The 70987-nt window shown below is 49.5% G+C and overlaps 1 protein-coding gene across 1 annotated transcript; it reads left to right on the top strand.

Moving 5' to 3' along the window:
- The first annotated feature begins 26730 nt into the window (after positions 1–26730).
- Positions 26731–57545, top strand: Cd9 (CD9 molecule). Its single transcript, XM_055609461.1, has 8 exons — positions 26731–26922; positions 47100–47202; positions 53653–53750; positions 54384–54458; positions 55551–55649; positions 55790–55879; positions 56430–56513; positions 57036–57545. Exons 1-8 carry the CDS (start codon positions 26857–26859, stop codon positions 57099–57101), a joined length of 681 nt encoding a protein of 226 aa, XP_055465436.1. The 5' UTR covers positions 26731–26856; the 3' UTR covers positions 57102–57545.
- The last annotated feature ends 13442 nt before the right edge of the window (positions 57546–70987 follow it).

The raw sequence follows: 70987 nt of genomic DNA, 5'->3' as shown, positions 1-70987 counted from the left end.
TGGGTGCTGGTTGCTCCTGCTACTGTTCCTGTTTGCTGTTGCTAGATTGCTGGTTGTTAATTGGAGATGTCCTGACAATGAAGATCAAACTTGCCCCAAGGAACTCTATGCTCCTAATCAGCAGAAAGTAGTCTAAGGATAGCCATGCCCACTTTCCCCTCTAACCTTCTTTCTCTCCTACCTAGTGTTGAGGAGTTGGAAGGGATAGGAGTAGTATAGGGCGGTAGGAAAAAGCACCCAATAAAGTAGCCAAAAGTCCGGTAACAGCCAGCTGTTTGTCCTCTGGACGTTAAGCAGGTCTTCACCGGCAACCACTGCCTGCACCACCACCCCTTTGCCAGGGTCAGCGCCACCCTTTTCTGAGTAAGCCACGCCCTTACAGTGCCTGGCAGTGTTCTAGAGAGAAACAGAGGGACAGAGACTCAGGAGGTTGCTGGAGAGAGTGATACCAGGACAAGTCACAGCTGGTGGATACGTACCAGGAATGAGGCACAGCTAGATTTCCTATAAGCCCAGAAGATGGACAAGAGTCAGGAGAGCCAGAGGGATGCCTAGCAAGAGCCACAGCCATGAAGGGAATCAAGCTGCTGCCAGAAAGTTGACAGAACAGTGAGGAAAAAATATATCTCCTACTGCCCCACCCAGTGGGCAAGGGGGACCTGCTGAAGCCATCTTCAGAGAAGGTGTGTCAGTTTCCATTGCTGTGACAAAACAGGTGATTAAAATTACTTAAAGGAGATACATCCTTCAAAAGTAAAGATCTTGCCCAGCAGGTACAAAGCCCAAATGTTGCAGGACGGTATGGAGTGTAGAAGCTCCTTCAAGGTTGGCACAGCCAGTTGTGGGAGAAACGCTGGAAACCCTGCCCTGCTTGTGACTGACAGCAAATACAGCATGCCTGGGGAAAGAGACATTGTGGAGATGTGGGAGAGGCGGGTACCCTGCAGGGACCTATAAAGAGACTTGACTCTCTTGACCTGGTGCTTCTCCCAAAGTTCAAAATTCGCTGTGCACTCCCCCTCTTGGGAGTGCTTTCCCTTTCTTAGTAAACTGGCTCTGTTTCTGTTTCTCTTTCCATTTCTAACCACGTGTCCCTGGCTTCTTTCTTTGGGGGACAAGAAAAAGACCTGGAAACTTGAGCACGTGTCCTGAGACTCCGATCCACACCTCCATCTGATGAACAGGCAGCTAGGAGGTGCGATCTAGGCTGTTTCTGCGTGTGTGTTTGCTTGCTTGCTTGCTTGCTTTGTGTGTTTGAGTGTTTTGCCTGCATGTCTGCCTGTGCACCATCTTTGTGGCAGTGTCTGCCTACACAAGCCAGAAGAGGGTGTCAGATCCCCTCAGGCAGGAGTTGCAGGTGGTTGTAAGCTGCCATGTGGATCAAATCCAGCTGCTGGGAATCAAATCCAGGTCCTCTAGAAACGCAGCCAGTGCTCTCAACCCCGGAGCCGTCTCTCTGACCTCTCTACTGTTTATTTCTCATCCCTAATCTGTGCCACCCATTTCTCTTCACTCCTGCAGGGCACAGGGAACTGTGTGTTAGTACAGGGGTGCCTCTCCCTTTCTCTTCATCTTTTCTCTCTGTCCATGCTTTCTGCCACAGCTTAAGTGGTTGGCCCGGAGAGGGTCCCAAACATTTCTCCGGCAGGATGGGAAGTTAGCCAAGCTTGTATGGGATAAAGTGTGACCCTGTTTAGCAGCTGGCTTGCCCACACCCTCAAACTTACTTCCACCAGGCAGCATCCACATGTCCCTCCTTCCTGGAGCATCTAGATGGGGTGGACAAATTCCTGCCGGAGATCTGATCATAGTTTAGGGGCAAGCAGGTTCAAGCTCTCTCTTTTTTTTCTTTTCCTTTCCTTTTCAGTGCTTACAACATCCCACAACCAGGGCTGAGAATATGTGGGGCCTCTCTCCCCATTCTACTAGTGAGTGTTAGTTGAATTTATGTCGTGGTATAAAAGTGCTCTGAGCCCAGACTTGAGATTAGAAGACAGGTGCCAGTAATGCACTACATTTAGCCTAAATGTATGGGTTTCCCTGGTAGTAAATGGCCCACGTTCTCGGCACCAACCATAGGCAGAGAAAAGATAGGAACCCACACACACATACACAAGGCTCTTTACAGTCCTCAACACTGCTGGGTCCTTAGAGCCCCTCCACACCCAGACTTACCCATGCTATCAGCATTTGTTCATATACCCAGATCTTCCTTCCACCTTCCCAGACACCCCCATGGATGATGGGGAGGACTTGGATGCAGTTCAGATACTCACCAGCACTGTGAATGCCACCTAACTAACTAACGAGCTAACTACACACACACACACACACACACACACACATATACACACATTACCACTGTGATTCATTTACCTCTGTTTCTGCTTCATTATACTCTGGCTACTCTCATCTCCTCCCTATTCATTTAGGGTAGACAGTACTGTCCCCAAGGATATGGAGACAATTTCCCAGATAAAAGGACATACTCTTGAGCTTTACTTTACCCATTCACAGTTTTAACCTGAATGGATTTAAAACAAAACACGAACGCCATTCACACAGGGAAACCGACTCTGAACCACGGCCGTCTAATAGTTCAGGTGTTACTCTTCACTTATTTCTAAAGAGATTCTCAGGAGAGTGACCTCACCATGCTGAGGTAAAAACACTCAGAAATGTTCATAACAGAATAAAATTCAGGTATTTTTCTACATGCTCCATGAATGCAGGCAAATAAGCAATTGTTTCAAATCCCAGTGGGAGGAAAGGTAAGTGCAGAAGTCTTGGGAAGCCAGAGTCCCTGGTTCTTCTGTGACTATACTCAGCCTCACCAAGGGAGGCCTGAGTGGGGTGGGAAGGAGGTCTCCAGGTCTTAAAGACCCTGAGAATGGATGAGACAGATGCTTCTGCCCACTACAGTGACCCTGATACTTGTCCCTTCATTTAGCATCCCTTGAACCACACACTATATGGCATCCTCAAAAATTAAGGTATGACCCGAGAATCCCGAAACAATGAGGTCAGTATGGCACTGTAAACTATCTGACCTTGGGAAAAAACTGGTGGGAAAACTTTGGCCAAAGAATAAATGTGTAAACAATACTGTCCTTCAGCTGAATCTATTTTGCAAGAGACACAAAAATGGTTATAGCGGAAGGATATTGGATGGAAGGATATTGGATAAGGATAAGCATGGCTCTCCTAGAGCTGTGGTTCTCCTGCATGGGGGGCTGTCTCCACCAGCCCACAAAGTCAGGAGGGGCACAAGATGAGGTGCATGCCTGGAAAGCACATACGGGTATCAAACACTCTGGGAGCCACTGCAGGGAGCTGGTTCGACTTTAATTCTGGAGAACAAAAGCTATATACCTATTGGGGAGTGTGTGGGAGCCTCCAAGGATAGGTGTACATAATTGGTTAAGACTAGGCACTTCAAGGATGCTCGATTTGGATTAAACAGCATGCTCCTATCATATGAATGAAAGCATAGTACCTAATTATCATATAGATACAGGGAGGGGAGAGCTATCAGGGAGCTGTGTTAAAGGCCATGTATCAAATGTGGTTAGGGGCATCTATGTCTAGAGACACTCTCCAGATGGGGTCAGGCCAAGAGCAGAAGGCCCTGCTGGGAAGAGGGAGTTCTGCACGAGCTCAGAACGGCTATCCAGACCGGGAGGACTGCAACCTCAAACAGCAGGGTCCTTCCAACATAGAGCAAACATATAACTGTGGCTTCGTGGTTCCCTCCCCTTCTGGGACCATCCCTTGGCATAATCATGTGACTCTTCCTTAAACCTTGCATTTCTAATTTTGTAGCATTGTGTCTTCTAGGATGTGTAACAATTTCAAACTAAACTCCCTATGAATCCCCATGATGGCAACCAACCCTTACAAGAGAAAAGCCAAGGCCTCCCTTCTCCACCCAGCAGGTAGAGAACTCTGTGGCCGCCTCTTAAGCAGAGACCGCACCCTCATCAACATGAAAGTAGTTACAGAAAACTGATGGACCATCACCTTTCTGCTCCCCCAAAAGATTTTTAGGACCATGGCTCTCAGAGTAGAGAATGCAGAAAGTTAACTCAAGACTGACATATGAAAGAAATCTAAATAATTATCTTTATACATGGATAGGGAGCCACATAAAGAAAATAACAAGAGGAGGGGATGAAATCTTGTGGGATACAGGGGAATATAGTTTCCAGTCTCCCATCCCCTCCTACACCAGAGCACGAAATGCCTGTGCCCTCGGGGACAATTAGAATCCATGTTTCTTTTTCACTCATAGAGCCTCGGCAGCAAAGGTAAACACTAAGGAGCTCCTCTGAAGACCCAAAAACATCGCTGGGCAGCTAGCACAGCTGCTGATATCTAAATCTGTCTCCTGTCCTCATTTTCTCTCCTCTTATGGGAATTCCCAAAAGCCTCAAATTCCACATCCCTCAGCCCCTACATCACAACAGGAACAACTTCCTACACCGAAACTATTCCTCTGTTTGCTTTTTACTGACCAACGAGTATTCCTAAACTTTAATGACCCAAATAAATAATAAAGGAAATAATTAAAAAGAAAGGAAAGCCGGGCCTCCAAGAGTCAGCTGCTGGGACATTGCCTTCCAGAAGATGAATAACCAGGGCCTGAAGTAAGGAACCAGTTCCTCACAGGACCTCATTACAGAGCTGAACATTCCCAACCAAACAGAAAAAGAAGAAACAAAAGGCAGCTTCCACTGCCCAGGAAGGGTCCACACCGCACTGTTGAGCATTGTTCTTGATTCTTGTTGTAACTTATAGGAAAACCACAATGTCTGGAGTCCTTGATGTCCTGAAGATTAAGGAAATGGATATTCTCAGATCCCTTGCAGCAGAAACCTACATGGGCGGCACCAACCTTGACTTCCTTATAGAGTCTCTCCAGAGGGCAAAGTGATGTCATCCGCATCGCATCATAAATCTGAAGACACTGAGAGAAGCTGCTGCTGGCAGGCCCCTGCTGCTCTAGCCATTGGCGTTATTGAGACTCCTCCTGACCTCAGAGCCAGCTCCTCCTGCACACTGAGCGGCTAGCTGTGCCGGAGTTCCACTGTTCCTGGAGCCACTCAATTGCTGGCCGCTTCTTTCCTGGACCTTCGCTAACCAGATCCAGGCAACCTCCAGGGAGCCACACCTTTGGATGATGAATGACCTCAGGGCTGACCTCAGGGCCTTATATCAACCTGCCCATCATGGCTCGGTGTCACACAGATTCTCCTCTGTGCTTTGCGGACATGAAACAGGGGAGGTCACTCGGTAGATCCAATGTGGCGGATGACGTCTGGCCTAAGAAGTTCCACATATGTGTGGCATCCCTTCTCGTGACCATTCATGGAAGTTATGCCTGATATGCACATTTATAAAGATCCTAAGAGATGAAGAATAAAAAACAAGCCACTGCTGAAAAGGGTGTAACCAAAGAGTGATTTCAAGACAAATGGATTGGCCGCTGCTTAGCCGGAGGAAGCAGACTGGTCTAAAGGCTGGCAGGTGTCCATCCAGCAGCTCCTACTGAAGACTTCAGTGCCCAGCCAGCCATTAAGGACTGGTCTGCAGCTCCCACTGATCAGGCCATGGGTTGGAAATGCCATAGAGTAGTCCTGAGCTGCTCTTCAAACATCTAAGCAAAACAGAAAGTAGGTGGATGGGAAATAAAGTCTCTAATATTTTCTTGTTATTTAAAGGCAGCTTAGAAACTCCCCAGTCACTAACCTTCTTCCTTCTAAAGACACACAAGAAATAAAAACCTTTTTATTTTGTAAATGTAATTGTATTGTGTTTGGATTCATAGTTTCTGTGTAAGTGTTTGTGTGTTATTTTATGTTAAGACAACATGGAACAAAAACTCAATCTGCCCCTAAATTTCCCCAAAATAACTAATTCCCCAAAAGCCATTAGATTCCTCTTTAAAATGTTTCTTTTGTATCTTGACCCATTCTTTCTGTTGTTGATGTTTTGTTTTGTTTTCTGAGGCAAGGTTTCTCTGTGTAGCTTTGGCTGTCCTTGAACTCACTCTGTAGACCAGGCTGGGCTTGAACTCAGAGATCCACCTGCCTCTCTCTCCCAAGTGCTGGGATTAAAAGTGTGCATCACCCCCACCTGGTTGACACATTCTTAATCTGTGGGGTTTTTTGGAGTTTTAAGCTTTTTTTTTTTTTAATTGCGTGCATATGTGTGTTGGGGCTATCTTCTGCGAGTGTGAATGCAAATACCCATGAAAGTCAGAAGAGGGAGTTGGGAATTTGAGTTACAGGCCGTTGTAAGCTGTATAGCACGAATACTGAGAACCGAACTCTGGTCCTTTGCAAGAGCAGTATGCAGTCTTAATGGCAGAGCCAACTCTCCACGATTTTTATCATTTAGCAATTCAAAGGTTCACACCTAAAACAGCCACAGAGGATGGCTGTCCTGAAGCAAGCATGACCCGGGCTTCCTGGTTCTCAGGCCTCCTGAGGTCATCTAGTGTTGTGATCATTACTCTTGCCTCAGTCTTATCTTCCTAATTCTGTAACATTTGTGTCTTCTGGGTTATATAACAACTTCAAACTAAACTCCCTGTAATGCAGGGATTCCAATCAACTCCTACTCCTGAAAAGTCAACGTGTCCCTTGCTGGCCCCTTGCTTTGCCGTCAGACACAAAGATCTAGAAACTTGAGTGAATGACCACAAACTGGAATCCTCAGCTGCAACGCCCGTTTCAACTCCCAATGCCAAAAATCAAATCAGGAAAAAGAAAAAAAAATGTATTTTGACTTATAATTCAGAGGCTTCCTGTCTGTGAAACGTTTATTCTGTTGTCACTGGGCCTCTGCACTCTGAGACAGAGTATTGTGGCAAATGAGGGCATGACGGATCAGAACTGCTCACCTCATGGTGCCCAGGAAGCGAAAAGGGAAGGGTAGAGGACAAGATATACTGTACAAAGTCTCTCTCTCTCTCTCTCTCTCTCTCTCTCTCACACACACACACACACACACACACATACACACACACACACACACACACACACACACATAGTCCTGTCATCTATTAACCCACCAATCCACCTAAGTTAGAGTGCTCATGAGCCAGTCACCTCTCAAAGCCCATCAGTTAGATGCCAAGCCATGGAGGGACAATTAGAGATTCAGTCCTGATGAGAGTGTCAGCTAACGTCTAGTGTCGTGTGGCTACTTTCTCCTCAATGAAATATTCTCTCCTGAGTCAAAGGCTTAGGAACCCAGGTCTTTAAAATATATGTGTGTGGGTGGGTGTGTATCAGGAAACTCAGAAATGTGTGGTTCACAAGCTCCAGAGATGCAGTGTGAGTGAGCTGCCATCCGTCCAAGTGTGGGCCTTTCAGTGAATCAGCTGCTCAAGAGCCAACCCATGCTTCTACAAGCAACATCAAAAAGTCCTCACTGGTTCCCCCAGGTAGATGAAAGTAGGAATGGTTTCTTTGGTCATTGTTGGTGAGGTCAATAGATGTTTGTTCAAATACCCACTCCACACACCCCCACCCCCCCCTCCGCCAAGGTAACACAGGAAAAATGTACCGAGTACTTCATTAGCCAGCCACACTGTCCCTCACTAGCTGTCTTGCCCTGCCCCCACCCTTCACACTCCAGACCCACATAGCCCTTTCAGGACCTGCTGTTCCCTCTGCCTCTATAGTTCTCCACCCCTCCCTATCATCTGTTAAGGTTTTTCTCAGCTGGCACCTCCTCCATGCAGCCTTGTCCAAGCCTCTTTGTTTCCACTGCTGCCTCTAGAGGCCCCACGGGAGCAGCTAGGCCTTCTGCTGTTTTCCCCTCCGCCTCCCCGTCTGGACTGTGAGCTCTTGAGGTCTGGAAAGGAGCCTGTCATTGACCCCAATGCCTACTCTTGCCTTTCCTATCCCTATCCATCTCTGGCTTCTGCCTCAGATGGCATGGAAGCCTTTTTCCTTTAACTGTCTATTACTAGAACCCGAGCCAGGTTTGTAGTCAGTGGCTCTAGGGAAGGGATCTACCTTTGCTTCTTGTAGCTCCTGCCCTGAGCTGAAGGAAGCCCCAGCCAGATTTTCTGTAGCAGTTTTCACCTCAGTCTAGAAAGGCCACAAGGCTCTGCTCCTACCACCCTGCCCGCCCCCATGACACATGGAGGTTCTGCTATCTCTGCTTATTCTATCCACACCAGGCATTCTGTCAAAGCGACTTTGATAGGGATCAGGGAACAGTGACTCATTCCTCCCGCCTTTCTGCCCATACTCATTCATTTACAGACTTGTATTGGGGGGGGGGGGAACACCCAGGACTGGAGATAGAGTGTTGAACAAGCTTTGGAGACCCCTGGCTTCTTGCTGACCATGTCATCTCCATGATGACAGGACAGCAGGGAAGCGAGAAGGCAAAGGAGGCAGGAGTTGCAGCGAACAAACCCAAAGATGGAACACCAGCTGCAGAGGGCCCTTAGAAGCCAGCTCTCCCTCGCTGTTCCAGAGAGCAGGGGGCTGGAGAGGGATGCCAGCCAGCCACAGAGAGCCATTGTGTCTCTCTGGGGCTGTGGTAACAAAGCACCACAGACTGGCTTGTTTAAAGAGAACTGTACTGTCTCAGGACTCTGGAGCCAAAGTCAGGGACCAGAGCGTGGGCAGGTACATATGGGCAGAGTGCTGTGGGCACAGTTGAACGCTCCTGTTGGCTGTGACACGGCCAGGGCCAGGCTCTTCCTTCCTAGGTGCTGATTTCTTGGCCAGCAATCTCAGTGGTCTCGTCAGTGAAAACTCTCCAAGCTCGTACATCCTGTCCCCTAGGCTCTATGAGCCTCATCAAATGTATGTAGCAGCTCAGCGTGTAGTGGAAGCTGAGGTAAGAGGATCAGCTATTCAGGCCCAGCCACCGCTACATGCTGATAGCATCTCAGGAACAAAGTAAAATAAGATAAAAAAGGAGAGCAGCTATCCGAGCATTCACGGTCTGCTTCTGGTGTGTGGAAAGAATGTGACAACCCACCTCACACTTCCGCGGCTCTCACTTCCCTGCCACGAAAGACTAAAACCTCAAAAAGAAGAGAGAGGAGGAAAACAAAAGGACCTCTTAAGAACCATGTTAACCATACAGTACAGCAGCATCGAGTGTCACTGCCTAGCTCCAGAGTTTTCAGTCGTCCCAACCTGAAACTACGTATCTGTCCACAGAACCTCCTTCCCCCAAACCCCCACTCCCACCTCATACTGTCCCTCGGCCTCTGGTAAGCACTGTTATTTTATAGCATTTGACTCTTCCAGGCCCCACTTAGCTGGAAATGCCCAGTACTTGTTCCTCTGTGGCTGGCCGTCTCTCGGCAATTTCAATGTCTGTGTGCATGAGGTGTCTTTGTGTAAGGACAGCGATCTCGTGAGGCTGGAGCCCCCCCCCCCCCGACCCACATCAGTGTGACCACATCTTAACAAGCCGTTGCAACGTCAACAGCCTGATTTCCAGTTAGTCGGGACCACAGCTATGATTATGGGGGACACAGCTGAACCGTAACAGCCCCACTGGTAGACAACAGAAGGGAGGGTATATGAGTAAGTTTTTTGTTTGTTGACCATTAATAGCACCACCTCCAAACTGGCCCTGCGAGCAGGGGTCATTTCCCTGACACAATTTTCCAACCCAGCTAACTCACTGCTCAAGACAGGAAGCGCAGGAATTGTTGGCAGACATGCCAGCGCCGCCTCTCTGAGACCTCCCGGTGCTATCCCAGAGGCTTCAGCGTGTCCTGCCTGGCCAGCAGGCAGCCACTCTGTCCTCTGAGGGGCACCAAGTACCCATCCACCCACCTACCAGGGTCCAAGCTGCCTGGACTGGGAGGTTTCCTTGGCAAGCCCTTCTGCCCATGTACTGAGTAACACTTTTTATGTTCCACAAATAGGATTTAATGCTGTGATACAGGCTTGGTTCTAGGCCCTGGAGAAAAAGAACAGCCTCTGCTCTAGAAGTTTTTATGGAAGTAGGAGGATTCATGTTAAAGAAAAAATAAAATAATAAAATAAAAATGAAATGCACTGTGTGACAAATACTAGTAAGGGCAATTTGGGGATCGATTTTGGGAAGAAAATGCTTGGAAGCTCTGGGCTGAGCAGAGAGCCAAAGAAGGGAGAGAAGTAGCCATCGAGATGGTGGAAGAGAAAGATCTTGACTGAGGCCAGGCTACTCAACAGCCAGTAAATACAGTCCAGAATGGTTTGGGGAGGGGAAAGGTAGACCAAGCAAATTAGTGACAGCATCACAGATTCTAAGGAGACTGGGTGTTACCCTGAGAAACAAAAAATAAGAAGAAAGAAGAAGCTGGATGTGGTGACACCCCTGTAATCCCAGCACTCAGGGAGGCAGAGGCAGGCAGATGGATGTGAGTTCAAGGCCAGCCTGGTCTACAAAGCTGGTCCAGGACAGCCAAGGCTACACAGAGAAACCCTGTCTTAAAAAACCAGGAGGAGGAGGAAGAGGAGCCTGCCTGGTATGCTTCAGGCCCTGCATTCAGAAGAATGAGAATCGAATGCCCCCGGAACCTTATTCTGGGACCAGTCCCCAGGACGCACTCTGCTACCACTGAAATCCACACTAAAGATACCTGAGTAAAGAAAGTGCTTCACCGTGCAGCCACTCCTGATGAGACCTGATAGACTAGGATCAGAAGGGAGGAGAGGAGGACCTGCCCTATCAGTGGATGTGGGGAGGGGCATTCGTGGAGAAGGGGGAGGAAGGGAGGGATTGGGAGGGGAGGAGGGAGGGGCCACGGGAGGATACAAAGTGAATAAAGTATAATAATTAAAATTAAAATAAAAAATGGAAAGAAAAAAAAAAAGAAAGAAAGAAAGTGCTACAGTGCCCAGTGTGAGGACCTGAGTTCTGGTCTCAAAAACCCATATAAGGCCAAAGACAGGAGCAGGCATCTCAAATCGCAGCGCTCCTACAGTGAGAGGGAGGTAGCGACAGGAGACTGAAAGCCTGCAGGAAGGTCAGCCTGGCTTATGGGCAGCGGACAACAGAAGAAAGCCTTGTCCCCAGCAAGGTGGATGGAAGGATCTACAAGGTTGTTCTCTGACATCTACACGCCTGTCATAGTATGAGCACCTGTCCCCATCTCTCTCTATATCTATATATCTATATCTATCTATAGATATAGATAGATAGATAGATAGATAGATAGATAGATAGATAGATATATCTAGATATAGATATATAGATATAGATATAGATATCGATATCGATATCTTTGGTTAAAGAGAGAGAGACTTAGAACAGAGCTGGCTTAGAGATAGATAACTGTAAAGAAATGCATGGCTTTCACCTTTAAGAGCCATTTTCTCAGCCGGGACTGGATTTAACATTTCCCAGCCACAGTGGAGGCGGGGTTCCTTGTTTGACTGTTCCTCTTTAAATTTAAGTTGAAAAGGAAGCTGCAGTTCCCTTTAGGTGAACCATAGTGTCTCAGAACACAGGCTACCACAGGCTAACTCCATGCCATAGACAGGAGAGAAGGTATGTGTGTGCACCACACATATTGGGGGGAGGGGAGTTGAGAGCATACCGCCAACCCACTGGCCCCGGAGGCCAAAAAGCAAACACATCTCCCTCTTTCTAACAATGTACCCTCTGGGCTGGTACTCCTGGGACAGGTCCTCTGCTGTAAGGAAGGACAAGGGACAAGAGACAGAAAACACTTTAGAGTTTCAAGTGTGTGTGTGTGTGTGTGTGTGTGTGTGTGTGTGTGTGTGTAATGAGAGCAGGGAAGGGATGAATACAGGTTGGTCAGGCAAGTCACAAAGGCAAAAGGGTGGCAGGAGAGATGTGGGCAGAGCCATGTAAAAGTTGTAGGGCGGGCACATTCCTGCGGCTCAAGGACTGGGGACAACAACTTGAAGATCTGGCCAAGTTCATGCCAAAGAGGGGTGCTCGTGGGATGGAGCAGGGCCAGAGCTAAAAATACAATGATATTTCTGTGCCCGGCAAGAGCACTAGCATTTGTGGGGTTTGTGTGGTGGGAAGAGTGGGGGGTTGAGGAGGGAGGAAGGAAGGCCAGCCCCAGGGAGGGGCTAAGAGTGAAGGCAGAACAGATTCCAGACAATCAAGGCCGGCCCAACCCAGAGGCTGGCCCAGGTCTGTGCCCTGCACTGATGGAGCAGCAGGGAGGGACCTGAAGCTACGATGGTTCCACAGTGATCCTCATAGGTGTTTCATTGCTTTTCAAACAGATTATAGAAAGAGGGTTCAAAAAAGATTCAGTCTTGGGGCCACCCAGCAAGGAAGCACCAGGGCTGGAACAGGGCCCCCAACCTCTGCCTCCCACAAGAGCAGGCTTACTTGGAGGTATCCCCAGAGGGCAGGACACGGCAGGCTTCCAGGCTGGGAGGGAAAGTTTCTGCTCAGCCTTCTACCCAGCAGTGAAACCGCCTACCACAAAGAGCAGGGCGTTTGCAAGTGCCGCCTCATTGCAGATGTCAGAGGGACCCTGAAGGCCTGCACCACTTTGGGAGTCTACACTTCGAGCACAGAAACCTGCCAGGGTCCAACCGTGCCCTTAAAATGCCCTTAGGAGCGGAGGGTCCTACTCCAGAAAGAAAGAAAGTGCATCCCAGCCTCTTTCGGACACTGCCTACTCATGGAACAGTCCCTACAGTGAGCAGTCACTGTAAACCCCCAAGACACAGGACGGGGTCCCAGCCCTTACATTGCCAGACAGTGCCTAGGCCAAAAAAAAAAAAAAAAAAAAAAAGAATCAAGAATACCAGACAAGGAGGAGGATTGTGTAAGATCCAAGGGCTGTTTCATAGGTAGTTTCCTGGATCCACAAGGAGTCAGAAGAGAGGGCAGTGAGACCTGTGGAACTCAGGGAAAACTCGGAAATAGTCACCGCAGCTGTATACATAACAGTGTCAATCACCACGCTTTCTTGGGCATTTATTATGTACCTCTACACTCGGCGAAACGCTTGGTACGTGTTACCTGATTTAAGCTTCAGAGCAGCCTGGTGAAGCAACGGCTCTGTCCCTTTCCCCCTCTGCAGCTGGAACAGGCTCACACGGGTGACATAAGTTGTCCAAAATTGCACAAGCAGCAGCATGTGGGCCAGGCCTGGATTCCAGCCCAGACCTGCCAGACTCCAGACCCCATGCGTAACCACGAGGAACTAGCACTTCTGCAATCTCCCTGGTGACAGTGTGGGACCTGCAATGCAGAGTGTGCAGGTTTCACCGTTGCTGTGATGGAGTCCCACAGACCTAGCACCTGTACTTCGGTCTACTGCACTTGAGACAATACAGAAGACCTCACCCTGCCCTGCCCCGCCCCGCCCCCAAGACATGCCTAGAGGCCCATCTCCCAGGCCGTCCTAGACTTGGTCAAGCAGACAACTTGTCGCATGGGGCTTGAACTCCAGGCTTTGTATACGCTGAGCAAATGTCCTGCATCCCCAGATCCATAAGCTAAAAACCTTCGTGATAGTGACAAGTGGCCTTGGTAAGGGGAGACATTTATCTAGAGACCATGATTTCTACTCACAGATAGTGTCTTTTTTTTTTTTTTTTTAATCTTTTTCTCAGGTCAGAGGATTTAGTGTGTTTCCCAGATTGGAACGGTTACAAATAAAGTCACTAAAAATATTCACATGCAGTTTTTATGTGAATATGCATTTCCATTTCATTGACCTGCGGGCCTCACTGGAAGGAGATGGATGGGCAGAGTTGCCTTCCTCTTGGAGTCTGCAGGAAAGAGTCAACAAAGTCCCTTTTGCCATCCTAAATAACACTCCTCGGATACCAGAAGATGTGCACATAATTGGAGAGCCATTGGTGTGTTAATGTGCACGCATGCGTGTGTGTGTGTGTGTGCATAATATGTTTTCGTGTTTATATGTCACAAGTGAGGGAGAGAGTGCATACAGGCATGTACAGGTGCTTGTAGAGGTCAGAAGTCAACACCAAGTGTCACGTGACTTTTCCTGGGGAGATGTGGACAAATACCTGGTCAGCCCAGATTGGGCACTGGCAACAACCAAAGAAACAATTTTGCCCCACCCTAGTATAGCTTCGTGAACCAGAGAGTTTGTTGTTGTTGTTGTTTAAGTGAGGGGTTACTTTCAGGGTGGTGGAAGACTCAAAGACAGCCACATCTCGGGAAAGTCCACCTGCGCATGAGTGATGACCCCAAAAGCTGCATTTAGCAGCTGCTTGTATGACTTCCATGGAGCTCTAGATTGAAGAGTATCATCTTCCCAGACCTTGGTGCTTCTACAGCCTTTGGAAGGGACTTTATAAATCTTGTTTCATGAACTTCCTGAGACTTGTGAGTTGTTTACTTCCTGGATTCTTTAAGTTTTACTTACTTCTTATGTCTTAAACCACCTTTCAGTATGTATTTCTATTTGGAAGAAACTGCCATAAGTCACTGGTCTTTTACTTAATCTAGTGTTTGTTAATTGGCTAAGGCTGCCTGGCCAGTGAGCTCCAGGAATCTACTTGTCTCTACCTCACAGTGTTGGAGTTACAGATGTACTTAACCATGCCTGGCTTTCATATGGTTGTTAAGGATCCAAACTCAGGTCCTAAAGTTTATGCAAGCAGGTACCTTACCTACTAATCAATCCATCTCCCCACCTCACCCCAGGAGAGGGGCATTATTCTGCCTACTACATATAATAAAGAAGAAAAAGAAGCAAGATATAAACCATAGCAACGTTCTTCTGAAGTTTAAAATAAGGTGAGGGAAGTAATCATACACATGACCATAATTGCTTGCTTTGTATGAAAAAAATCACTGTGGTTATTGGTGTAAGGCTAGACTGATAGGTGACAGGAATGGATGGATAGGGTGTTTTTTCTTCTTTTGGAAGAGTTCAAACACACAAAAGCAGAAAGACTCATAAAATAAGCCCCATATGTCACTGACCAGCTCTAACAATTTTGTTCTTTTTTTAAATTAATTTATTTCTTTTATGTGCACTGTATTTTGCCTGCATGTATATCTGTGTGAGGCTATCAAATCCCGGAGTTACAATTGTGAGCTGCCATGTGGGTGCTGGAAATTGAACCTGTATCCTCTGGAAGAGCAGCCAGTGCCCTTAACAGCTGAGCCAACTCTCCAGCCCCCAGTTTTGTTCTTCTTATTTCATATAATCTCTTCACTTTTTAGGAAGTGAGATGAAAACACAAACCACCCCTGACCACACCTTGTCACTCAACCCACAGACATCTCAGTACGTACCTCTAAAACTTGAGACTTTCTTGGAAATAACAATGTCATCCTCATACATGGCAAAAATCATAAGGTTCATTAAAGCTGAAATGGTGGTGCACATCTTTAATCCTAGCACTCGAGGTAGAGGTAGAGGCAGAGGCAGTGGGATCTACGTGAGTTGGAGGCCAGCCTGGTCTACATAGCAAGTTCTAGGACAATGAGATGCTGCTTCAAAGAAGAAAATGTTTACTAATATCAGCTAATGATTAATCAATGTTTAAGGTTCCCTAGTCAGGCCTGTAGTCACAATACTCATGAGGGTAAGAGAGTAGGATTGCCTTCAAGATCAGCCTAAGCTACACAGAGAGACATCTCAAAAAATAAAATAAAATAAAATAAAACTTACTTAATTTCCCCTGAAATTAATACCTGAAAAAAGTTAACAATTGCTCCATCTGAATTGAGAGTCTAATGCCAATTGATTTTTAAATCTGTCTTATATATTAAGTTTCAAGAAGGAACTCATTTCTCTTTTTACTCTTCTGCACCTTATTTTTGAATTATGTGAACAAAAAGTTATTTAAAAATTAAAATTAGTAGATACGAATCCAGAGCCAAACAGAGTTAGTCTCCCAAAGGGCCCCAAAGGGTAGGGAGGGAAGGATGGTCTCCAGCAGTAGAAATTCCAGGGTGAAAACAACATAGAATGGGAAAGAAGAGACACCCAGAAAATCCTCAGGTGGAGGCCAAATCAGGGCACCCAGGCATTCTGTTTTTGCTTGGCAAAAGTGGATGGAAAAGTGGGGGAGCTGCCAGCATTGACACATTCTGCCCAAGTATCTGGAGGAGAATCCCCAAAGTAAAGGCTGCTGGGATCCATCTAAATGGTGTGCAGGATGGAAAGAGACTCACACTGCCAAATAGAGCTGTGAAACTCTCCTAGACGCAGGGTCAAAGCACCTGGGACTAGACAACAGAAGACACAAAACACAAAGACAGAGGAGCAGGCCGAGGCTGGCTTATAGCTCTGCCAACAGCTCAGCGCTGTCCCTGTGAAAGCCACTGTAAACATGGTCCCTTGGGCGACGTGGCTGGAGAGAGAGAATGAGAAGTGATCATATATTAGTGTTTGCTATAGTTCAGATGTTCTTGAGGTTCATGTGTTGGGAGTTTGGTCTCCTGGGATAGAGGTTCCCTAGGTGGGGCCTACCAAAAGGCCCTTGGGCCAAAGGGGAGTGTGCCTTTGAGAAGGTTGAATGGAGCCAGGTAGGGGTAGCAGACACCTTTAATACCAGCAAAGGCAGGCAGATCTCTGTAAATTCTAGGCCAGCCTGCCTGGTCTACAGAGTGAGTTCCAAGACCCCCAGGGCTACACAGGGAAATCCTGTCTCAAAAAAAAAAAAAAAACAAAAAAGAAGTAGAAGGAGGAGGAAGAAGAAAGGAAAGAAGATAGAAAGGAAAGAAGAAAGGAGGGAAAAAAAAGGTTTAACGGACTTCTTGAAGGACCTTAGTGAGCTGAGCCTGGTCCTGTCTGTTCTCTCAGCTTTCTGCCAGCCATGCCTTCCTTCCCTGCTCCTGCCATCCAATGAAGCACCTGCTGTGTGGAAGAGGGAAATGTACAAAACTGAGAAAGTAACACATCTTACAAGGCTTCACCCCACAGTTGCACAGGCTCTGCGGGAAGGAAGGAAAGTGACTTCTGCAGGGAGCCGCCTGCAACTTACACAGACAGCTCCAGTTACACGGCTTCCAGACAGCTGTCACCCATGCTGTCCTGTCTTCCAGTCACCCCTGCTCCTGTAAGCAACCCCAACAAACTCCCTGGTTCGCCAAGCTCAACTTGGGGAGGATGTTTCTTTGTTGCCAGCGCCCAAACAAGTCACACAACAGGATCCCAAACTGTGCTAAGAAAAAAAAAAAGTTTTCTTCATGAACAATGTCCTGGTTGGCCTTTTTGTCAACTTGACACAAGCTAGGGTTGCCTGGAAAAAGAACCTCAATTGAAAAAAAAAAAAAAAAGCTCCCAGAAAGAGAAAAGGGAAGGAGGAAGTGTGGCTTCTGGTTATTCAAGATCAGTCTGCTGTGGGTCCCCCACATCCCTGCCGCCCTTTTCTCCACTAATTCTTCCCTCGCTATTTTGCAATCCAGTTGGGTGGTAGACTCCTTTTAAGCAGAAGATGGAGCTGGCCTGTGCCTGCAACCCCACGGGGCCTGGCACTGGGTGAGCCTGTGAGGAAGATGCATGATGAGCAGGAATCAACACGCTGGGTCGAGATGCTCAGGAGACAGAACTAGCTCTTCAAAGAGTAAAGGTGTTCCTCTTGCCAAAAGTCTGGGACTCCAAGGCCCGAGGCCATTTATCGTGTTGTAATGCTCAATCACCACACCTTAGCCTGAGATTCAGATTCACAGGCTCAAGAGTTAAGAGCACTTGCTGCTCTTCTAGAGGACCCAAGTTCAAATCCCAGCACCTAGGTCAGACGGCTCTCGAGCACCTATATCTCTGGCTGCAGAGAATCCAATGCCGTATTCTGGCCCCTGTCAGCACTCACACACATGGAAGATGACACAGATGTGCATAAATAAAATAAAAGTCAAGCTTAAAGTGTCTTTTGTGAGTATGTTTCCAGTTTACAAAGCACATCCACACCCAAGGGTTCATTTGGTTCTCAGTGATTACAGAGGGATATGAGCCTACTTTATGGATGAGGAAACAGAGTCTCTGAAAACCAAAGCAATTTGCCTAGGTTGTCATAGCAACCAGGGGAATGCCGTGGAGTTTGGGCCTGTGACTGCTAATATTTTCCTTCTCTGCCTTCCTGTGAAAGAAAGAACACACACACACACACACACACACACACACACACACACACACACACAGGAGAAAGAGAGAGAGGAAATACTGTCCAGAAGAGCAGCTGCCATGAATTGAAGAGACGCTGCTGCTGCTACCTGTGGGCACCATTGCCCACCACTGAGACGAGGGCAGGCCCACCAGCATCCCCACCCACCTGCCTACCCACCTTGCATGGTACAGAAAGAGCGGTAATCTCCCTGCTGCTGTGGAAGGAGAGGCTCAGGAGGGACAGACAAAAGGTAAAGCCAATACGCAAACTCACATGAAAGTCAGCCTGTTTGCAGACACCCTCAGGATAGCACAATTCCAGGTCGCCACCCGTAGTCCCTTCACTCATCCTGTACAATCAAAGGACCAAAACAGTGAAGACAGCTAGACGCATCCAGGTCCAGGTAAACCCAGATACGCCACAGGCTGAGCTAGCAAACTGTTTGAGCCCTGGAATGCTGGACCAGCATGAGCTACAGGAGTGAGACCTTGTTTTAATCCATCAATATGTTTAGGCACCAAGTAGCGCTAACAGTAACGCATCCGCTCACCTCAGAGACAGCCTTTTAGCCCAAGGCACTGGGGCCAGGCCGCCTGAGTTCATGCTAACCCAGACTCACCGCTCCCTCAGAGGCTGGTAAATCTCTGAGACTTGTTTTCTTTGCTTATAGGTGATGGCAAGACCTCAACCTCAGAGGGCACTTACTATTAAATGGGCTCCTCGGTATCAGTGAGAATCTCGCCTAAAGTGTAATAGACACCCACTCACGTTTAGTTCTAGAGGCTTGCTTTCAGCATTCAGGAACCGTCTACGAACAGCAACTGGGAACCAAGGTTGAGAGGGTTTGTTTATTTTGTAAATGCACAAGGCATGACATTACAGGCCAGGCAGAATCTTTTAAGAGTCTAATGGATAATTAAAATGAAACAAGAAGCTGGGCATGAAGGCTCGTGCTTGTAAATCTAATATTTGTAAGACCGAGGCTGTGGGTTCTGGACTAGCCTGGGCTTCATACTAAGTTCCAGGTCAATTGGACTAAAGGTAAGATCTGTCTTAAAAATTTAATCAAAGGCTGGTCATGGTGGCACACTCCTTTAATCCCAGCACTTGGGAAGCAGAGGCAGGCAGAACTCCATGAGTCTGAGGCCAGCCTGGTCTACAAGTGGGTTTCAGGCCAGCCAAGACTGTGTACCCTGTTTCAAAAAATAAATAAATAGATAGATAGATAGATAGATAGATAGATAGATAGATAGATAGATAGATAAATAACAAATAGACTAAACAGAAATCACTACAGGAATATGCTACGGGAGTGGACATGAGTAGCCTTTGATGGCTAGGGATGCTGGGACAGTAAGGGCTGAGCTAGCCTCAGAGAGAGCTAGGCTGAAACGCAGAAGGACCAGGAACTGGGGCTGGGGACGAAAGTGAGGAACCCAGACACGGGGGTGCATGTGACATCATGAAAGAGCAAGCAGAACTGCAGACAGTGCTGCAGAAGGGAGAGCAAAAGGCTTTTCTGCCAATCTCAGTCCAGGACATTAGCTCTTGTGCATTCAATATTTACTATATGGCTACTTTGTGTTCGGCCTGACACCAAGAGTAGTCAAGACTTTCCAAGTTTATGGGGTTTACCTTTTAGCTAGACTAGATAGGTAGATAACAATGCACACTCTAAAACATCTCTCCATCCTATGAGAAGGTTAGTAGTGTTCCAGAAAAAAATTACTCAGAGGTAGTACCGGGTAAGGGAACTGGGAAGTCTTCAAATGGGAAAAATGAGCAAGAAAGGATGAAACAACTGTCAGGCGTGGCGGCACACACCTTTGATCCCAGCACTCAGGAGGCAAAGGCAGGCGGATCTCTGAGTTTGAGGCCAGCCTGGTCTACAAAGTGAGTTCCAGAGCATCCAGCCAGAGCTGTTACACAGAGAAACACTGTCCTGAAAAGAAAGAGATAGAGAGAGGCGGGAGAGAGAGAGAGAGAGAGAGAAGAAGAGCAAAGAAAAACAAGCTTCTGGAGTATAAGAAGTATATTAGCATTGGTTTCTTCCAAACACCATATCTTTCTTTCTCTCTCTCTCTCTCTCTCTCTCTCTCTCTCTCTCTCTCTCACACACACACACACACACACACACACACACACACACACACACCTTCTAAAGAGGACATCCTGAGAAATACCATTTGTCTTTCTGGACAAGAGGAAGGAGCGGAGAGGAATGCAAATTGGAACGCCCAGCTATAGCTAAATTGCTCTGCAGAGGACATTCACAGGTAATGAGGATCAGGAGGCTGACCGAGGCTGGGCATGGGGCCAGGAGACAAGGCTGCCTGCCACGAAGTGGGATTTTGAAGAAAGAGCTACTTGAAAGCGATTTTTGTAACTTGTGTGTGTGTGTCTCATGTTTGGGGCGAATGCACAGGGTTGGAGGTGAGTGTGGAATGTGAAGGTGCTTAAGAAGCAAATGGAACCAGAGATTGATGTCAACGGTTTTTCTCCTCAATCATTCTCCACCTGTTATATTGAGGTAGGTTTTTACATTTGAACCCATGTATTTTTTGTTGGTTTGCGTTTTGATAGTTTGGGAGGTTGGTTGGTTGGTTGGTTGGTTGGTTGGTTGGTTGGTTGGTTGATACGGGAGGGGGAGGGGGGTTCACCTTGTGGCCTTGACTACCCAGGAATTCCCTTTGTAGACAAGGGTGGCCTTGAACTCACAAAAGGCCACCTACCTCTACCTTCCAAGTACTGGGCCTGAAGGCGTGCTCCACCACCACTGTCCTCAACATACGAAGATTACAGGTCAGCCCAAGAAGCATTTAACTGGCTGCTAGGGACTCAAACCCTGGTCCTCCATAGTTGTATGACAAGTGCTTTTACCCACTGAGCCATCTCCCCAGCTCCTAATCTCTATATGAAACAGTCTTCCAGGGCTACCAAGATCTCCAGCTTCATGGACTGAGCAGCTACCAAGTTTTCAGACCTTCCAGTGTAAAGAAAGCCTCTGTTGGATGAACTATCCGAATCACACTGGGTAAGCCAATCTAATTGATCCCTCTTTAGTGAATATTCAATCTATAGCATCTCTTCCTCTCAAGAGCTCTCACTACTACAGTTCTTCACCGGGTAGTGCCTGAGATGCCCACAGCAACAACATGAGAGATACTAGCAAATGAGATCCCTATTCAACCAGCAGGTAAGGGAAATGAGATCCCTATTCAAGCAGCAGGTAAGGGAAGGTGGGAGGGTCCCAGGCAAGGCAGGGCTTGAATTCGGAATAGCAGGAAGATAAAAGGACTGAAAGAGAGAAAGTTCGTTTCCATGTAGGATCAGTGCACTCTAGTCCCAATGTTTATTTCAATAACTGTGCTTTCTTTTTTTCTTTCTTTCTTCCTTTCTTTCTTTTTTTCTTTCTTTTCTTTCTTTCTTCCTTTCTTTCTTGGCAAGGTCTCTTTATGTAGTCCTGACTGTCCTAGAACTCACTCCTTTTGCTACTGTAATAAATTATGACAAACTTAGTGGCTTAAAATAACACATTTAATTATTTTATGATTCCAGAGGTCAGAGGTCTAAAGTAGGCAGTGGTGTATTTGTTCCTGCAGACAGCTGGAGAGGAGAACTAATTTCTCTACCTGGTCCAGCTTCCAAAGGCATCCCATGATCCTTGGCACTTGGCCACACATCACCCACACCTGGGTTCCTGTCCTCACATCTCATTATTTGGCTAAGAAACTCTCTCTCTTTCATAAGAACTCAGTGTGGTAATGGAGAGATGGCTCAGCAGTTAAGAGCACTGGCTCTAAACTAAGTTCCAGAGGACCCAGGTTCAATTCCCAGCACCCACATGAAGTCTTACCACTGTCTGTAACACCAGTTCCAGGGAATCCAACACCCTCTTCTGTCCTCCATGGGCACCAGGCATGCAAGTGGTACATAGAACATAGACATGCCAGAACAGTCATCACTCATGCACATAAAATAAAATGAAATATTTTTTAAAAGGGACCCCTTTGCAAACTTGGGGATGGTGGCACACTTAGGTCAGGTGTGGTGATACACACTTTTGATCCCAGCCTTCAGGAGCAGAGATAAAAGGGTCTCTGTGAGTAGGAGGCCAGTCTGGTCTATATAGTGAGTTCTAGGACAGTCAGGACTACATAAAGAGACCTTGTCAAGAAAGAAAAGAAAGAAAGACAGACAGGAAGGAAGGAAGGAAGGAAGGAAGGAAGGAAGGAAGGAAGGAAAGAAGGAAGGAAAGGAAAGAAATTCTTGTACTCAAGAGGAGGAGGCAGGAGGATTTAGAATTCAAGAGCAAACTGAGATACTTAGGAAGATCTGTCAAAAAAAAGCAAACAACAAAAATCTTTTTTGATTACCAAGTCCCACCAGAAAAAAAAAAAAAAATCTTCATTTCAAGATCCTTTAACTTAACCCATCTGCAGAGTCCCTTATGCCAGGCATGGTGGTACACCCACAAGTCTCAGGGACTAAGATGGGAGGTTGTCTGGACCGCCGCTGAACAAATGTGACGATCTGAATTGACAGAGGTGTGAGTTAAACAAAGGAAATGGTGGGAATGTGAGTGACCCACATGATAGCCAAGAAAAGAGCAGACACCTAAGGAGGGCCAGTGCCTGAGTGAGCCGTATCCCCCGAGCTTATGTCAGAGATGTGTGCGGAGGTCCACGTGCACAGAAGGCCAGCAAGGGGTAGAAATTAATCAAGGCAGGTGTTCTTTTTTAAATTCCTTATCTTGTGTGTGTATGGGTGTTGTGTTTGCGTGTATGTCTGGGCACCACATGTGTGTCTGGTACACACAGAGGCCAGAAGAGGGTGTTGGATCCCCTGGAACTGGAGTTACAGATGGTTGTGAGCTGCCATGTGGGTGGGGGGGGGGGGGAGAAAACAGATTCTCTCGGAGAGCAGACAGCGTGCTCTTAACTGAGCCACCTCTCCAGGCCTCTACCTCCAAATCAAGCGTCCTTTGAAGGTACTCACCACCACCAAGTGTGCCAACACAGGACCATGGTGACCATGGTGGATGAGTCATACCAGGCAAGGCTAGAATGTTTGCAGAAGGCTCACACACCTGGCTTTAGAACAGCGGCTCTCAACCTATGAATCATGACCCCTCTGAGAGTTGCATATCACATATCCTGAATATTAGATATTTATATTATGATTCATAACAGTTGCAAAATTACAGTTATGAAGTAGCAACAAAATAACTTGATGGCTGGAGGTCACCACAACATGAGGAACTGTATTAAAGGGTCACAGCGTTAGGAAGGTTGAGAACCACCGCTTTAAGTAGCTGAAAACAACAAACCCAAACGGTCACTGGTACAGAAGCCAGGTGCCTCCTGATGGGGAGAAGGATCCTGCCTGTGGGCCGCAGAAGCTGGTGCCCACGCCTGGGTTGGCAGGATGAGCAAAATCTGAGACCAAGTGACTACGCTAAAGCCGGCTTGGCCGGATGCGTTCAAATCTTACCACCAGGGGGAGCACAAGGGCCAACCCGGGCCCCTGAGTTGAGCAGGGGGTTTTCCAGAAACCGGATTCCCTGCCCTACTCCACCCCACCACCACCACCCCCAGGGAAGGAAGAAAAAGTTTTCCCGGTCCCAACTCCGTGAAAGCCTGGAAGGCCTGGTGTCCGCCACGTGATCTCTGACTCAAGGGCTTACCCACATTTTCCTCTTCCAGCTAAAGCAAACCACATTTTTTTCCATCCCTCCCTTTTCCTGGTTGCCTGCAGCGCCAAGGTCCTGTAACAAACACACACTGGCCCAGAACATTGCTGCACCATAGAAGACCAGCGTCCCAGGACAGGAGGTGACCCATCCAGATAAACCACAGGGTAGGAACCGAGGCCAGATGCCAATTCCCTCCCTCCAGGTCCGGCGCTCTTGTCATGTAAGGCCCTGTCACTGTGTGGGCCCAGCATCTCAGGCAGAAGGATTTCCAGTTCAAGGCCAGACTGAGACTCTTTGAAAACAAATAAGCAAAAAACAGACAAACAAAGAAAAAAATCTACACTTTTTAAAAAAGGAATCTCTGATTGTATGTAATGGAGTCTTAAGCTGTTCCTTTCCATGGATAATAGCAACAACAAGAAAGGAGGCGGGGGGGGGGGGTCTGCCTCCCTCAACGCTACCCAAAGCAGTTTCTGTTGTGGATGGAAATGTTTGCTGAACCCCTCTCTCCCTTGTCAGGAGGATGTACAAGGAGATAAAACCTTTTCTTCGGAGCTGTTCTCATGGATGAGCTCCCACAGGAACAGTAGGAGGAGACATTATTTCTGTTCCCAGCCCTGACAGCGTCTCACGTCCTGATGGAGCCATCCTTAGTGAGTTCCTGAAGGAAAGCGCTGTTGACATTCCTCCTGGCATGCGACTCTGTCCTCCACCCAGCTCTCCCACAGCCAGTAGCTTCCCCAGCACAGACAGCTACATGTTTTTGTGTTCCTGTGCCTACACACACACACACACACACACACACACAATTCCTTCTGGGTGGCATTCCTTGCTCCACCTAAGTGCTGGTCCCCCTGGCTTGCAAAGTCAGCTCTGGCCATTCCCTCTGCTTAGGGGGAATCTCAGATTGACATGGGGACAGCCATGGAACTGCCTGTTAGGGTCTCTCGCACCACCTATCTATTCATGGATAGAGGTGGCTTCTGTGTCACTGCATTCAGCAAGACTAACACTTGGTAAGACTTAAGAAAATTTAGAAGGATTAAGGAAGCCCTTGAAGATTCAGCTTTGAAGCTTTGGCTGCAGCTCAGACTCTCTGCTGGTCCCCTCAGCAGACTTTTAGCTCTCATTGGTCCTAAACTGTTCACACCTCCTAACAGATCTTGGCCCTTCTTCCCCCATCACTGCCCCCCCCCTCATCTTACCTAACTGCACCTTTTCAAATACACCCAGAGTTTCTGTCCAACCAGGGACTGGAGATACAAGCAACAGTCCTTAAGCTCATGCAGCTTGGAGCCTGCCCATGCAGTCAGGGATCCACCTGAAACCCCTGGGGTTCACCCACTGCCTCCACTCACAGAGGACAAGGTCCTCACCAGTCCTCTCCCTGAGACCATGGAAGCCCCAGCTCTGCCAGGCTTCCCTGGTTGGAACTCTTACTTTGGGGTCCTCAGGGCTCTCTGAAACTTCTAGGTTGACCATGCCTGGCTCAAGTCTCCTGTCTGTCTCCCTCCCTCAACATCTGAGCTGCTTCGGGGAAGAAATGGGGTAGGATCTGTTGCTTTCAACTCCTGCTCCCAGTGAAGTACCTTTCTAAAATAGACTGGAAAAAAAAAAAAAAAGTTTTAAGTGGATCTATTAATGAAACCAGTCTACTGATGAATAGCAAAACAAGAGCTATGCTGTGCTAACAGAGGCTGTTTTTTGCTATGTGGAAAATTGTCTTGGTTTGGGGTTTTGTTTTTGGAGACAAGGTGTCCTATAACTCAAATTGGCCTCCAAAACAGTGTAAGTCAGGTGAAATTTTAACTGACATTCTTTCTGCCTCTTGGTATTTTCTGGTGTTTCTGTAATGAGTATGGTTTGCTTTTACAATGAAGAACTCTAAGGAAACTTCCCGCAGGGGCGAGGAAGAGAAAACTGCAAAGAATGCTGAGATGGACTTTCCTCAACCATTTGGAAAAATCAAGAATTTAAAGAGCCACAGATCAGGACGTGTCTATCCACACCTGAAACGCCAGCACTAGCAAGGCCGAAGCAGGAGGATCTGGAGTAGAGGATAGCCTATATAAGCAAATTCCAGGTCAGCAGAGCTACACAGCTACCGAGCCTCAAAAAGAATGAAATTGCCTGGCAAAATGGCACAGGCCTATAATCCCAGCTTGGCAGGCAGATCGCTACGAGTTCGAGGCCAGCCTGGTTTACACAAAGAGTCCCAAGGCAGACAGGACTACGTTGTAAGACTCTGTATAATAACAACAACAATAAATTTAAATAAAAATAAAGCACGATAGAATTTTCACAGGTCAAGGGGGCAGGGCAGCCAGCCACATATCACCTTCAGGCTTTCAAGATGGGGCAGGGTAAGGGAGTGGCACCAGGTGTGGCAGGGAATGCAGGGAGTAAACACAAGATAAAGGATTTCAACTTAAGTCTCCGAATGTAGAAAGTTTTTGAACAAAGGAGAAATGCCTGGGCATTTCTGAGCATTTCTGAGCATTGCCACCTGGAACACTATAGCAGCCCGTGCTCCAGTCACTAATATTCAGTCCGGAAAAGTTCACAAGGTGTCAGAGAGGACGCAAGCCAGGCAAACAGGGCCCTGCAGACTTGTCCCAGGAATCTGAAGAGGTCCTTTAGAAGACCCTTGGGGGCGGGGGGGGGGGGGGTGTCTTCCAGCGTTAGCTCTTAGGTGCAGCGCCTGAAGGAACTAGCGTGAAACGGGAAAACCCGGTAAAAGTAGCCGGATCTGGAAGTCTGGAACAGACCCCGAGAAGGTGGGAAGGAGCAAGATGGAGGGAAAGAGGATCTCAGGAACCCTGAGGAGCAGGGTGCAGAGAGAGCTCCGCACAGCGGGTGGAGCCTGAATCCGAGAACCTGGGCCCGGGGAGGGGACAAGGCATGGGCGGGGCAGGTGGGCCGGGGGGCGGGTCGTCCTCGGCACATGCGCATCGCAGCTGGCCGAGCGCCGCAAGGAGTGGCACTTTTTAAAAGTGGAGCCTCAGGCCAGCCCCTAGCCGCCGCGAGTCTCAGTCGGTTGCCGGTCCCTTCTGTCCCAGTCGCGCGTGCCTCTTGTCCCACGCAAGTCCAGCTTGCATCATGCCGGTCAAAGGGGGTAGCAAGTGCATCAAATACCTGCTCTTCGGATTTAACTTCATCTTCTGGGTGAGTGAGAGGCGACGGTCGCGCGCTCCTCTCCGAGGCCACCTGTTCTCAGGCTCGGGACGGGGCTCCCATGGGTGTCCCGGAGGCCGGGAGCGCGGGGAGCTGCTGGTACCGTGCGCGCCAGGCGGACTCCGGGCGAGAAGAGAAAGGCGCAACCGCTGCCAGCTGGCCGCGGGCGGGACGGGCAGGTGGGCGGGAGACGCGGGGGTCCTGGCGGCCCGGGCTGTGCATTCCACTCCCGAATCCCTCTGCCGCCCGTCGAGGATTTGAGGTGGAATCTGTGCCTGCTCCCACCCGGAGCACCCCGAAGTATGAGACGGGAAGGCGGCAGGGAGCAGCGGAGCACCCCTTTGCGAGTAACTCGAGGCCCTCCCTGGCCCGCGAGGCTCCTGACGAGCAGGGCAGGAGCAGGGCAGTTGACTGTGTCCCACCTCGGTGGTCCCACAAGTGGCAGCGGGGCGCCACGAGGATGTGGAAGTGGGTGGAGGGAGTGCTCCCTGCACCCGGGGGACGGACCTTCCCTGTTCACGTTCTGGACTCTCTCAACTGAAAACGTCCATGCCTCGGTCCAAGCTACCTGAAAGACTAGATTGTCTTGATTCTTTTCAAGAGCGATAACTATCTTGGCAGGAAAGAACTCTTGGGAGAGTTAGGGAGAGGAAGGAGGGGTAGGTGCCTTTCAGCGACTCTAGATGGTATAAGACCGGTCGGTGTTTCAGCCTTTCCCGGGTTATCAGGTGCTGCGGGCTCGAAGCCTCGCCCTCCTAGAAATGGCCTGGAGGGGCCACCGTGGCCCCTCCAGGTTCACCTGGAGAGGATCCAGAGGCAGGTGTTTGTACTCCCCCTACCTCTCTGCAGGTGGACCTCTGGGAAAAGCAACAGGGTCTACTCTCCGAGAACTAAGGGACAAAAACAAGGAAATACAAGAAAGACCCTTTTACCCTAGTTCTGAGAGGGCGCACACCCCACACACAAGCAAATGGACAGCGTTTGCTCCCAGGCAAGCGGGAAAGGGTTTAACTAGCCAGCTCCTGTGCCGCCCTCAAGAGGGATGACAGTAGAAACAAGTTATGTGCCCCCAGAGGCTTTCAACAACAACAACAGAAAAGTACACTAGTCTCTTGGAGCCCGCCGCTGGGGTGCTCAGCATTGTCCTTCAGTAAGTTTTACTCCCTGGGTTTGCTTGAAAGTGTTGCACAACCTGCAGAGACTGCCCTGGGTTTCTAGGAGTCACCACACCCGCACAACTTACGAGGAGGATATCCGAGGGGCATTCCCTGCTCGAGTTTCCCCAGCTCTGCAGACAGACAGCCGGCTCCCGGCTCCCAGCCCCCGGGCTTGGCTTGGCCCACTCATCAGCTTGAGCAGCACAAAACAAAGTCTGAAGGCAGCTGGGCCCCACCCAACCCCTCCCTGTCCTTTGGGGAGTTCTCCTCGCCCTACCCAGCAGCCTCCTTTTCCCAGCCAGTCTGTTGGTTAGTCCCCAAGATGTCTGCATAGATGGTGTGACGGGTTTGGTGCCGGGAGAGCTACGTAGTGCCACAGCCCGCCCGGTTCCCCATCTGCCCCCATGGCATATGCAAGGGGTGGAGGGGAGCTGCCCATGACCACCCTACGTCAACCCAGTCTGCTGCCTGCTGGCCTGCAATCTGTCCAACTCCTCTCCGCTTCTTTCCAGAGCTCCCTGCCTGAGCTAGACACTGCTGGCTAACTGCACCTCCTTGAAGCAGAACAGTCTCTGGAAAGGGTTTTGGTTTGGGGGTTGGGAACGGCTTTGGAGATCATACACCAACAGTAGATGCCAGCCCTCCTGTCCGCAGTGAGGAAAGCGAGCACCCAAGATCACAAAGCTGAGCTAGTGTTCTGCTATAGCCCCTGGACCCTTGTTTTCTTTCTTTTCCTCTTCTGTCTCTTACCATTAGGGAGGTGGGCAGTTTCCTAAGTTAATTATTGTTACCTGTTCCAGCCTGGGAAATCTTGTCCACGAAAGGTTAAGTGACACACCCAGGGTCAAGTGACAGGATGTTGTCAAGTGAGGTAGCCAACTGGGTTTGGCTGTTGGGTGGGAGAAGGGTGAGGTGAAACTCTTCAGAATATCCTTCGTGACAGGCGGTGATCTCAGGGGACTGCTGGGATGATTATGATGTCACCTCTTCGTCTCTCTTGAGACCCTTGATTTATGAACTTGACATTTGGAACCGGACAGGGGTTTTGAAAAGCAGGGGCCACCTTTGTGGACAGAAGATACTGAGGGGATGGGCGGCAGGAATGCAAAGAGAAGCCAGCCTTACTCAGTTGTGGTGGGCCAGCAGAGGAGAGGGAGGACCGGAAAGGGGAAGTATGTCTCTCCTAGGCCTGAGTGTGTCCTCTGTGTGTTGCTCCGCCACAGCTAAGCCTGACTGGCCTGCCTTTCCGAAGTTGGATGTCTCGTGCCCACAACCAAGGCAGCAATCAGTCTGATTTTCCAATATCCTAGAGTCAGATCCCCTAAGCCTGAATTTCCCTCAGACTTCCATGCTTATTCTTTCACTCCCTCCAAAAAAGAAAGAAAAGAAAAAAATTGAGAAGGAAAACACCTTTCCAATATCTAATGTGTGAATGATGGGGGTAGAACTATTTCAGGCTGTGGTGTAGCGGCCAGCCTTGAGCCAAGCCAGGAATGTGCCTTTTTCCATTACTTTTTTGTTTTGAGCCTTGCTATGAAGCCAGACTAGCCTTGATCCTGTTGCCTTTATCTGATTGGTCCCCTTCCTACCTACCCACCCACCCCCCAGCCCCAGATCCTGCATAGTGAGGACTCTCTTAGCCTAGGCAAAGGAAAGGACAGATGGGTTCTAGTGAGAGAGCCAGATCCTGTCCACCGCCCCTCTAAACACTGTTTCTACCCCTTCCCCATCCTGAAGGATGGAAACGGCAGAGGGGCTATAGAGATGGCCTTGACCTCTGGCCTCTCTCTCCAGAGATGGCCTTACCCTCGGAGTCTGCTTGGAGATCTAGGTAGAGCCCTGGAGCTGAGCTCAGAGCCTGGCTGAGTGCACATCCCTTTCGAGCTCACTTGTCTGATCCAAACCGAAGTCTCCTCATCACAGAATCCATGAGTTGTTGCAAATGATGTCAAAGGGCCATGCAAGTTCAGCCTGTAGAGCAGCCCCCTGCCACCACATGCACCACCACCACGCCTCACCTCTGGTAGTAAGACTTGCTGTGCAGCCTCGGTGGGAGTCAGGAAATCTGTGATGGACACTAAGGCTGGTTCCCTCAGGATGACTTTGACCTGTGAGGACAGACCTGTTTCTCGGATCTTCCCTGTTCCTTTCACCTTCCCTCCCTCTCTAGGTAGGGTCTCCTTGTCTTCAGTCTCTGATGTAAGTGCTCCATGGCCTTGGCCTTTTGTGATCAAAGCACGGGCCGTGGATTCTGCATCTCCACCCATCCCCTGGGTGAACAGAGTATGTTTAAGGCCTGGCAGTAGGTGCAGGTCAGCTTCCACCTACAGCTATTGTACTTCACTAGCAGAAAGTGGTTTGAGGCCATGGAGAGGGTGGGAGCAGTTCCTGGCTAAGTGTGGATGTTTAAAGCATAGATTAGCCCACACTCCCACACACTGAGGCCTTACCTGTTTTCCACACCTCCCTGCCATCCAAGCCAGCCTCGTTCTCCTAAGAAAACCGCTGACTCCATTTTGTGTGTTGCTACACATCGGGGAGGAAGGGACACTGGCGCCTGAAAATGAAGCTGCAGAGGCTCTGGAGAATTCCAAGACATCTTGGTTCGAGTTGGGGCAAGCTACGGAGGGGTAGGTGGCTGGGACAGGAGCCCCTCCCCACCCAGACTGCTGCTTCCCAGAATTTGTTTGACTTGGATGTTGGGCTGAACTGTGGCAGAAAATGGCTTCCCACAGGGCGCCTGGGCTGGAGTGACACTGCCCTGCTTGTACTGGAGCTGGCAGGTTGCAGAGCGGGTGAGCTGAGGCCAAGTGTCTGCACAGCAATGGAAAATAGGACCTGGCCCCTGCCTGGATCTTTGGTTTCTTCCCCACCCCAGCCATAGTTACCAACAACCAAGATCAGGAATCCCAATCTCTGGGTGGTGGTGAGAATCGGATCCATTTGCGTGCGCACACATACACACACACACACACACACACACACACACACACACACTCTCCTCTCTCACAGACTCAGCCCGTTTTCAAAGCGCCAGTGGCAACATTCCAGACCTTGCTATGGATCCAGAGAAGCCGTGGCTGCTGGCTGAGGGTTACTGGTTACTTCCCAAATTTGGACAGGCTTTGATAAGCAACCTTACAGGAGTGGATCTGGGATGGCTAGTGCTTACTGTCCTAAATGAGCCCTTCCTGGCTTCTGTGCTTCTTCCGGAGGTGTGCTGGGTCTAATGCCCATAGGTCCGTGTGTCCTGGGTGGTTCTGTCTGGTTTTTGGTTCAGTTCAGTTTTTATAAGGAGATGTGGCCTCTGAAATGGGTCTCACAGTTTGGGACCTAAAAATACCTTGGATTTACAAGAAACATGTTTTCTTTGGTAACACACACACACAGAGGTGGGTGACTCTTGTCTGGGGATTTCTGGCTTTGGGCCCAGGGGTGGGGGTGGGGGTGGGGGGGGCTATGTCTCAGATCTCAGGGTTCTGGCAGCTTCTGCAGTTGTTGCTTCGTGGGTTCTGGGTAAATTCATGTGGCCTTAAGAAAAGCTATCGGCCTACGATTTCTGAGTTCCTCCCTGTCCTGGTTGGGTCAGAGAGTTTTAATGGGATCTGTCAACTCTTTTATTCTCTTGTGGTGCTAGGAATTGAACCCAAAGCCTAAAACATGGAAGGCCAGCTATCAGAAGGAAGGTATTTCGACCAAAGACTGTCTGGATTCAAAAAGAAAGGAAAGGAAAGCCAGTCTTAGTATTTCTTGTATGTTTTCGTGTTTTGGAGTCTGACTGCCCAACACCTGGGTGCTCCTTTCTTTGGAAAAAATCAGGCTGGTCCAGGGACATTTTCATTTTCCATCAAGTGGTGGCATGCAGCTGTGGAAAGCAACATCCTGTCCCCAGATGAGACAGTTTTATAAAAATTATATCCATCCGGGTAATTTTCTGCCCCACCCACCCAAGAAAATACTTAGTCATGGATTAATGTGTGTGTGTTGGCAGGGAAGGGAGAGTATTTGTTTAGGGTGTTGTTGTTGTTTTATTTTTTGCAGTTTTTGTTTTGTTTTGTTTTGTTTTGTTTTGTTTTGTTTGAGACAGGGTCTCTCTATGTAGACCAGTCTGGTCTCAAACTCAGATCCTCCTTCCTTGGCTTCTACCTCCCAAGTGCTGGGATTAAAGGCGTGGAACAGAACCACTCCTGGCTAAGTCTGAAGTATTATGTATATGTTTTTATTGAGGACTTCAAGGTCAAACCCTTTTTTAGGGAATCCCATGAAATTGGTGGGGCTTTCTTCCAGAAGGAAAAATGCTATGCATAGTTTGTTTGGGTTTTGTTTTTGGTTCCCCCCCCCCTTTGTTATGTCCTGGAGGCCTTATGAACCTCAGGTCATGAGTGGCTCCATAATAATTTGTTTCCCTTGGTTTCTAGGTAACCTCTGGTATGTCCTGAATCCCATGTTTCTGACATAATTGACTTCCTGAAAGTGCATGAGGGGATAATAGAGTGGTTTTTTTTTTTTTTAAGTACTATTAAAAACCCTAAATTTAGCTGAGTGTGGTGGTGCACAACTTTAATCCCAGCACTGGGGGGGGGGGGGGGGGGGGGGGGCGGCAGGGGGAGGCGGTTCTGTGTGAGTTCAAGGCCGGGATGGGTCTATATAGTGAGTTCCAAGGAGAGACAAGAGCGACTTAGTGAGACCCTACCTAACGAAAGAGAGAGAGGCAGACTGACTGACTGACTCCATTTTGGGTTTGCTTGGACAGTCTCAGCCCTCTACACCCGCCCCCCGCCCCCCGCCACCACCCACACCCATACAACCATCGCATCTGCCCTGACAACACATTTGAGATTCCCATGACCTTGCCAATGGTCCACATGCATTAACCAAAATAATGGGCAAGTTATGTCTAAGGTAGCTGTTGCGCTCCACCAGGAGTGCCCATTTCAAGATGACTCTGACCACCATCTATCTACCTGTGATGTGTCTGTGTGGGTTTCACCTTTAAAAACGCCGGACCCCTGAGCTTGGGCACCAAGAGACTCGTCAGAGGCTCAAGCCCGCTCCTGGTTTGGCCATCAGTAAAAAAGACTTGAAACTTTTACTTGGCTTAATCGCCATGGTTGTGGTTAGCATGGACCATTACAAAAACAAAACAACAAAAGAGAAACCCTAAGTTCCGCACTGCAGCTGTCGAGGCTGGAGGCATGGCTCAGCGGACCCAAGTTTGGTTCCCAGCACCCACACAGTGTCTCATAAGCAGCTATAACGCCTTTTCCTGGGGATCCCATGTCTTTTTCTGATCTCCAAGGGCACCAGATGTGCACACACTGCACAAAAATGCATTCAGGCAAGACAATAAGTCTTTTCTCTTTAAAGACTAGGGGTATAGCCCACAAAAGGAATCCAGCTTCATCAGCTTCCAGGCAGGTCTTGCTTATTGGTGATTCCTCTTCCCACCCCATAGAGCCCTATCTCCTCTCTCCTCTGGGAACTTTGAGAAGGGCAGACTGTCTTAGGGGCGGGGATAGGGATTGGGTCTCTAGAAAGGTAACAAGCCACCTGGGTAAGTGACAGGAACAGCCAAAACAGTCTAGCTTGGATAGGGCCCATGTTAATTGGATTCCAAAGAAGGCTCCGTGGGTTTGGGAACCGTTCGCCTGGCGAAGTGTCACCAGCCTGGGTGTTAAGCCCTTGCCCGATGAGGACAACAGGCGCTGTGCAGAGGGACAGAGGTGGCCTTCACAGCTGCCCCGATGCCCATGGGGGAGGGGCATCCTGTGACCACTGCCAACACCCAAGCAGACTCCCACTGGCTTCCCACCTCCAAACAGCCTCTTAGCATCAGAAGGCAGCCCCTGTTCACTGACACATGCCACAGTTTGAGCTGCTAGTATGTCCAGATCAGAAACTAACCACAGCTCCTGTGTGGCCCACTGGAGCTGTCCTAGACTTGAGCTAAAAATACCAGAAAGTAAATTGAACCAATTTATTAAAGTCAAACAGATTTCTGCCATATTCTAATTTTCATTTCTTTTCCCACCTACAGTGAGCCTATAGTATGATGCAATGGATTTATTAAAAACTGAATAAAAAGATCAGCAAGGCTGTGAAGAGTTGTGAGCTCACCATTGCTTTCCAGTGGGTAGAAGTTTAGGTATTTGGGGTACATGTCAGTTCTAGGTGAGAACTAGCAGAATGCCAGTTTGCACATACACCACACCTCCACACCCCAGCTCTGATGGGTGTTTTCAGGCAAGGAGCGTGCACCCCAGAAACAGGCCCTCCTCACCAAGGTGGCCTGGATGCTGCAGGTGTCGGTCTATTACCGGTAAACCTAAACACGTGGTGTCCTGTGGAGTTTGAGACAAGGTCGCACTATGTGGCTAGAATGCTCTATGTGGACCATACTGGCCTCAAACTCTCAATAACACCCCCCCCCCTTTCCTCTCAAAAGCGGGGATTTTGGATGACTCCACGCCTGTCAACAGTCAAATGTTAAACCTCCTTTACCGGCCTTGGACATCCTTCCACGCTCTGCCTTGTGCTGATCAACTTGTGATCCTGGGTCTGAGGCGCATAATAACCTTTAAGTGACACAGAAAAACTTGTTGCAGGTAGACATTAGATTACTGTCCAGTGCTGGGCTTGGAGAGGCCTTAGTCCTTTGTAATGGGAAGCTGCCGTCATTCTCATGCCGCAGTTCTAACCTCTAGGGGCCCATGGTGTGTTGCTGCCGGAGGCTCCAGGTTGTATCTCAGAAGGCAGTTTTTCAAGAGATAAGGACACGGGGTGGGCTGGCAGCCCTGACCGGTGGAGGCAGAGGGCAGCTGCAGCAGTGGGAAAGCTAAGCCGAGAAGAGGCGCCAAGTCCCTCAGGGCTCTGCTTCTCAGCACCGCTTTGGTGGAGTGGAGTGAGGGTGTGGACGGAGCTCAGGAAGCCAGCAGCCAGAGGAAGGAAGCCCGGACCTTGCTTAGCCCATCTTCACTTCTGCACGTGGGGTGGGGCAGCAAGAGCTGGACACCTTAGGGAGGTGTTCACCATGTGAGGAAAGCAAGTATGTGGTGTTCTGGAGTCTGAAGCAAAGCAGCCTCCACCACCACCACCACACACATGTGTCACATGATTTTGGTTAAGATCAGAATGCCTGCCTTCAGCAGAAAGGGGATTATTTCCGGGCTGGGGAGAAGAGGGGCGAGCTGTGTGCCTGGCAAGCAGGCAGGCAGTGGAAACTTCAGCTGAGATGTTTGAAAGGTTAGCCTGAGCCTCAAGCATCTAGGTCAGACTCTGCTGCTGAAGGTCAAGGTCACCTCAGTGAAAGGGCTGGAGGGAGAGGGTCAACACGGTGCCGACTCTGCCTGTAGAAGAGAGGAGCCTTTTCGTTTGTTTGGTTTTCAAGACGGTCTCTCTGTGTAGCCTTGGCTGTCTTGGACTAGCTTTGTCCACCAGGCTGGCCTCAGACTCACAGAGATCCGCCTGCCTCCGCCTCCCTGAGCGCTGGGATCACAGGCGTGTGCCACTGCGCCCAGCCTGAAGGGAGGATTTCTCAATTCCTCAACTTGTCCACACTAGGTTGCTGTCTCATTACTAGGATGATGCCCTGAGAAGAAGTCAGTGTGGCCCTGCATCCGCGGTTCTCAGTCTTCCTAATGCTTCCTTTGACACACCTCATGTTGTGGCGGCCCCCAGCCATAAAATTATTTTTGTTGCTACATCCTAACTGTGCTTTTGCTACATGTCATCATAATGTAATGTCCTGTGAATGCTACTGTAAAGCATAACTGTAATCATAATGTAAATATCTAAGATGCAGGATGTCTGATACACAGCCCTTGTGAAAGGGTCGTTCAACAAAGCCCCCCCAAAAGGAGTTGTGACCCACAGGTTGAGAACCACTGTCCTGAATCTTCCACACCCTGGTAAATCTCTACATACAAACCGTTTCTACCAAGAATGAGATTGGATTTGAGAAACAGACTTCTCTCTCTCACGGTCTGTGTCATGCAGGTGACAGAGAGCTGGCAGCTGAGTCACCATGAGCATGCCATGACGTGGGCAAATTACTTCACCTCTCTAAACTTGTTTTTTCTTCTCTGACTAACTAGCTGACCCTGACTATGGAAACCATCCATGTACGGATGCCAGAACCCTATGACAGAGCTCTGGGCAGGTCAGCATGCAGGCCAGCCATGGTCTCAGGCTGTCAGTCACACATATGAGCCTGGGAAGTCAAGGAAAAGGGCCCCTTCTTTAACTTGTATATTGGACAACTGGATTTTTTTTTTTAATGTTGGATTATATGAGTATCATAACTTTCTCAAAATTTAAGACACAAACTAGAAGAAATTGCCTTCCTAAGGGCCTGGCTTCTTATGGGAGGCTGGGATTTTTGTCACTGAGCTTGCACACACGGCCCATGATGCTACAGAAGAGTCATGGAGACCTGGGCCAGGTGTCACCGGCCTGCAGGAAGATCAAGAGTTCAAGGTGCTTGTCAGCCACATAGTTTAAGGCCAGGGAGAGCTATACAACACACACACATGAAAAAAAAAGGAGCAAAAGATAGCAGCAAAGGTTATTTATGAACCAGAGAGTAATTATTTGCGGGGGTTGGTGAGGAGGTGGCAAATGACTGACTTAAGGCTCATTTTTCCTATCCGCATTAGAGAGGCAGTAATGAAGCATTTAATGCAAAGCTTTTGTCCCTTCCCTGGCTCACGGTTAAGTTGGTTAGCGTTCGTATCTACAGACATCGCTGGAGTCACAGCACCACTAAGCTTTCTATCAAGGTTTTTGGGGCATAGAGCTGGTCCCAAGGTTTCTGTTGACCCAGATCTCCCTCCTGCAGCTCTGGGGACTCACAGCACAGGGTGGCTCGGAGCTGAAGTTGGCCTCCGGCCTCCTTTCTGGCACACGGAGCTTATCTCTCCATCCACAGAATGCTTGCCTGACTGTCTCCCCAGTTTGGGAAGGGTGGCAAAGTTAGCCCCAATGGCAAGGGCTCACCTCTTGAAGCTTGGCTTGGGTGTTAATTCCCAATAGTTGAAGAGCTCGGCGCGGAGGCACAAACTCACGGTCCCAGCACTTGACATTCAGAGGCAGAAGGATCATAAGTTCCAGGTCATTCTCTGCTGTGTAACAAGTTCAAGACCACCCTGGCCTCCATGACACCCTGCATCCAAACAACAGCAGAGAATGAAAGGAAGGAGGGGCAGGCAGGGCCCCTCCCCTTCCAGCTCACCCCATATACTTCCCAAAAGAGGTTTGAATCTTTTATCTAGAGTCTTCTGGACAACGAGGACTCCTCCCCCTCTCCCTCCAAAACCAGGTCCCAGAGGATGTCAAGCCAGATCACCATTATTTTGGGCAGACATCAGGAGAGGAGCACGTGGATGGAGCTCCCTGAAGCACATTTTTCAGGGACTATGACCAGTCCTGTCTCAGCAGAGGGCAAGAACCATGAACCCAAGGGAAGAGCCCGGGCTCTGCTCTCCCGCCTGCCCCAGGAGGCTGACACTTCATCCTCAAGCCTGGGCAAGGAGGGAAATCCTTGTCACTAAATTAAAGTTTAAGCTAGAGTATTTTTCCAAGCGCAACCTGTCTGGGCCGCCAGTCTCTCTGACTTGGGGATTCCCGGGCCTACCTGAGCAATTCTCTGAGGTAGAATTTTAATCTCTGTGACCTTGGTTCAATTGGAACCTTTTCCTGTTATGCCTGTGTTCTAAGACAGCTGCTTAACATCCCTGAGGATTTCTAGTCACGTATAAAGAAGGATGCTGGCCTTCTCTACTGCATCCCACCATGCACTGGTCCTCACAGATAAGAACCGCTGCTGTTATTGTCCATCTCTGTTGTGGCTATTGTTTATTTCCCCTCACCTGCCCTGGCAGGAAAACCTGCCAGGAACTGAGTCAGTGCTAAAAGCTAGACAACCTACACAACCTGTCTACGGTCTCTCTGTTCTCTCGTTTAAAAATAAAAAGGAAAAAAAAATCTCTTGGAGAGTTTGGGGTAGTGTGAAACCAGAGTCTGTGCTTCGCTCAGGAAAATCAGGGTATAGTGTTCACCAGCCTTCAGCCCCGGCTGCCCGTGGGAACCTCTTACAACTTCTCTGAGTCATTGGAGAAGAACTGGGGTAAAGAGGTAAGCACACCTTTGGGAGCCAGATGCAGGCTCCAGCTTGAGCCCTTTGCCCAAGCTTCCTAACCTTGATCATACAGTGTGGAGCTGCCCAGCCAGTATACCTGCTTCAGTCTTCCCACCCCCACCCTGGCCTCCGCTGGCACCAGCCAGCAGTCTAGGTGGACTTCCGGTGGCTTTATGGTTGGGTTGGTTAGAGTGCCGGAGCCCCACTCCCGGTATCAGTGTCCAGTGGGGAAACAGCTTTGCTCCTTTCAGCTGAGGCCACAAGCTCACCTCCCACAGACCGAAAGTCAGCCCAGGAAATCGCACGACTCTTTCCTTTAGAGTTTTTTAGAAAGGGTGTGGGGAAAGCTCTCCTCCAGGCTCACAAGTCCAGAGAAAGCCGTTTCCTTCCCGTCCTTCTTGTGCAGTATTTAAACAAAAGTCAGGGTAGTGATTGGGTACCTGAACGTGTCAGAATAACCCAGGGCATGTGATCAAACACAGGCTTCTGGGTAACGTACTCCTGACCTGACAGCTGGCTGGCCAGCGGGTCCCCAAGGATTTGCTGCAGGAGTGAATGCTGAATCCCGCCCACTTGGTAGAAGCTGTGAGAATAGAAGTTCAAGGCTTGGCCTGGACCTTCCCTTCCAGTCCGTATATTCAACTCAAGTTGGCCCTGTGCTCTTTAAACTTTGCCAAATGCAAACGGTTTGTGATCCTCAAGGAAAAGCAGCCGTGAAGTCTCTTCTGTTGGTGTGGACCTGAGTTTTGTTCATAACTGAGGGGTGGGACCTGGGTGTGGGAGGACCCCTCCCTCTAGCACTACCTACACACTCGCCCCACCCCAGTCTCCGGTCGGGGGAGGGAGACAGGGGAGGATTACAGGAGGTTGCAGCTCGGGAGCCTCTTGCTGGCGTTGCCTGGCCCAGCCCCCTAACTAGTGACTGGGCCCATCTCAGGCTTTGGCATTTGCTGGCGAGAGGAGGTTGCCATGGGGATGGGTGAGCCCACAGGTCTGGGTGGCCTGACTCTCGCTTTTGAATGTTGAAGCCTGTGGACACAGAGGGCCTTATCTTCGCCTCGGTGGCTTTCTTCAAGCTTGACTGATATTTTAGGGCCTGGGAAACAGCTGATGGCAAAATTGCATCCTGGCTATTTGGTGTGTTACCGACTTCCTGGGCAGTGCAAACAACCGTGCCTATGGGTGCCCAAGTGTCCAAACAAAAACATAAAGCAGAGCAGTGAGTGTCTGCTGAGGGGGAGAGTTAAGAGCTGGGATCCTTTCCTATGCTAGCCAGGGAGAACCCTCCCCCCCTGCTCTCTGCCCATTCTGGAACCCTAGGAGAGGCCACAGCCTGGGGTCTGAGCATAGCTCCCCGGCCTCCCCCACTCTCCCCCCCTCCCCGCCACCAAAGACACACAATCTTAGAAAACAGAAATCCAATGTCCCAAATTATCCTGCTTCTGTCGGCCACCTGCTCAGATCACAGAGGACGTACAAGGTCCGAGGCGTGTCCTTGACTGTCTTTCTCAAGGTTTATTACTATTGGTTTATTACCATTTTTTTTTCCATCTACACAGACTGGGTGGCTATAATAACCTACAGTTTCCAAAGTGCTTCTTGTGTGTACTTCTTGGACCTTCGCCTTCCACCTAGGCTGAAAGTGACACAGTAGTGTGTGCGTGGGCGCGTTTTGTCCGTGTGTGTTTATAAACAAATGAACCACGTGTACGGTGCACGCCTGTAAGCCCAGCAGCATTCAGAAGGCTGAGGCAGGAGAATCACCACAAGTTTGAGGCCAGCCTCGATGAGTATCTCTGAGCCACAGTAAGCCTGTCTTACTGAAATGAACAAATGAGGACCCTTAAAGGTTGAGGAAAGTGCTTGGTTTCGGAGCTCCTGAAGGCAGGGCCAGATTTACATGGGGTCCTTCTCAGCAGAGCTGTACACTCTCGTCCCCTGTGTCCCTTGGTGGGGCCAGAGTAAAGGAATGCTTATAATTCCCCAGGTGATTCCCACCCTATGTACAGCCAGGAACTGGTGGCCCTGTCATCAGGTGACAGGTGGCAGCTTTAGGCCTTCCTGCTTCTTGCTTGCTACATGTATATTTTGCCATTATTGTTCCCTGAAATAGCCATTGTTTTCCTGGAAGGACAACAGGAAGTAGGAAAATTAAAACCCTCCCCCTTTTTCCCAGAGGCTATCCACCCCCAACCATCCACCTCAGTCCCTCCCAATGTGGCAGGTAAGGCTACCTCAAGACAGTGCAGAGTAGGCCGGAGGTGTGGCTGAGTCAGTTGGTAGAATGCTTGCCTAACATGGACAAAGCCTCGAGCTCAATGGCCAGTACCACATAAACCAGGCCAGGTGGCACACACCTGCAGTCTCAGGAGCTGGAAGCAGGAAGATCTAAAGTTCAAGGTCATCCTTAGCTACATAAAAAGTTTATGACTGGGCCTGTCTCAGCCCCATTCTTCACCCCTCCTCCCACCCTCCCTCTCACTCTGAAAAATACAAAGAAAGCCCAACAGGCCGAGTTCCCTCTGCTCTCTCTTTTCTGGATTCTCTAACCCCAGCTGGGGAAAGTGTGATGAGCATTTTGTCCTTTAAAAAAGAAAGAGTATGGCCAATGGAGCCACAGTATAAGCCATGGCCCAGCCCAGCACACCCAGTGTGTTTTGATTGGGATCTGTCCCACAGGGTCACATGCCACCTCCCACCTGAGGGGACCAGATGCTAGTCCCCTCCTGGTCCATCTGCCCACAGACTTGAATAGTTTCTGTCAGCTTCCCCTCCCCCAGCGGGTGCATACCTTGGCAGGTTCTATCTGGATCCAGTTTTGCAAGCCTAGCCGGGAACAACTGAGCAGGCAGGTACCCCTAAGCTCTATTATTATACTTTTTTTTTTTTTCCAAATCGTCCTTTGGAATTGGAGGTATTTCCATTGGTTGCAGGTCATGTGTCAGGGTGAGCCTGTTCCCGTAGAGAGATTTTCAGTGTGACTCACCAAAACCCTCCACTACAGGGAAAATAGAAATGAGCTGGAAGGTGGCACCGTGGTGGAGGGCTTGGGTCTCAGTTCACAAGTCCAAGGCCTTGGTTCCAGCCTTAACATTAGAAAGGAAAGGCGGGGAGGGGAAGTTTCATGAAATTGGCTGAAGCCCTACAGGACCAGGTTTCCCGAGTGTTCAGCCAGAGTTGGAGTGTGCCGCTGGATTCCTCAAAGGGTGGGGTTATAGAGAGGAGAGGACAGCGAGCACTTTGCAGAAACTTGGCCTCTCAAAAGGCTTTAGAAAAGCGGGGCATGGTGTCACACGCCTGTAATCCCAGCCCTTGGAGAACATGGGAGGGTGGGAAATGAGAGACCAACCCCAGCTGTGCATAGAGGGATCACGTTGGAAGGTAGCAAAGACTTCATAAGGATTGGCCTCATATCTCATCCGGGGCCTTACATATGGCAGGCAGGTGCCCTACCTGGGGGGGGGGGGGGGGGGGGGGGCGACTCTGTTTTGGTTTTAAGTCAGGATTTAACTACATAGCCTATGGCCTCAAAGAGCCCCCTGCCTCAGTTTCCCAAGTGCTAGGATTACAGATGTGCTACACCAAACCTTTTTGGGGGGTGTGGGGAGAGGTGGGGAGAGACCGCATCTCACTACATATCCTGGAATTGACGATATAGCTGGCCTCAAACTCAGAGCTCTGCCCGCCTCTGCCTCCTGAGTGCTGGGATTAAAGCCCACCCCACCACACCTGTGCCGAAGCCTCCTTAGTGCTAGAATCATAGGCAGGTGCCACTGTGCCCAGTCTCATGGGTTGTGATATAGCAGGAAAGGGCCCTTCCGCTGTCTCTTAGGAGTTGCTGTGTCCAAAGAACGGATGGGTGGGGAGCATGATTTGAAAAGGAATAAAGACCTCAATCTGACCTTAAGGCACATGCGCTCTGTGAGACCTTCGGTAAGGGTGCTGGAATGAGAGCAGTTCAGGTGGCTGGGGCATTTCAGGAGGGACTTAGGTGGTCAGAGGCAGGGATTCCCTGGGGCTGAGTCTGGGAAACTGAGATTTCATCAAAGGTAGAGGAGGAGCCTGGGTTTCTTATCGTCAGCTGCGTGGGACAACTGAACTGTGGATTCAGGACTTGAAGGGACAGTGTCGAGGAGCAAAGTTGAAGAAAGAGAGTTTGGGTTTCCATTTTGTTCGTTCTTGCTTTTTTTAGGGTTGAGAGTCCTGCCAGTGTGGTGTTGGCACAGACAGAGGCGGTAAAGAAGCTAATTAACTGAGCAGCCCTGGGAGGAGCTGCAAGCCTTGTGGGGGAGAGACCGGCAGGCCACAGCGCCAGTGGCTTTTCAGACCTGCGGAGACCATTGCCAAGGCAGAGTAGCCTCCGCAGGCTTCTATTGTCACGTCACCCCTTTTCCCCTGTTTCCTCTGCCGCAGCCTCGATGGCTTCTTGTTCAGGGTTTATCTGAAATTGGCGGAGGTTTTGTGAAATGACCTTTCAGGCTAGAACCCAGGCTATCCCTGAACTCGCTATGGAGCCTGGCACTCTGTCCTCCTGCCCCAGCTTCCCAGGTACTGAGAGGACAGGCTCGCACCCCCACGTGGACTGGGCTTTGCCACATTACTGTTAACTAGTGCCACGCTCACTTCCACTAGTGTCCTTTCTGTCCCAGTGTCTCACCCAAGATCCCACACAACAGCAGCGTCGTCCTAAATCTCTGGTGACCTATGACAGCCTCCGACTTTCCTTGCTCTCATGATCCCGGCAGTTTTTATAAAGATACCGGTCACCTAGCACTGGGGAGACTGAAGTAGAAGGAGGATGGAGGAGTTTTGGGCTAGGCTAGACTACCTAATGAAACTTTGTCCAAAAAAAAAAAACAAACAAACAAAACAAAAAGCATGGGTGAGCGACATGGCTCCCCAACACCCTTGAGGATGTGAGGACCAGAACCGGGGGTGATGGCACTGGAGTTTAGGGAGATGGGAGGTAGAGAAGGGAAGCCACAGAAAGCTCTCGGCCACTGTGGTTACATAAGCAGCAAATAAGGGACCCTGTCAGAAGATGAGAGGCAGCTTGTCCTCTGACCTCCACACATGTGCCGTAGCATACACAAAAGTATATACAAACACACACACATATATTGTTTAAAAAAAAAAAAAAAAACTGAAAAGAGGGAGAAAAAAATTCCAGTCTAAGTTCTTTGTGGATTGTATGCAGTTTAGGTTTGTCTCAGTTTTCTTATGGCCCATCCTATAATACTATTTTTTCTTAATCCGTATGAATGACAAAACAAAGCGAGCCCCAGTAAAACAATGGAAGAAACTCCTTTTTTCCTTCACTGTCACATGGATGGAACCATTTGGGGCCAGATGGCAAAGGAGCTTTTCGCAGCAAAACCAGACTGTTTCCATTTGGCTTTTGTTGGAAACAAAAAAGGTAATGAGGCCAACCGTAGGCAGGGCCTCTGGCTTGGAGTGCTGCCTCTGGACTTTCGTCCCCTCCAGCTGGTGAGCAGGCTCAGGGCTGGCCCCTTTCTAAGGGCCTGTGGGAGCATCGGCATCAAACCTGCCCAGGTCATGTCCTGACGGACACAGTGGCAGTGGCCTGGGCAGCTTGGTGGCTGACATGACTGCTACATGTCTGTCCAGTAGTTGGCTTGTAAAGGAACTTTTGTCAGGTTTCTTTACCCCCTTGTGATAAAATACTGACAAAAATAGCTCGAGAGAGAAAGGGTTCATTTTGGCTCCAGTTGAATGGTATACAGGCCATCAAGGAAGGGTGGTCCTGGGGCAGGAGCTTGGAGACTCAACCTTTTTGCCTCATAGATGTATACATAGCCATTCCCTGCTGTACCCAGGAACTTGTGCTCCTATCCTTACCTAGGAGCTCTTGCCTGTGGGGATCAGGAACAGGGGGAAAGGGGTGAGCGGCAACAGAGTCCACGCAAAATCCAGACTCAAAGGTGCAGATCTAACTTTATTGTAGAGTGCGAAAAGCCTTTATACGATTGAAGGGCCCATCAGACCATGCTAGCCTCAAGCGCCAATAACCATCAGTCAGGTTGGTGCAGCTATAAGGAAATGGGGGGGGGGGTCAGGGTCACCTCAGGAGCCTTCCCTAAGGAAGGGGGAAGCAGTCACCATCCTAGCCTCCATTTTGAGACTTCACTAGTGTGCTAGGAGTCCCTAGTGGATCATCACTGTGTGCAATGGATCAGGATCATTGCTGTAGGAGCCACTGGCGCCTCACTTGCCATTCTCTGTGGGCCTCCAAATGCTGAGTAAGGCCTATATGGTGTTGCTAAGGGAATACTGTCCAGCAAGAAGCCTGTGCACATACAGCATAGCAGACAGGAGAGGCCTAACCTAACTCTCCATTGCACAGGAACCCGCAGAGGCAGATCTGTCTCGACCTTGTGGGGTCCCTTGGTAACTGATTGACACGATGCTTTTCTAAAGGTGAAAGCTGCCTGGTTCTTGCTACTGGTCCCTTCTCATTTAGTTTCTCCTGTGGTGGAGCCAGAAGGGGGCAACGGAAGTACCCCAACCACTGCCACCAAAAGCAAGCTTCCCCAGGAGGAATTCAGAGCTCCTTAAACAATGTTACCTGAGTAAACAAAAGTGAGTTTTTCAAGTTTCACAGCCCCGCCTCCCCCCAGCTGACCTAGCCAGCCAGAGCTGTCTTTCTATCACACAGAACAGGCCAGCTAATGACATACAGGGCGTACCCCTCCAGCCACTTAGCACCAGGAATCAACAAAAATGGCAGCAAGTAAGCTACTCCTGGAACCCCAGTAACTAGAAAGGCAAGAGAAGGTTCAAAACCAAGCCTGGGCCACAAACAGCAAGTTCCTCAGAAGCCAGGCTGCACAGTGGGAAACCTGTGTCCCAACCGAACAAGAGCTGAGCCTGGTAGTGTACAACAGGGGGGTGGGGAGTGGGGGTTGGAGGGGAGCCTAACCTACAGAGTGAGTTCCAAAACAGCCAGAGCTCCATAGTGAGACCAAGTCTCTGCAGCCATCCGCATTTGTTTCTTCATGGTTAGGCTGCTAGACTTGTGTAGCACTGTGGTGTAGACAGCCCAGTAGTATGACACTAGGCTTGGGGCCTGTGGGTGAAGCCCGAAGGTTAGGATCAACTTCTGCTCTCAGCTGTGGCCCAGGTTAGACCCTGAGACTTTTCTTTCCTGCTGAGCTCCTGCTTTCTAACCCAGATTTCTTCCTCCCACCTGAGCCCACAGACTAAAGGAGCAGGACTTCAAAATCCTTAAGCCAGGGCTTCTTGTGTTTTTTTTCCTACCCCCTTTTCACCATAGGAAAAAAATTCCATGGCCTAAGGTGGATGTGTGTATCAAATAATTATGTGTACAAATCATTTCCCCGTGTGTCTTGCTAAGGAAGGAAAACATGACCTGTGTCTTCGTAAGCACAGCTCTCAGGTTCTGTAATTCCTTCCCTGTCAAGCCTGGCCTTCGGGAACCCTTCCTGTGTCGAGCCAGGGACACTTGGCCTTGGGGTCTTCCTGGTGTTTAGCAAAGTCTTATGTAAGAGGTGGACTGATCGGTGTGGGAAGATGCTGGTTGACCATCCATGGAATGGAGGGTGCTGGGTCATGTGACCTTGTGCTGAGAAAGTGGGGTTGCTTTCTTACAGTCCATTAGGTGCCTCCTTCTTGTAGTTCTAACATAAGCCCATTATTGTCTGGCCAAGCCAGTAAGGCAGGGGCAGGTCACATCCACCATTCCTGTTTACAGATGGGAAGGCTGAAACGGCAGGACTGTAAACCAGGAAATACAACCCACATTGTGGGAACTCAGTGTGGATGCCAACTCCGCCAGCACCTCCGTGGGTACAGGCAAGGTGGTTTATATAGGCTGACGTCCTGGGTGGCTCTTCCCGCCGTCACTGTGGACACTTGGCACTCAGTACCCCCGATCCAATTGCCACATCATGGGTAAAGTAGAGGAGAAGGGTCAGAATTGGGAGGAAGGGAGATCTGGCTGACCATAGCGGAGACACTCAGCTCCTGGGGCAAGGTATAGTGGCATTAAGTGTCCCTGGTATGTAGACCAGCCAAAACCAGTTCTGTCACCCCCGTGCAGCCGGCCACTACCCTGGAGTGCTATGAGTCACTCCCCCAGCAAGCCCCGGTACCGGTGATGAGGGGTCAGCTGGCTGGGGTTGGGGATGAAGGGGCTTGGCAGAGGCCTTGCTAACAGCATGTGATCATGTGATCACGCATTTATCATTGCTCTAGTTAAAAAAAAAAAAAAATCACCAATTTGTGGGATAGTCCTGGTCTTTCAGGAGGCTGAGGCAGGGGGATACCTAGAGCCCAGTAGTTCAAGACATGCCTGAGCAACACAGCTCGACAAGTAAAAATATCACTTAACATCCTATTAAACACTCCAGACACTCACCCACCTGCTCATCAGTTCCTCCCCACACCTTGAGCTCATCACTCACTTCCTAATCATTGTTTATTTTTTTTAATTGCTTATCACCTTTATGGCAGACATTTTATATGCAGCTTAAACCGCGCCCTGGTGTGTAGCTAGTGTGTGACTTCAGTGGTTCCTGCTTTGGTTGAACACGGTAAGATACATCTGTAGTGCCTCGTAGCCATCGTGATTCACCCTCACTGCTGCATGGTAGGATTCTGTGCCCGCCAACCGCAGTGCTTCTGGTAGGGAGCTGTTCATCCAATCCGGCCTACTGATAGTTTTGGCACACGGTTGATCACACACCTCCGGTCGCTTTCTGCTACTGCCAGATGCACTTGGAGGGCAGAAGGAGAGGATGGTGTCAGAGTCCTCTGCGAGTCTCTTCGGCGTTCCTTGAGCACATTAGCCCAGGCAGCCAGGACTAATGCCATTCGATGTGTTGAATGTCTTGCAGCTCGCCGGCATTGCGGTGCTTGCCATCGGACTCTGGCTCCGATTCGACTCTCAGACCAAGAGCATCTTTGAGCAAGAAAGTAATCATTCCAGTTTCTACACAGGTAAGACGAGGAGGTGGCACTTCAGCTCTGGAGAGGGACGTCACGACGACCTGAGGACTTGGGCCTGGGAGAGAGAGGGGCTGGCCACATGAGCCAGTCCTGTCCCTTTCAAGTTAGGTGGCTTTGTCCATGCATTTGCATCGGGCTGCTGTGGTTTCTTTTCTTGCCAGCTGAGTTTGGCAGCCTGACTGTTCTCTGAGGTGAAGTTGGGTCTGGCCAGGCTGCTGCTACCACTCCTGAGGGTGTGGGAACCTTGGTCCTAATGCTGTGTGTCTCCAAACTAAATTTTAGCATAATCATCTCAAGTCAGAAACCCTTGTCCTAGTGTGCATCCGAAGAGCCCAGAAGAGAAGGGGCTCCCTTCCCTGTATCTCTCCAGACCAGCTTCCTAGATATATAATCAAACTTAAAGATTAATGGGGGTGGGGAGGGTCCTCTGGAGGCACTTACATGAGGCCCTCAGAGGGAGGTCAAAGGAAAAGCTAAGTAAGCAAGAGAGCCAAGTGACAGAAAGAAAACAAAGAGGTGAAGGAAGGAAAGAGAGAGAACATGGAAGGGAGAGAAAAGAAATCCTGCCCTTTGGGAAAACTGCTTTTGCCTTAGGGAAGGGTTTTCCCTTTCAGTATGGTTGGAATCACCTGAGCCTGAACCAGGCAGTTGCTTTCTCTACACAGTTCCTTGGCCCTTCCTGGCTCCATTCAGCCCGTTTCTCTGCCTCTGTAAGAGGAGGTGCCACTGAGGACCATTTCCTGTAGCTGCCAGCTTGCGTACAACTCAGCCTTTGGTTCCACTCCGCCTGGTTTAGAAGTAGGAAGCCCCCTATTTTTAGGGTGATCCTGTCATGCCATCAGACCAGCGTGAGTTGTCACTTCCTTTCCACCCACTGAAGTTATTTTTACGAAAGACAAGAAAGCATCCTGACAGGATTATCATCTCACAGGCTGCAGGGACCAGGGGCCATGGTTCCAGTCAGCTTCCCTTTTCCCTCTAGCTGGCCAGGTAGCCGGGAGGAACTAAGTCACAAAGCCCCTGACTTCTCCATCTAGATCTCAGTTTTCCTGTCTTTTATTATTGTTCATCAGCGGTGGGGTGGGGAAGGGCTGGGTACGCTGCCCTGATCTTAAAAAGAAAGTGGAAAAGAGAACACTCGGTGGCTTATGGTTTGGCCTTTTGTTTTGTTTTTAAACTACAAGCAGAGTTTTTAGGGAGCGGGTTTCCATAGTGCCCTGACTTGTTTTAGCAACAGAGCTTTGATTCTGAGCAGGAATGCCACGGCAGAGAGCAGGAGGGAGTAGGATATGGGGGACGGGCATTTTCCACAGAGGAGTGGGGAGCTGAGGGGACCCCCTTCGCACTCCATGCCCCAGCACACAAGGGAGCTGTGAGTTCACTCCCTGGGGACAGCAGGTCCACAGACAGGAATGGGAACCTCTTCAGGCTGATCTCCTGAGCAAGGCCCCACACAGTTCCCCTGCATCTTCTGAAGGAGTCCCGAGTCCTCAGGCCTCCTGTCCTTTTGACTACTCCTGGTTACCTAGTAGTTCTTCCCATCATCTGGGACTCAGTATATTTTTAGATATGGGAAGAAAGATTCTCGCTGGTGACTGGGTGGTATGGGAAGAAACCACTTCCAAGCCCCACCCTTTCCTGGTGTAGTTCTCTGGGTCCATCCCTGCAACTCTACGAGGAACAGGGAGTATTTCCCGTCTCACAACCTAGAGAGCCCAGACCCTGGCCCAAACGCTTGTCCCTCAAACATAAACCCCAGCTCCTTCTGGGATTCTCTGTGCTGGGTTGTAGGTGGAGGGCCACTTGCAAACAGTGACCATCGCTCCTTCTCTGGGAACAGGGCAAGGCTCTCTGGGCTTTTTTTGACTTCACACAAATTGAGGCTAAGGGAGAAGCCCCCACACCTGTGGCCTTAGTCAGCTGGTGATAAGTAAGAAAACCTATCACCAGGCAAGAACGGTGACCACGGGAGTGGAGGAGCCAGAGCCCAGCTCTGGGAACCTCCTGGGGTTCTTTGTTGGCTGATAGATTGGTTTTTCGAGACAGGGTTTCTCTGTGTAGTCCTTAGCTGTCCTGGGCTTGCTTTGTAAACCAGGCTGGCCTCGAACTCAAAGAGATTCGCCTGCCTCTGCCTCCCTGAATGCTGGGATTACAGGCATGTGCCACCATACCGGGCTTCCTCCTGGAGTTCTAATCATGCTGGTTATGACGGAGTTTAAATGGCCTTCATCGGTCCTTCCTAAAGAGACCAGAGGATGATTGAAAGCAAGAGTTGCAGAAGACAGCAGTCCCTCACTGGAGCCTGGCATCCGTTGTCTCCTCAGCTCTGTCGGCACTCAGCCCCTTTGCGCTGGACCCGGCTAGCATTTCAGGGTGTTGTTGTTGATCTGGGAGATGGGAGGCTCCTGGAACCTAGGGCCTGCAGTATATACACGAGGCACCTCTCTACCATTAAGCTGTACCCCTAGCCTTCTTTTCCTTTAAAACTTTGAGACAGATTCTCACTAAGTTGTTGAAGCTGCCCTTGAACTTACTTAGGCTGGCCTTGAACTTGTAGTCTCCTGCCTCAGCCTCTTGAGTAGCTGGTATTAAAGGCCTATGCCACCAAGCCTTCTAAGCGTTCAGCTTTGAAGATGCTGTTCTTTTTTCAGGGACAAGGGGCTACTGCAAAGACACAAAAACATCGGGAAACCAAGTGGCGGTGGGCCCTGCCTGGACGACCATTACATTTTGGGAAACTGAAGTTGCTGTCCCTGGGCAAAGGGTCAAGGAAGCTTTGTCCTCTGTGTCCCCCTTGTCACTGGACTATGAGCCCTGCCCTTTTTGTGAACCAGAGTCCTCCCAACACGTGAGCTAGGAGTGCGAGCTTCACCCAGGGTGATTTTCTTGGCATCATGGGGGTGGCCAACCCTTGCACAGCTGACTTCTCATGCTTGCTGGGATGAGACCACAGCTTGCACAGTTGAGAAATGGTGTGTGATGAGGCAGAGAAGCAAGCCCTCAGGACAGGTGATAGCCTTATATGGGCCTTCTCTCCAGTTCAGGCCCTGGCAGGCTCATCCTCTCAGCAGGACACCATCTCAGGCTTACAAACATGTCACAGAACCACATTTTTTCTGGCCCGGGGCCCCCAGCTCTTCTTACCTACCGTGGTGTCCTTCTAGAATCATGGCTGCAGTGAAGGACTTTAGGAGGTCTAGCCAGAGGCTGTGAGTGTATCCATCCCTCCTTTGGAACCTTCTGGGTGTAAGTGTCCTCCCTGCTCAGAGCCTCATTTTCCCCACCTGAATTCGTACATAACCACACCCCTCCCTCTGAGAGTTACCATGGCCAGTGAGGCTCTTCTGCATGAGAGTAACCGGCCCCAGGAGAGAGAGAAAGCAAGAATGGGGAGGGGGGAGTAGAGTTGGGGATAATGAACTTCAAGCAAGTGAAGATGAGCCTAGAAGATCAGGTCCTCTTCCACACAGGGGAGGCTGCCGTGTCCTCCCTAGCCTGAGCTCAGAGTCCAACACACAGGTGGGCCAGGGCACCCTGATTCCTGTGCAAAGGACACCCTGACATATGCTACTGCTGAGCCTCCTTCCCCCCCCCACCCCATTTAAATAGACCTATAATGTCAGCCCAAGGGGTGGGATGTGCAATAAACAGCCCTTAAACAATTTAGCATGGAGATCCTGAGGAAGGCCGCCTGACGAACAAATTTTTCCATGAGTCAGACAGAAAGCTAACATTCGCTTGTTTTATAAAAGGGAACACTTTGTCATCTATCAGTGCCAGCCCTTGCTAACAAGTGTGGGGGGTGGGGCTGCGAGCAGCCTTCCCAAAAGGAAGCTGGGGTCAGCCCTTTTCAAAAACAAGCCTAAGGCTGGGGCCAAGCTCCTAGGTGAGTGTCTTCAGTGCCTTGCCTTCAGGAAGCCCTGGGTTTGAGCTCTAGCCTGGCAGGGCTACCATAGTGAGCAGATACAATCTGAGGCTCACAACAGGTCCATGACTCACGAGGCTCGGGCCACTCTATGACTTAAAGGCTGCTGCCAGGGCTGCTGCTGCCTTTCTCCTGACAGAGACACTCCAGAGCCGCAGCTGTCTGAACAAGATCGAAAGCCTACAGGCGCTTTACCCTAAAACTCTCTCTGGAGTGGATCTGTCCTGTGAGAACCCTCTTCTTGAACTCACAGCTACCCCAGCTGCCCTGGCTTTGCCAGGGTATCCAAGCTCCCATACCGCAGTGTGGACTCAGAAAAAAAAACAAAACAAGACAAAAAAAATGCATCCGTCTGTTTGCATTTGATTCTCCTGTGTGTGCTTCTGAATCCTTTCGATCTCTTAATACCACCCCAGCCCCCATCGATTCAGCCCCTGCTCTGCAGCTCAAAGGAGCGATCTCCCCCTTCCTTGTCTTGCCCTGATGCTGCAGTCAGAAACCATGGCTGTACTACTGCCTCACTCCCTGGTGTCCCCTTGGCAGCTGGCTCTCCTCCCCAGGGGCCATGCACGGGACTGTACTGCCTCCCAAGTTCAGTCTCCGCCCTCCCCCCACTACATTTGACTGGCTAGGAAGATGACTTGAGGACAATCTGCATTTGTCCCCTTGCCCAGTCTGGGCCAGGCATGCACAGGAACAATACCCGTATTCACCCACCGTGGGGTTTGCCAGTAACCCCACGTGACCTCACGTCACGGCAGATGGGAGGAGGCGAGGGAGGCACAAATGCCCACTGTGTGCTCTCTGCTCTGTGCCGCCCATGAGCAGCATTAGCTGCAGGCCGGTCCCACGGTCTCCTGGCTGCAGGGTCCAGCCCTGTGCTGGGTGGGTGCTGCAGGTTCGGGGGGGACAGTAATCACCGTGGCACGTGCCAAAAGTTTTTTCCGTGTAGTGTGCTGTGTCTTGTGAGAAGGCATCAGAGCTCCCACCCCCTCTCATTTTCAGCCCCTAGTTGAAGAACTCTCTCTGGTACCCGTGGGAGAATAGGGAGAGAGCATCCCCTCCATTAAAATCAACACTTGCTTTTCGCAATGGTTGCCAAGCCCTTATGTTATCGAGATTAGTAACAGTTGGCCCTGGCCCTGTGCTTATGTGGATGACACCATTGCACACATCACAGTAGTTCCAGGATACTGCACTGTTGTCTCTCTCTCTCTCACACACACACACACACACACACACACCGCCGTTTGTGGTGCTGAAAATTGAACCCAGTGCCTCACACTCAGTAAGTATGTACTCACCCCAAGTCCCAGTCATTTCTTTTTAAATTTATGTGTGCACGTGTGGACTCTTAGCTCCAGGCTGCACCACCCTCTTTTAGCCTCCAAGGACAACTGCATTCATGAGGACATACATCAACCTCTAGAGACATACACATCATTTGAATATATATATATTGTGTGTGTGTGCTCGCGCATGCACCTGCACGTCTGTTATGGTTTCCTAGGGGACTTAGGACAGAAGGCTCCACACGGGTAGTCCCTGCTCAACAACTGTAGCTTCTCAAGAGTGTCCCTGTATGATGGACGCTGTGGGCATAGCCATAGTGAGCTGGGATAAGTGTACCCAGGGCTGCCCCGCTGTGATTCCAGATCCAGGGATTTGTATTGTCTGGGCGTGGGCAGGACTTAAAGACTCTTTACTCCCTCCCCGTCTTCGCCGTTAACCACTCACATTGAAGACTTGGCATCGCTCACTCTCCCCTTAGACTGGTAAATCCTTTCAGCCTTAAGCTCGAGTAACTTCATTCCAACCGTAAGATCTCTTCAGTGGGCTGAAGGGATTTCTTGGCATTTAAGATGTGTGTGCGTGCATGTGTGTTTGTGTGTGTGCAATGTGAGGTGCCAAGAGAGGGCATGGTGGGGGCTAAAGTTACAGGCATCTGGGAGATGCCCATCATGGATCCTGGAATCCAGTGTCTGGTCCTCGTGGTTAAGCAACAAGTGCTGGTAACCACTGAGCCATCTCTGCAGCCTCAGAAACACATCCTAACTGAAGAGCGCCCGCTCAGTGGTTAGCAGCAGTGCTGGGGCTAGAGATCTTCTGACTTCATAACACACAGCGGCCTCTGCGTCGTTTGTACTAGTACAAGAAACTCTAGCCAGCATTGGCTGTTAGGTGCTGGCAGCATGCAGAAAGGATTTCTAAGGGAATCATGTTTTCAAGTCCTGGCAGCTAGCCCTTATTTGAGAGGTCTGGGTAAATTAGCTCAAGTGCAACCTCCTGCTGGGTAGAAACAGCACTTTGTACCAGGGTTGTCTCCTAAGTAGAATCTGAGGGTCCTCAGACCCCTTCTAGGAAAGCCAAGGATAAGGTAGAGTGTAGGCATGATAGAGCAGAGGTGGAGAGTGCTGCTTTGTGTGCAGTCAACAAGGAGGCACTGAGGGGAAGAGGCCTGGGCCTCCAGACTAATGTTTCCAAACTTGTGTCTTTTCCCTCCCTCCTGCCCTCAGGAGTGTACATTCTGATTGGAGCTGGGGCCCTCATGATGCTAGTGGGTTTCCTGGGCTGCTGTGGAGCTGTACAAGAGTCCCAGTGCATGCTGGGGTTGGTAAGTATTTTTTTTTCTGTACTCCCAGTCTTACCTTAATCCCATTCCTTTCCCAAAATGTCACCAGGCCTGTGCTTAGGATAGGTAGAATGAATGGAGTAAGGAAGGCACCCCTTCCTTACTGGGCTCTGCTCAGGCTCCCACCACCATCTTGCCCATGGCCCCAGTCTCTCCCCATGGCAGGCATTAACCCCCTACATTTCTGGAGCCCTCATCACTTCCCTTAGGCAGCTAAATGCCAGGACTTTGTTTCCCCCTTTCTTGAAGACCACTTTTGCTCTTATCCCCTGCATCCACAAGCACTTTTGCCTTCTCTCCCTCTTCTTTCAAAAATGGTTTCTCTCTTGCCCAAACTCCACAGAGTGAAGGCACTGCCTTTGTTTTCCTAGTTCTCCATGGGGTTCGTGTGGGGGCAGTGGTGTTTTACTGCTGCCCAGCTCCAAACTAATACCCTCCAAATACGAGTTTAGGGGCAGCTGACCCCACATTCTCCTCCAGAACCCCATGGGACCCCCTTTGTCACCCTCTTCCTGCCTGTTCGTTTGCGCCACCCACATGCTGCCTGCTCTACATCGCTTTGGTGTTGCTGACTGACTTGTCAGAGTCCCTCTCACCGCATCCCCTGTCTTCCAGTTCTTCGGATTCCTCCTGGTGATATTCGCCATTGAGATAGCTGCAGCTGTCTGGGGCTATACTCACAAGGATGAGGTAGGTGTTTCCCATAAGCCTCTTGGGTCCTACAATGGTTTGATTTTTCTGAGCCGGGAGGAGGGTTGATGAAGATTGAAGAAGGGTCCAGGCTAGTTACTTGCTGGACTTTCCGCTGAACACACTCCTTTATTGTGTATATTTCCATGTAGGAACAATATATACACACCTAGTGGCTGGGAATGAGCCTGCCCTGTGTGGCTAGCACATAGCAGATGTTCAAGAACCATTATTCACTTTGGAAGCCGTGTGTGTGTGTGTGTGCGTGTGTGTGTGTGCACACATCTGTGTGTCTGTCAATCACAGCTAAACAGCCCTTCCCCCAACCCTAGAAGGGTTGCTCGGAACAACATGGCTTTCTGTCATCAGAAAAGACTCCCTTTCTCCAGTCTATAAATACATACCACAGGTACCCCACCAGATGCTATCAAGGTCCCCAAGTATCCGGGTTCCTGGTCCCCACTTTCAGGAACTTTGCCATCTAGTGTGGGAGAAAGATGTCTAACAAATGTCACACCAGTCGTTTCTAACCAGAGTACCTTGAGATTTAAAAGGTGAGGTTGGACTGGGGCATCTCTTCCTGTTTGTAGAGAAAGGAGTGTGGACCTATACCTTGACTGAGCTCAGGGTTTCAGAGGAAAATGGGAGTAACGGGAAACTTCTGGGCAAAAGAAGGGTCAGGGTTTTCGTTTCCAGGGTGGTCTCTAAGGAGCTGGAGGCCAGGCTGGGACACAGCAGTGCAGTGTTTGAAGGTGGGGTACCTTACATTCTGCAGAGACAGGAAAGGACCAGGGACACTTTTTGGGGAGGTCCCTCTTTCCAATAAACCAGCTGAGCAGAGTGTCACATGCCTGTGAGCCCAGCACTCGGGGAGGCAGAGGCAGGCAGATCTCTGTGAGTTCGCAGCCAAGCCTGGTCTACAAAGTGAGTCCAGGAGAGCCAAGGCTACTCCATCCGGGCGCTTTGGAGGCCGAAGCAGGAATGGTGCCGAGAAAGGCAATGCTGGTGGCAGTTAGCCAAGTACTTGAAGAGTACCTGTGAGAAAGTTTTCAGGAAACCCATCTCTGCTCCCGCTTTGTCTGTCCGTCACAGGTGATTAAGGAAGTCCAGGAATTTTACAAAGACACCTACCACAAGTTGAGGAACAAGGACGAGCCCCAGCGGGAGACACTCAAAGCCATCCATATGGCGGTAGGTCACCTTTGTAGGGGAAACCACAGACCCTGCTGGTGCCTCCCCCCAGGGTATCCGCACTCGTATTTCTATACCGAGTTGGCGTGGCCCTTATCTTTGTTTCCCCCCTCACCCCCATCTCTGCCTTCTCTTTGCAGCTGAACTGCTGTGGTATAGGTGGTGCTATGGAGAACTTTCTAACGGACATCTGCCCCAAAAAGGACTTTATGGAAACCATCCAGGTTAAGGTAAATGTGAGACACAAACCTAGCACCCTGCCCTGCTGCTTAAGCCAAACCCTGCAAGGGCACAGTTTGGCAACATTCTTCCCAGAGGCCTCTCCTCAGGTGGCAGCAAGACAAAGGCCAGATCGGAGATATAACTGACCCCTACCTAGCTCCCACAACTACAGGTACCTGGGACCGAACACTGCTGCCCGGGTCCCTAACCTTAAAGAAACTCCTTTGAGCTCCACAGACACCAGAAACGAACATGGTGCACACACATGCACGCAGACAGAACACTCCTACACGTAAAAGCAAATAGAAAGGAAAGAGACCTCAGACCTCCCCCTTCTCCGAAATCCTCTCAAGTCTGAAGTACCTACCTCCCATATCTCCCATTTCCTCCTTCGGTCCACCCACCAGGACAGCTGATACCCAAATACCTCCATCCCAGTTGGCCCTCTGGCCACCAGGCCTCCCAGCATGATACAGGTAGTCAGCAAGCCAGCCAGGAAGAGGAACACCCCCAAAGTGAGAGCTGTTTCTGACCCTGTGCCTTGTTTACCTCTCTAAGCCCTGCCCGGAAGTCATCAATGAGGTCTTCAACAACAAGTTCCACATCATTGGAGCAGTGGGCATCGGCATCGCCGTGGTGATGGTAAGTGGCTGGTGGTCCAGAGAAGAGGCACTGTCAGTAAGCTGTGCCCAGGCACTGTTAGAAGTGCTGTAGGCTCAACAGCTAATGCAACCCTGGCTGGCCTGGCCAGGTGGGTGCCATCACCATTTCCTTTTTACTACTGGGAAGTGTGAGCTGGGACTGAGGCTCGGAGGTAGGGCCCTTTGCTGGAACTGGTCAAGCCCCAGTTTCATTCCCAAGTACCAGGAAAAAGACAGGAGGGCGGGGAGAGTTCCCAATCTGCATGCTGTGTCGGAGACACTGGATTTAGCGTTTAAAGCTGCTTTTTCAGGGTCTCGCTCTGAATGCACCCTGAGGAAATGGTTCATGCTGCGGATCTCAGCAGCTGGCTGGCTGTCCACCATCCTTCCTATTCTCTGGCCTCTGTCTCTCCTACTTTCCTGGACCTTGTTGCCTTGGTTGGCTGTTTGTCTTGGTCCGAGTGATGCTCTTTCCCTCTCATTCAGGCACTCCTCCCACCCCCCACTCTTCCTGTCTCTGCAGATCTTCGGCATGATTTTCAGCATGATCCTGTGCTGCGCCATCCGCAGGAGCCGAGAAATGGTCTAGAGTCCGCCCCCACCCCGAGCAGGAACGGTGGCCCTGAAGACCGTCTGGGCCGTTTGTTGTTTTTGTTTTGGTTTGTTTTTTTTTTTTTTTTTTTTTTTTTGCCACTAATATTAGTATTCATTATGCATTTCTAAACAACAGTTATTCTGTGTTCATCTTTTTAATGCTTTATTCATTATTGACATTTGTAGTTGAGGGAATCTGGGGATTCAGTTTGCTTTCTTTTTTTTTTTTTTTTTTTTGTTGTTGTTGTTTATTTTTTGCTTGTTATGTTAAGCAAAAATCCTGCAATGAAAGGTACTATATTTGCCAGACTCTAGACAGAAGATGTTGTACATAAAGAGAATTTTTTTCCTTTAAATAGATAAAAGTATCTATCAGATTTAATCAGGTTGTAAGTTATATTGAAGACAATTTGATACATAATAAAAGATTATAACAATATCTAGAATGGGTTGCTATTGCTTTATTTAAATTAGTTTTTAGAACTGCTTGGGTTAAAAGTATTTTTTCCGCTTGTTTGTTTGTTTGTTTGTTTGTTTTCTAAATCTGTAGTCCAGGTTGGCCTGGATTTCTCTCTGTACATCAGGCTGGCCTGGAGTTCCAGGAAGCCCTCAAACCCCTCCCAAATGCTCCTTCGGCTGTTTTATATTCTCAGGGCACTAAATGAGAGATAGATTGGAAGATGGGGTCTTCTCACCTACTGGTAAGGAAATTGAGGTGTGATAAATAGGAGGATTTTGCCCTGATGTCACAAAATTTTAGTATTAGAGTCCACACTAGAGTGAGTCCCCAACTCAGCAGTGTGCTGTTTCTTGGAGTCTCGTGCCTCCAGCACCAAGACCTTGGTAGCCAGACATAGCCACTGCTCAGTGTTCTCATCCGTGAAGACTAGCTAAGTGAGCACACATCCATCAGGGTTTAATCAAAGAAACAGAGCCACCCCAAGATACATGCCCTCAGGGCTTCACCGCAACAGTCTGGCCCTACACAGACGCTGGAGTTGAGAGGACTGATGGATAGAGGAGAGCGAGAACCAGATGGAAGCGGCAGGGGCGCGCAGTGGTGTCTGTTCTTGTCTCTGGTATTTCGGAGTCTTGCCTGGGCTGGGCCCTCAGTTCAGAGCCCAGCAAGTTGAGCAGAAGCACGGGAAACATCTTCATTCCCCATCCTTGATTCAGTTTAGATTCTTTTTTTGAAGTGTGGTGGCTCAGGGATTAAGAGCACTGGCCACTCCTCAAGAGGACCCAGGTTGGAGTCCTGGCCCCCACATGGTATCTCACAACCGGCTGGAACTCCAGTTCCACGGGATATGGTGCCCTTCCTCTGGGCAGCCGGCATGCATGTGGTGCAGAGGATGCACAGACATACTGTCAAACAGAACAGCCGTGAGCTCATGGACCGTACCTCCAGAGGAACTGGTGCAGATCTGCGAGGATGGAGCGAGTTCAAGCCCGGGCAATCCCAAAGCTGAGAATGGAAGGTGTGGGACAAAGCTTTCTTGTGTCTGTGCCTGCCTCAGGAGCACATGACCCCACCCCAAGGCGGCTATGGGGGTCCGTCATGTGAGCTTTTCACCTGTTAGCTCTCCCTGGTGTAAAGAGCGCTTTGCCGGCATCCTGAGCACCAGCCAATGAGGTGCGTTCATCCTCAAAACCCCTCCCCACTGCCCAAGGCTTATAAGCCCCTGTTTCACGTGAAATAAAGCAGCACGCATTATCTACTCAGACTGGGTGCTCATTCAGAGCTGTAACACTGGGGGAAAGAAGGACTCCCCTTCTCCCCGAAGAATTCATTGCTGGACCCCCAGACTCCACTGCCAGCCACCTTCCCGCAGTGGGACTTTCCGGCGGAGAAGCAGGCACTTACGGCCCAGCAGTGTCCGGCCTTCCTGGGAGACACAGCCATACACAAACCGTCATATGCTTTTTTTTAATTTTTAATTATTAAAATGTATGGGGGTACATACCTGTACCTGTAACCTCAGCACCCAGGAGGCTGAGGCAGAATTATCAGTTCCAGGCCAGCATGGGCTACACAGCAGCATCAAAACGAGAGACTCAAAATGTTAAGGGCAGAGAGTGGTGATGCATGCCAGCCTCTCATCCCAGCCAGCCCTTGGGAGGTAGTCTCTGAGTTTGAGGCTAGCCTGGGATACATGAGATCGTGTCTTAAAAAGGAAAACTAGTGCAATGTGGATGACCTTAAAGACACTGTGGTAAGTGAAAGAAGCCAGACACGAAAGGGTGAGTATCCGTAATTACGGGAAGTACCTGAAATAGGTAAAGTTAGAGATAGAAAGTAGATCAGAGGGGACTCAGGGTTAGGTTGAGGGGAATAGAAATTTGCTTGAGTTTTTTGTTTGTTTGTTTGTTTTTTGTTATTGTTGTTTTAGGTTTTTCGAGACAGGGTTTCTCTGTATAGCCTTGACTCTCTTGGACTCCCTTTGTAGACCAGACTGGCCTCGAACTCAGAGAACTGCCTGCCTCTGCCTGCCTCTGCCTCCCCGAGTGCATAGACAGGCTCCACTGTGCCTGGCTCATTTGTTTTGTTTTTTTAAGAGCTTTTTATTGCATATGTCTGTTTAGCCAAGGCAAGGGTTTGGACCACAGCTCGTTTGTGGAGGTCAAAGGACAACTTGTGAAAGTTAGCTTTTTTTCTTTCACCTTGTGGGTGGGATTCAAGTCCTCAGGCTTGAAAGCAAGCACCTTTACCCACGGAGCTGTCCATTTGCTGACCCAGGAGTTACTGTTTAATGAGTCCAGAGATTTCTGTTTGAGATAATGACGTTTGGGGATGTGTGAAGACACAGAGGGCCAGTGTGGTGAAAATGGTATATTGTATATTGGGTAAATTTTGGTAGGTAAGCACAAAGGTAGCTTTCCAGGTCCCACAGTTCTACTAGGGCCCTGCATCCCTTCTCCATTGCAGCAGTTAAAGAAAGCCACTATGGTTCTGGTTGTGGAAACAAGTCAGCTGTTAGTTTCATGTAAGCTACAGAGCAGGAGGTCTGAGGAAAAAGAAGTCAGAAGACAGGGCGGCCCATGGAAGGACTTTTCAAGCAACTTTTCTTTCCTTAATCCATCCAGGCCTCAGTGACCCAGAGTTGTTCTCCACCCCACCCCCTCATCCACTCCACCCCCGCTGCCTTCATGCTGGCTTGAGGGTGAGTCCTGAGCAGATAATGCAATTGTCCCCACTCAAGTCTTGGCCATTAGACCCCTGGAGAACTAATTCAATTTCTTTCCTTTTAAATTGGATTTTCCCAAACCATCTGCTTCCCTTGTGGAAACACAGACCGGGTGAGACCTTCTGACATGGAGCCTCCACTCTGTAAACCCCTAAGCCAGACCTGTCTCTCTGGCCAGGCAAGATCTTGAAGACTCCTCCCCTTTGGGGGGCCGGAGACAGCTGCCAGCACCCATAGGTCTCGGCCTGACTTGAGCTGTCTAGCCGACCCACAGATAATGCTTAGAGTTGGGGAGACCTGTGGACTCTACACTGTTGACACATAGGGAATCAGGACCACAGCACTCAGGCAAGTCCGGAAAAGCCCTGTTCAAGTGACAAGAACAGAGGCCCTGGAAGTTGGTCCATGATCAGTTCATTACCTTTTGTGGTCTCACCTTCCAGGAGACATCAGGACAGTAGTTAGAACAAGCGTTTACAGGGCTGAGATGTACTCAGAAGTAAAGAGTTTTAATAGCATGAGTGAAGTCATGGATTTGATCCCTAGTACTGAAGGGGGGAAAAAAAAAGCAAAACATGAAAGCATTTCCGTTTATACCATAGTTATAGGTATGAATTGGGTGTAACTGGGTGGCAACATGACAGCTTCAACAGATCAAGGCCCAAAGGGTGTGAGGTGCCAGGATCCATTTGATGACCAGGTTACACAGCCCTTGAGATGTCCTGAGAGTATGGGAGGCAGTAGTTTACCTGAATTTCCATAAGGATGAAAATTTAGGATGATGCTAGAGTCACATGATTGATGTGTGACGGCTGTTTTATTTTTTAGGTTTTTCAAGACAGAGCCTCTCTATGCAGCACTGGCTCTCTGTAGACCAGGCTGGCCTGAAAGGCAGAGATCGGAAACGTGAGAGATTCTCTTGCATCTGCTGTGGTGAGATTAAAGGTGTGTGCCAGCACTCACTGCCCTGCTCATTGTTTTGTTTTGTTTGTTTGGGGGTTTTGTTTTGTTTTTTGTTTTTGTTTTTGAGATGCCAATTCATTATCTAGCCCAGTCTGGTCTTGAACTTCACAATTCTGTGTCAGTTCCTGTGCTGGTATTAGGGGATGCACCAAGGTGTGTGTGTGTGTGTGTGTGTGTGTGTGTGTGTGGCGGGTGGCTCTGACTAAGGTTACTTTCACATCGTAGGAACATAGTTAAGCCAGGCATGGTGGTACCCACTTTTAATCTCAGCACAGGGGAAGCAGAGGCAGGAAGATCAAGGAATTTAGCAGGGGGCCAACAGAGTGAGTTTGAATTAACAACAGTGGGTGACAGTGTGAGTTCCAGGACAATCAGAGATACCCTGTCTCAAAACGAAATAAGGCAGTAAGCCGAAGCCATTTCAGAGGCAGGAGAAAGAGAAGGCATCCGGCTGCACGGTGGTAATCACATGAGCCGCCCTTCAGCTGCTCTTACCCTGAGAGTGAAGAGAGGGGAGATACACAAAAGAGTAGGGATCCCCTGGCTGCCTGGGAGATGCAGTCTCCAGGGCATCAAAGGAGACAGGAGGGGGCTGGACCGCTGACTCAGGTGAGGAGCACTTGCTGCTCTTGCGGAGGACCCTCGTTCCGTTCCCGGACCCCCAACTACCTGTTTGTGTAACTCCAGCTCCCTCACACAGGAGGCATACACCCAACACATACATACATAAATAAATCATTTTTTTTAGAAAATGGTTTTAGGGCGGGGGAACTTCCAGCTCTTCCCCAGTGGCCCAGACCTGGAAAAAGCCAGCCGGATGTCAGTGACCTCCCCCTCTGCCTCAGGCTGCTTCTGGGCCAGCCCGGAGTTCCCACCGACTGCACCCCACATCCTCCTGGCAATGCCCGAGCGTCAGAAGGCAGAGTAATAGGTTAGACCACAGCGTTTCGGGCCACCGGCTAAGTCTAAGGTGAAGGTAAGTAAGTGCTGAATGCGGATCATCTCTCCCGGGAGCCTCAGGCTGATGGGAGCAAAGGTCAATCCTTTTCTCCTTAAGTACTTCAGCCACTGTACGTAGTGTAATTTATACCTCCTTTCAATTGTGGCTGATTGGGAGTTGCTAAATGAGCAGTGGAGAATCATGGTCTAGCCAGGAAAACAAAATGTAAAATAGGCCATTCATCGGAGCAAATTTAATCTAGGAAATTGGTTCGGTCCTGGTGGATGGAGGGATCTCTCAGAAAACAAGGCGGTCATGTGAGGGAGGACACAGCTGCCAGCCCTGGAGCTGGGGCCCTGCGGAGCACGGCTGCCTGGAGGAAGGGCATGCCCTCCCGTTCTGAGGCTCCCTTTAGGTGGGTAAGGAGAGGCTAATCCTCAGAATGTTGGATTCCACGTGTACTAGTACCCATCACAGCACACACTCCTCTTGAACCCTGGCCGTTGGTTTCCAGACCCTTCCCTAAGGGATCAAATGACCAACAAATACATGGGGGAATGTTTGATAGCATCATCCACTGGGGGAAATACAAACCAGAACTACAACGAAGGGCCAGCTCATTCTCATTAGGATGGCTGGGTGATGGGGATCCTTACATATGGCCAGTTAGAATGTAAGCTGGTGCAGCCGTGTGGAAATCAGCACCCTCCCTCCAAACAACTAAACATGGAACTACCTTATGACCCAGCCATGCCACTCCAGGATATACACCTGAAGGGATGTTGTCTGCTCACTACAGAAATACGTGCGCACCTTCGAAACAGTCGGCAAACAGCTTCAGCCGAGGTGCACACCAGCCAGTAAGGAAATAAAGAAACCGTGGTGTGCATGCACATGGGAGTATTATTTGGCCATAAAGAAGAAAGAGACCTGCACGCCATCGTACAACAGACCTGGAGGACACGATGTTAAGTGAAATGAGCCAGGTCCAGAAAACCAAGTGTCCCATGTTCCTGTGTTCCTTATCGTGTGTGGAAACTTGAGATTATCCTGAGGGTAGAACTGTGATTACAAGGGATAGGGAAGGGTTGGGAATGGAGAGAGAAGGCTGATATGATCAGGATACGCTGTGTGCACTAAATCACATCAGTATGTCCAGTTAATACATGCATAAACATATGTTAACTTTAAAAAAAAAAAAAGACAATAAACGCAGTTAAGTGAGCAGAAATGAGCAAGCAAGAAAAGGAAAGCTGTTCCCAACTCACATCCCCCAAGGCAGTCCCTGCCCGGCACAGGGACAGCAGCCATTGTTAACTATAATTAGACGCTTTGGTGACAAAGGTAATTGTGAACAAGGAAATTCCAGACTCTGTGCAACCCAAAATTATCACAAGGCTTCGCCCAGAAGTGACTGAGGACATGAGACCATCAAGTGTGGATCCTAGGCAACAACTGACAGTGGGCCCAGCTGGTTGGGCCTACTGTATGCAAATGAAAAAGGGCACAGACTCAAAATAATGAGACTGTGATTGAAGCCAGGGTTCTTTGGTTCATTGTTGTTGTGTCGGGAGTGTTTGGGAGGGTTTTTGTTTTTTTGTTTTGTTTTTTTATTTTTGTTTATTTTTCTCAGACAGGGTTTCTCAGTGTGGCTTTGGCTGTCTTGGACTCATTTTGTAGACCAGGCTGGCCTTGAACTCACAGCAGTTTGCCTGCCTCTGTCTCCCCAAGCACTTCTACATCCTATTTGTTTGTTTGTTTTTGAGTGTTTCGGTTTTAAGATTTTTTAAATTGTGTGTGTCTGTGCTTGACTCTGTGTGTGTGTGTGTGTGTGTGTGTGTGTGTGTCCCTGTGTGTATATACATGTGTGTATGTGTGCTCATACACGGGTGTGTTTGCCGGTGTGTGCCTGTGAGTGTGTGTGTGTGTGTCAAGACCAAGCTGGCTTCAAAATGTAATGATCCCCCTGCCTCTGGTGACTCCTCCTGCAATGCCTCACTGTCTATAAGATAAACTGATTGTTTAGCATGTATGAGACCCTAGATTCAGTCCCCAGAACTGGAAAAAAATGTTAAACTCCCTCCCCCCCACACACACACTTCCCTGAAAGTCACTGGGAGCAGTTTGTGGGTTACACTGACAAAGCACAGTTGAGGCCTGCAGTTTCCCCTCTCCGTGGGCAAGGCTCTCCCCAGCTCAGCTTCTCAGCAGCAGATGCTGAGCCAACCCCCACAGCTGCCCTGAGGCTGAACGCTAGGGGTCCTGATCTCCACTCCCAATGAAACAATCCTTATTTACCCAGGGTATGGGAGACAGTCGATTGCTCCTGAGTCCCAGATGCCTAACTGAGGAGAAAGCTCACACCACAGCATCTATGAGCAACCCAGGGCAGAGGTAAGTCAGCACAAGTTCCCGGCCCTCTGTCTCATTCTTTTAAACAGTTTTTATTTACCTCTCCACCTTAGTGCAGACCCCGCTCATGGGTTCTCCTCGGCATCAACACCTAGCCTTAACAGCGCTGTGCCCACCACCTGCTCAAAACCCCTCTCTCCTGGACTGGAGAGATTCTCAGTCAGTAAACTGCCTGCCTCACAGCGTGAGGACATGACTTGGAATCTTTTTTTTTTTTTTTTTAATTCATGCTTTTATTTTTTTTCACTTTACATCCTGATCACAGTCCTCTCACTCCTCTGCTCCCAATCCCACCCGTCCATCCTCTTCTCCTCCTTCCCTTCTCCTCAGAAGAGGGGAGGGGCCCCTACCCCACCCCATAGCAACCCTCCCAGCACATGGAGTCTGATCAGGACTAAACGTGTCCTCTTCCACTGAGGCGGGACAAGGCAGCCCAGGGAGGGGAAAGTGATCCAAAAGCAGGGAACAGAGTCCAGGTCAGAGACAGCCCCCACTCCACTTGCTAGGGCACCCACATGAAGACCAAGCTGCCCATCAGCTACATATGTGCAGAGGGTCTAGGTCCGGTTCATGCATGCTCTTTGATTGCTGGTTTCGTCTTTGTGAGTCCCCCATGGGCCCAAGTTAGTTGACTCTGTTGGTCTTCTTGTGGAGTTCTTGTCCCCTCCGAGTCCCTCTATCCCTCTCCCAACGTTTCCCACAATGTGGAGAGCCATGGGACGCAGCTACAGACAAAGCCAGCCTGAGAGACAGGCCCAGAAGCTCAATACTGAACTCACAGGGTGATACTGGAAGACATCCAGGAAAGGTGTGCCTGCCTTGCGTTTCCAAGTCTATACTTTAGCTGGACAGTCCCGGATGCTCCAGGTAACCCGGAAGCCTCCAGCACCTGGACTCAAATGGCCTCTTGCTAAAGCAACACACTGTGGCCAAGCTTGACAAGCTGAGTTGGATCACTAGGACTCACACTGTTGGTGTGGAGATTTGCTTGTTAAGCTGCTTTGTTATGTTTTCACCTGGGGAAGTAGGTTTTGAAAAGAAGTTAGGCGTTTCCACACCTTTTTCTTTTTGTATTGGTGTGACTTGTTTTTGCTTTGCCTATAAATAATGAACCCTGGAATAAACCCACTGCTATTTCAGTCAGACTGACAGCCCTCTCAAGCCGATCCTGTGTGAAGTGTGATTCGTCCTCACTCCCCACTCAGGTCCTGTTCGACTCTGCCGCAGGGTTCTGGCACCACAAGGCTCCCTGAGCTCCGACTGATGTTTGGCTGTGGGTCTCAGGGTCTATTTTGCTCCATTGCTGTGTGGAGCTGCTCAGACAGGAGCCTCCTCCATGCCAGGCTCCTGTCTGTGAACAAGGCAGAGCATCATTAACAGTGTCAGGGGTTGGCTCTCTCCCATGGGGTGGGTCTCAAGTTGGGCCAGTCATTGGTTGGCTGTTCCCTCAGTCTCTGCTCCATCTTTATCCCTGCACATCTTGTGGGCAGGGTAAATTTTTTGAGTCAAAGGTTTTGTGGGCAGGTTTGTTTTTCCCCCCTCCATTGGAAGTCCTGCCTTGCCATAGGAGGTGGCCACTTCAGTCCCATATCCCCCGCTGCTAGGAGTCTCAGCTAGAGTGACCCCCATATCCTCCCAGGGGCCTGCCCATCATAGGTCTCCAGCTTGTCCCAGAGATGCCCCCCCCCCCCGTCGGCTTCCCCTCTCTCTCCTGGCCCTCTCACCTCCTGCTCCTGCTCTCCCTACATCTGATCCCAACCCTCATTCCCCTTCCCACCTTTTCTCCCACCCCTCTCTTCATCCCCTTCTGAGTAAGATTCAAGCTTCCTCCCTCAGATCCTCCTCGTTACACAGCTTCTTTGGTTCTGAAGATTATAGCATAATTATACTGTACTGTAGGTCCAATATCCACTTACAAGTGAGTACGTACCATGTGTGTGTTTTTGGGGTATTGGTTACCTCACTCAGGATGATATTTTCTAGTTCCACCCATTAACCTGCAAATTTCATAATTTTCTTGTTTTTCATAGCTGAGTAATATTCCATTGTGAAAATGTATCACATTTTCTTTATCCATTCTTCAGTTGAGGAACGTCTGGGTTGTTACCAGTTTCTGACTATTACAAATAAAACATCTATGAGCATAGCTGATCAGATGTTGTATGGTGGAGCATCTTTCAGGTACATGCCCAGGAATGATATAGCTGGGTCTTGAGGTAGAGCTATTTCCAGTTTCCTGAGAAACTGTCAGAGTGATTTCCAAAGTGGTTGTACAAGCTTGCACTCCCTCCGGCAATGGAAGAGTGTTTCCCTTGCTCCACATCCTTGCCAGCACATGCTGACACTTGAGTTTTTCGTTTTTGTTTTTGTTTTTTTAATCTTGGCCATTCTGACAGGCATAAGATGGAATCTCAGATGACTTCAGGTCTTTAGCACCCACATAAGAAGCCAGACACAGCAGTACACAGCAGTAACCCCAGTGCTGGGAGTGTGAAGACAGGAGTATCCCTACAGCTCATTGCCAGCCAGCCTAGCCAATCAGTGAGCTCCACGTTCAGTGAGAGACCAAAAGGCAAGACAGAGTGATTGAGGAAGTAAGGAAGGCAATGAGGTCAGCCTCTGGCCTTCCACATTCATGTACACATACATATACCTCTCTTCCTCCCTCTCTCTCTTCCTCCCTCCCTCTCTTTCTCTCTCTCTCACTCACACACATACACACACATGCACACACCAGTCCTTCCTCCCCCTTAAGGCCATCATTGCCTTAAAGACCCAGCTTAGACCCTCATAACCCATCACAGAGTTGACGACAGAGACTCCCCAGTTGATGGTTCTAGAAACCTGCCCTCTCTCAGGTGGGCACCCATCATACAAGAAGTGGCTTCACGTGTGAGGCACCAAGTACCTGTCTCTAGCCAGAGGAATAAAAGTGGAAGTAATGAGTGTAATTAGCAGCACGGAGGTCTGAGGAAGCTTCCTGCCTTCCCTAGCCACCAGCTCAACAAAGACAGCTCATGAATGCAGAAGATGAACCATTGTATCCTGGGCCTGGAGTGACCACACAAACCATCATGTCGATGAGACTGTATAGACAGTGACGCAGCAAGGAATATCTTGTTTCATATTTGTCATGCACTGACTAAGCTTTCCGCATCTCTCTTCCAGTGGCCAACCTGTGCCTCTGGCTCTATCCATGATCAGAGAAGCTCATAGTCAGAGGTGTGTGTGTGTGTGTGTGTGTACACATATGTGTGCATGTGGGTCTACAGGTCTGTGTACATGTATACAGACATCTGTGGAGGTCAAAAATCAACCTAGGGGATTATTCCTCAGAGGCCATCCCTCTAAGTGGGCCAGACTGGCTGTGCGGGAAAACCCAGGGACCTATCTGTCTCTGCTGTGCCAGCTCTGGGACTAGAAGCACACACCACCAAACCCAGCATTTTCACTTGGGTCCCAGGGGTCAAATTCAGGCCCTCACACTCTCATGTCAAGTCAAAGAGTTTTATGCAATGAGGAAATTGTATCACAGACAGGAAGTTCAAGTCAGGGTGCCCCGTGGCTGAGTGATAGTAGATTGGTTTTTGCCCTTGAATTTGTCCCATTGTGGTAGCTGCAGCAACTCAAGGCTTCATCTTCATGTCTATATTTAAAGACTGGAAGAGAAAAATATCCCCATATTACTAGATTGTCCCTCTCTTCTCTCTCTATTTCTCTATGTGTATATTGAATTTTTGCTTTGTGGGTTTGTTTGTTTGCTTGTTTGTTTGTTTGGGGAGTATTGAGACATGGTCTCATTATGCACCCCAACCTGAGTTCAACCTCATAATTTTATGGCCTTGGCCTCCCCAAGTGCTGAGCTTACAGGTGTAGTTCACCATGGGTAGCTCTTTTAAAATATGCAAATACTTCCAGAATTCCCTCAGAAGACATCCTCTCATGTCTCCTTGGTCAGAACTGACCACGTGGCTCTTTTTATGACAAACCCAGTAGTGTGGAATAAAGCAACTGGGTTAAAGAGACTAAATGAACCAGGACTGGAGAAGATCCGGCTTTAGCTGAGGCCTGTGGAGCTAGATTGGGCCTAGCTCAGTCCCTCAGAGTCCTGTCTCCCCTCCACCCAAAACCTTCTGTCCACCAGCCACACAGCTTTCTGCCTGCCACTTGCGGCCTCGTAGTTAGACCCTGTCTCAAGATGGGGAGGGAAGGGAAGGGGAAGAAAGGAAGGGAGGGAGAGAGAGGAAGGGAGGGGAGGAGAAAAGGAAGAGAGGAGGGGGAAGGGAGGAAAGGAGAGGGGAGGGAAGGAGAGAAGAGGGGAGGAGAGAAGAGGGGAGGGAAGGAGAGGAGAGGGGAGAAGAGAGGGAAGAGAAGGGGAGGAGAGGAAGGGAAGGGTGGAGAGGAGAGGGGAGGAGAGAAGAGGGGAGGGAAGGAGAAGGGAGAAGAGAGGGAAGAGAAGGGGAGGAGAGGAAGGGAGGGGTGGAGAGGAGAGGGGAGAAAAGAGAGGAGGGGAGAGGGGAGGAGAGGAGAGAGGAAGGAAAGGAGGGAGGTAGGGAAAAGACATGAGAATTGCCTAACACAGCAAAGTCAGACACATGATGCATTCCTGTACACCCGAACTGGAGAGGTGGAGGCAAGAGGCTCATGAGCTGCATGTGCCCCCCCACCCCCGGCAAAACACACACACACACACACACACACACACACACACACACACACACACACCATATATACACAACAATGATTGAAAGTAAAAGAATGAGCCTCTGGGGAGGCAGAGGCAGGTAGATCTCTGTGAGTTCCCTGTCTCAATAAACAAACAAACAAAAAATGAAATTAAGTGAAAAATAAAGGGGGCTGAAGAGATGGCTCAGAGGTTAAAAGTACTGACTGCTCTTTCAGAGGTCCTGAGTTCAATTCCCAGAAACCACAGGGCGGTTCACAACCATGTATAATGTGATCTAATGCCCTCTTCTGGCTTGCAGGTGTACATGCAGGCAGAGCACTGCATACATAATAAATAAATAAATCTTTAAAAAAAAATAAATACATAAATGAAGGAAGGAAGGAAAGCAGTGTCCCAAAACAAATAACAATAAATTTAAAGATCTTAAGTTGGCTTTATTTGAGATTTTACAATCAGAGCACACTCATCATGTTAGACAGAATCATTTGTTTTGGGAGCCCGAGTAACAGGAAGGGGATGAGGAAAAGGCCATTTCAAAGGGACTTTTCCTGCCTGACAGGGACAGGGAGACAGGGTGACAGAGAATAACTGGTTAATGTCAGGCTGCTTTAGGTGAGTCTTTTATAGAGGGAAGCCAGAAGGGCTTCATTACCATGGCCATTGAATCCAGTCTTCTTGAGAAAGTCGGCTCTTTGCCTTGATTTCTTGGAAGGTCAGATTACAGCAAGGCTCAGTAGGTCACAGTGCCGCTTTGTTGTAAGGAACTCTGGTTTTACTTGTAGTCTGGTGCACTGGGGCTTATGTCAGCAGCTCAATAACCACAGCGTGGGGTGGAGCCAGGATTTCAGCCATGTCTGTGTACCTAGTCAGCCCATAGCCTCACACTGCACAACTCTCAGGAACCCAAAGGCTTAAGAATTTCCGTATCAGAACTCCAGGATGCAGGGTGTCTGACCTTCCATGCCACTAACAGGGAGCAAGTATCTCAGCAATGCAGAAGACAACACAAGAGTCCATCTATCCTATCAAAAGAAGGAAGGTGACTGCCTAATGGCTGTCAGAGACATCAAGTACCACAGCAGCAGGCCCTGCTATCCTGTGGCCAGGGTGCCCTCTCTCATTGGATGAACCACAAAGGTAGATAGATCAGCAATTTGTTGGAAGTCAAGCCCCGGGGTCTGCAGTGATGTCAAGTGACTGGACATCTGTCCTCACATGATGGAGTCCGTGTCCACAAGCTAACCAACTGAAGGTGACATTCTCCCCTGGCCAGCATTGAGAAGGCCAGTGTTCAAGGCTGCCTCAGAGGTAACCTCCTCCCTGCTCCTGTGGGAGAGCTCTGGCCTCACCTCCTACACACTTATTATCTGTCCTCTGTGGACTAATACAGCCCCTATAACCATCACACGTTAGTTGAGTCTAGATGTCGTCAACCATACGCCTTACAAAAAACCTTGCCAAGTCTCGTCATTTCCAACTTCGATACGGTTCTTAATTAGCTTCCTCTGGTGAAAGCCACGGCTTCACACATGCCAGGCAAGCTCCCTACCGCCGAGCCCTCAAACAGCTTTGAAGGGGCCCTGGCGGTGCACCTTAGCTGGCACAGCTTCTCTGTGCCTTTCCACTGGTCAGCGCACAGATTCAGGCGTGCACTGCTGTTAGGTGACACAGCCCCATCTTTTTTTAATTTTATT

Source organism: Psammomys obesus, unplaced genomic scaffold, assembly GCF_907164565.1.
Source record: "Psammomys obesus unplaced genomic scaffold, mPsaObe1.curated_primary_1811, whole genome shotgun sequence".
Classification (NCBI taxonomy): domain Eukaryota; kingdom Metazoa; phylum Chordata; class Mammalia; order Rodentia; family Muridae; genus Psammomys; species Psammomys obesus.
Note: the sequence above shows the minus strand (reverse complement) of the source record. Positions and strands in the feature narration are given on the sequence as shown.

Coding starts and splice junctions, on each gene's coding strand:
- Cd9 (XM_055609461.1), top strand. CDS start 26,857: ATGCCGGTCAAAGGGGGTAGCAAGTGCATCAAATACCTGCTCTTCGGA. Junction 26,923..47,099: donor GATTTAACTTCATCTTCTGG/GTGAGTGAGAGG, acceptor AATGTCTTGCAG/CTCGCCGGCATTGCGGTGCT. Junction 54,459..55,550: donor GCTATACTCACAAGGATGAG/GTAGGTGTTTCC, acceptor TGTCCGTCACAG/GTGATTAAGGAAGTCCAGGA.